This window comes from Cricetulus griseus, chromosome 3 (genome assembly GCF_003668045.3).
Source record: "Cricetulus griseus strain 17A/GY chromosome 3, alternate assembly CriGri-PICRH-1.0, whole genome shotgun sequence".
Classification (NCBI taxonomy): Eukaryota; Metazoa; Chordata; class Mammalia; order Rodentia; family Cricetidae; genus Cricetulus; species Cricetulus griseus.
Genome location: NC_048596.1, coordinates 158426367 through 158498455, shown reverse-complemented (window position 1 = coordinate 158498455; position 72089 = coordinate 158426367). Strand labels below are relative to the sequence as shown.

The window sequence follows — 72089 nt, the reverse complement described above, 5'->3', positions numbered from 1 at the left end:
TCTTCTTGCCTCACCCCGTTCAGTAGCTGGGATTATAAGCATATGAGTATTTCTTTCTTTCTTTCTTTTTGCTATTTCTGAAATAAAGAAGAAATATAAATCCCCTTAACATGCTTTCATCAAAAATCTGTGTATTCTAGGAGACAGTATCATATGTTAGGGGCCCACAGTCCACCCAGAGATATTATCCTGTGTTAAGGCACCCATAGTCCATCTAGACACATTATCCAATATTAGTAACTCACCATTCTATTCAGAGATATCACCCTCCATTTAGGAGAGTGCCACTCCACCAAAGCTTTTGGTCCCATTCACCAACACATAATACATAATCTGTCCTTGACTTACTTACTACCTGTGGTATTGGCAATCACAAAGTGCCCTTGCAGAGTGACAAAATTCACAATTCATATCACCAATGAAGAGAAAATAGGTAGACAAATGTCCTTGGTAATTGTTTGTAATTCATTATGTAATGCTTCAAAGTTACTCAGTATACTAACCTTTCATATGAAAGAAAGAAAATAGACTATGTATAATCCTCCTATAATTTTGATTAGGTGAAGAAATTGATTGACCTGAACAATTTCAAGATTTTTCATCTGCACACAATTAATAATAAATGCATTCTGCAGTTGGAATATTTTTAGAAATGCATTTATTTGATAGTCTGAATTTGACCTCTGCGAAAACACCACACAGCTCTGGTTTTTATTTTGCTTCTTTGATTGGGCTTGGGCAATCACTCATGCATGGAAGCTCTTACTGATTCACCCAATGACACTCTCCCTTTTGCATACAAATGCTCTCCCTAACTTATTTTTTGGCTGCTATCAAATGTCCCTGCTTCGTAATCTATAAATATGAAGACAATGAACATTCAAAGTTCAGTGTTTAACTAAAATATATAACGAAGTTAATGTGACACATACTTAATGATGTGCATAATTGTTATTGGGCTGCATGGTAATTGAGAATAAATGGTAAGCTATTCATGTCACAGCAATGGGAAATATATTGGTAGAGATGGAGCCAGAACTGCTTTGCTCAGCAGTGGGGTCATGGAGGAAGTGGGGAGATTGGGATCCAGGGTGAGCTATCAAGCCTTTTTCTTATCAAATAAAGGTCTGGTGCTTGCCTGGTTCCTTCTCATTCTCTCATTCTTCTCCCAAGAAGCAGCATCCAGTACCTCAGGGTCCTTCATAAATTGATGCCTCAGGTTTTAGATGAACTACCATGCCCATCTGAAATGGAAATTCCAGGCATTAAGACATAGGCTCCCTATCTTAACATATTGGAAAGAAATGAAACTCATTTGACAGGTAGGGTGTCAGAGAGCTGCTAATAGAATGCGTAGAAAAGGAAACATTTTACTCATTTAAGTATTTGGTCACAAGTCCACAGGACGCAGTGTCCTTTTTATGGTCATATGTGGATGGAGATGTTGAAAGATTTGTACCCTTGTCTTTGAGGGGCTGTGCATTGGCAACTGGGTGCATGGGGGCACTTCATAGGCCTGCTGATCATTGTCTTGTGTCTGCTGTTTCTGATTTAGACAGTAAAGCAGGCAGAATCCAAGACTAGCTCCACATTTCCTATTCCTGTCTCCCATAGATGTAACATGAGTTCCAATAGGTCTTTATAATAAGAGCCCAGAGTCAGATATTAGGGAGGGGAGTGAAAGCTGAAAGATCAGAGAAGCAGAGCAGCCACTAGAGCTCTTACCTCTATGAAATCCTCAGACTGCAAAGAGACCAAGCTCCTGTCTCCTGCCTATACTCCTCTCTCTGCCCAGCTATCTCACTTCCTGTTTGTACAGACCTCCAGACCTCTATGGTTATCTAGTGGCTATCTCTGCCCTCTGATCTTCAGGCAAGCTTTATTTGTTAGACTTTAAACAAGGTATAACCATACATGGAGCTGCTTTTTGAAATCCCTGTCACCCAAGGAGGGAAGAATTTGGAATATCTTGAGATATTACACCTTTGGATAGATTCTACAGCAAAGGGGTAGAACTTCCAAAATCTCCAAAAAATTAGGAGTTCCCTAATCGATTGACTTTGAGTTAGTGAGAAAGGAGCCTTTCCTGAGCACATGGCCTTTCTCATTCCAAACCTTCTCATTGCATATAGACTTGCAGTCCATTTGAAGTCTAGCTCCATCAGGAACACTTCACCATCCTTTACTGCATCTGTCCCTCATTGCCCAGGATGACTATGCCCACTGAGAATATATGTTTCTGGTATATTCTTGCCAGAGGAGGGAGCAGTACCCTCCAATGGTGCCTTACTACTACCAGCTGTGAAGATGGTAGCCTGGCTTTCTCTCTGGGTAATGACCATGGTGTGGGTGTCTACCTCTGATTTGCAGATGGTGTAAATCATGGTCATTTGTCTCTCGATTTGGCTTGGGTCTCTAGTACTCCCTGTCTCACTCAGCCTTGTTCTGCCTATCTTCATGGTTGTATGCTCTGTCTTAATCCTTTACCCAGGTAATAAGTCCAATATAAGATCACCTGGTTCTAACTCAACTTTTAGTCACATTCTCTCCCTTCTATAATCCATCTCCAAAAGTCATGTAAAGAAAGTTAGTATTTTCTAAATTCTTTAGCAACCTAAGAACCAAATACTTAAGAATCAGTTCACTGTTGCCCCAAAGAAAGGAAATCATGCTATCCAGGAAATTTCAGCTATGAAAAGAAATATCCAATTTGTCATCTATCTGGTTTAGGAAGATAGTGGGGAATACATGCCAGTGAGGATAGGATGATCAATAAAACCAAGGAATGCCAGGGTATGAGAGAGATGTCAGGCAAAACGACTATCCCAAACAAACTGAGAAAGAAAATGTGCTAGTCTATTAGCTTTTAACAATTGGAACATAAACCCACAGAATGCCCAGAGGTGGGAGTGCCAGTCCTTAGTTCACAAGGCCAAGTAAAATTCCCAGCCAAGAAATTCCTAAATTTCTATATAAGCAGTACAAAGCCTGACGAGGATAGATGGCTGATAGACATGTAGGTAGATGATAGATAGATAGATAGATAGATAGAAGACTAATGGAAAACAGACAGTACATACACAAATAAGTTATTTCCTAGTATTTATGACTTCCCCAGACATGGGTTTTGACCTTAGCTATAGTTATTAGGCATGAATTACCTCCTGTGGAACAGACCTCAACCCAATCAAGACAGTGGTTAGTTACCCCACAGACCATCTTGCCATTTTTGCACCTGTAGGTATATTTTGCCTGGCAGGTCTGTATTGTAGCAATTGAGGACCAGTGCTGGATAAGAACATCTGTATAGCACCTTCTATTATTACAAAAGCTAGCCATCAGGAGGTCTTCCTGGTGTTTTTAAGAGTGATATATCTGTGTCCTTCAGTCAAAGTCTTGAGATGTCTTCAGCAATAGGTCTTACCAGATAGTTAAGGTGGGCAACTAAAAGCAACAGCAATTACCTTTATTGTTTCTGATGCCTCTGATGTTTCTCTAACCAATAATTTGTAGGGAGGTAATGCATTCCTGGAACAGAAAATCTCTTATAATAACCATGTCTTCTGGGAGCAACATCGTTTATTACATAAGTAATAATTATATTTATGCTCAATTCTTCTTTAAAATAGTTTTAATTAGCTTACATACTGATGAGATTTCATATGGGTTCTTCATATATCTTTGGCTTTGGCTAAATCTCCCCACATTTCTCTTTTTTACTCACTCCCTGATCTCATTTCCACTTAGCAAATTAGCTAAAAAGGTTCTTAGGAAGTTACAATGCCCACTGAGGAAGAATGGCTACATCAGTGTAACCAACAAAGAACAAAAAGGGGACAGGAGAGATGGCTTAATGGTTAGGAAAACTGGCTGCTCTTTCATAAGATACAGGTTTGATTCTAGCACCCACATGGTGCTGTTTGTAACTCCAGTTCCAGGGGATACAATTCCCTTTATCTGCTTCTTTGACCACTAGGCAACCCATGTGGTACATCACCATACATAAAGACAAAACACCCATATACATAAAATAAATGAATAAATAAATAAACTTTGAAAAAATAAAATAACAACAGAGCAGTGTCATTCTGATTCCTGTAAGTACATGATTTTACAAAATGTCATCACTCACATTTGAACTTGTAATTTGAAACACATATACCACATATTTGAAGCTGTACATTTCCAGTGTGACAATAGAAATAGAAACCTAACTGGAATTGTGGATGGAAAACCTTGGCAGATATTTATGATTGGCCCTGGTCTCTTTCTATAGTGGGTTCTCATATGTTTCACCAGGTACTATGAATGGCATCTGAGACATAGTATTAAATGCATTTAAAATGTTGAAAAATTCTTGAGAGAATGCTGAGGATAATTTATTTTTACTAGTATATTACAGACAAAGAAAAGTGATCGGAGGGCCTGGAAGGTGGCTCAGTTGGGAAAGTGCCTGCTGTGTAAACATGAGGGCCTGAGTAAGGATCCTTGCTTAGTACCATGTAAAAGCTGGGTACTCACCATAACCCAGTATTAAGTGTGGACAGAAGAAATAGAGACTGACAGATCCTTCAAGCTTCTTATCCAGTCAGCATAGCTAAATCAGTGACTACAACTTCAGTGAGAGTCTGTCTGGTTTCCTCACACACAGGAGCATATGTGGAAGCACACCGACATGCCCTTATGCACACCCACACAAACACATACACCACACCATACACAAAAGGATTGGGAACTTTACATATCTATGTCTATATGATACATTTATATACATATATGCATTATGTATGTTTTTCTCATACAATGACAATTCACAGAGCAGGGCCTCACATACAAAGCCTTTCAGTGTGAGGAGGAGGAGGAATCAAAGAACAGGCGCATATGCTGACTGGCCTAGCAAACCAGAGACAGAAAAGTGGGATCCAGCAATTCCACTCTTAGGCATATACCCAAAGGATGCACATTCATACAACAAGGACATCTGTTCAACGATGTTCATAGCAGCATTATTTGTAATAGCCAGAACCTGGAAGCAACCTAGATGCCCCTCAACTGAAGAATGGATAGAGAAAATGTGGTACATTTACACAATGGAGTACTACTCAATGGAAAAACAAAACAAAACAAAACAATAAACAATGGAATCTTGAAATTCACAGGCAAATTAATGGAACTAGAAGAAACCATTCTGAGCAAGGTAACCCAGTCACAAAAAGACAAACAGGGCATGTACTCACTCATATATGAATTTTAGACATAGAGCAAAAGATTACCAGCCCACAATCAACACCGCCAGAGAAGCTAGGTAACAAGGAGGACTCTAAGAGAGACATTCATGGTCCCCCAGAGAAGGGGAAAGGGTCAATATCTCCTGAGCAAATTGGGAGCATAAGGAGAGGGGAGAGGGAGCTAGGAGAATGAGAAGGGGAGAAGAAAGTAGGGGTGAGGATGACATAAGGTAGCAGGATGGGACTCAAACCTGACAGATGTTCAATCCACACAGAATATAGAAATAGTATGGCTCCAGCAGGTGTTAACTTGTCCTCTGCGACAAGGCCTCAATTTCCTGTGGGAAATTTACACAACCTCAGTTGAGGAGGCATGGAGGAAATATGGGTGAGGTTGTTTGAATGTAATTGTCTCCCCACAGTCCCATAGTCCCATAATCTCATAAGGAGTGGCACGATTAAGAAGTGTGGCTTTTTTGGAGTTGGTATGACCTTGTTGGAGGAAGGGTGTCACTATGGGGCAAGCTTTGAGGTTGCATATACTCAGGAAACTGCCCAGTGTAGCAGATGACTTCCTGTTGATTGCAAGGTATAGCAGTCTCAGCTCCAGCACCACCTGTGCCTGCACGCCACCGTGCTCCTCACCATGATGGACTGAACCCCTGAACTGTAAGCAAGCCACCATAATTAATTATTTCCTTTATAAGAGTTGCTGTGGTCCTGGCCACGGTCTCTTCACGGCAATAGTAACCCTAACTAAGACTGTGGGTTAAATTTCTGTGTCTTCCTTTAGCAAAACAGAGAGAGCAAAAGACCCAAATTAGACTAGTCTCTCTGGCCTTTGATTCTTGAGCACCATTCTTGCAACTTGGGTCCTTACTGTTGCTGTGGGCTCTACCATTGCAACACCAGTTTTTCAGGTTTGCCTTTGCTTCTGAGAGCTGCTTTGCGTCTTCCCAATACATTCCTTAGCCAGAAAGGAAGGCTTCCAGCAGACATACAAAGTGAAAAGGAATTGGTATTTAGCTGTGTTGCAACTACTAACCCCATTAGCTCTAGTGACTGTCCTGTCATGTACGTAGCTTTGGATTAAGAACTGTTGAGTGACTCTTATATTTCAGCTGCATTCTAAGAACTGTGTACTGGCATTTCCTTCAGTGACCCTTCTAGGGATGGCTTATTTTCTTACTTGTTTCAGACTCACCAACTAATGGCCAAGCTGATCCTCCCTGAATCTGTTTTGAGGACTTGTGTCAGGGATTGGTCACTGAGTCCACAGTATCTTGACCCACCTGCCTCAAAATGTGCCAAGATGGCCTTGCTCTTTTAGTACCTGCCTAGCAAAATGTCAATGTCATCTTATCTTTTGATCAGTGGCTCATGTGAAGAATTGAATTCTTTTGTCCCAAAGACAAAGTGTTTTTTTGCGATTCTTCTCTCACTTTTTTGTAGCAGATTTTAACCTGGGCTATGGCTTTTGCTTGCTATACCAATGATGTGCTGGGATTTTTCTTTTCTTTATAAGAAAATTTATTCGTCTTAAAATATTGGTTAGTTCATAACTGTAACACAAATTTGGTATCTTCATTTGGTTTGGGTGAGAAATTTAATTTGGGTGAATATCAGTATTAATTTGAATCATGCAAAAGTAAATTTAGTTTTATTTTTTTTAATTTGTTTCAACTTTTTTTTGAATTAGAAACAGGATTGTTTTACATGACAATCCCAGTTCCCTTCTCCCTCCCATTCTCCCCTACCAACCCCCCAACTAAAGCCCTATCTATCACATATCCTTTCTGCTCCCCCTGGATGGTGAGGCCTTCCATAGGGTATCATCAGAGTCTATTGTATCCTTTGGGATAGGGCCTAGGCCAACCCCCTTCTGTCTTGGCTCGGGGAGTATTCCTCTATGTGGAATGGGCTCCCAAAGTCCACACCTATGCTAGGGATAAGTACTGAACTTCTACAGGAGGTCCTGTAGATTTCCGAGGTTTCCTCACAGAAACCCGTGTTCCTGGGGTCTGGATCAGTCCCATGCTGGTTTTCCAGCTATCAGTCTGGGGAGCAAGAGTTCCCTAATATTCATGTCAGCTGTTTCTGTGGGTTTCACCAGCCTGGTCTGGACCCCTTTGCTCATCATTCATCCTTCTCTGCATCTGGGTTCCCAGTTCAGTTCGCTGATTAGTTGTGGGTATCTGCTTCTACTTCCACCAGCTACTAGATGAAGGTATGTTTGTTTTTTTTGCTATTGGGTTACCTCACTCAGAATGGTTTCTTCGAGTTCCATCCATTTTCCTGCAAATTTCAAGATTCCAGTTTTTTTTTTTTCTGCTGAGTAGTACTCCATTGTGTAAATGTACCACATTTTCTCTATTCATTCTTCAGTTGAGGGGCATCTAGGCTGCTTCCAGTTTCTGGCTATTACAAATAGTGCTGCTATGAACATCGTTGAACAGATGTCCTTGTTGTATGAATGTGCTTCTTTTGGGTATATGCCTAAGAGTGGAATTGCTGGATCTTGTGGTAGACTCACTCCCATTTTCTTGAGGAGTCACCATACTGATTTCCAAAGTGGCTTTACAAGTTGGCACTCCCACCAGCAGTGGAGAAGTGTTCCTCTTTCTCCACATCCTCTCCAGTATAAACTGTCATCGGTATTTTTGATTTTGGCCATTCTGACAGGAGTAAGATGGTATCTCAGAGTTGCTTTGATTTGCATTTCTCTGATGGCTAAGGATGTTGAACACTTTCTTATGTGTCTTTCAGCCATTTTAGATTCCTCTATTGAGAATTGTCTATTTAGTTCTGTACCCCACTTTTTAATTTCAGTGTTTGGTGTTTTGGTGGCTAGCTTCTTGAGTTCATTGTATATTTTGGAGGTCAGCCCTCTGTCAGATGTGGGGTTTATGAATATCTTTTCCAAGTCTTTGGGCTGCCGTTTGTCTTGTTGACTGTGTCCTTTGCCTTACAGAAGCTTCTCAGTTTCAGGAGGTCCCATTTATCAATTGTTGACCTCAGTGTCTGTGCTACTAGTGTAATGTTCAGGAAGTGGTCTCCTGTACCGATTAATTCAAGGGTATTTCCTACTTTGTCTTCTAATAGGTTCAGTGTAGCTGGATTTATGTTGAGGTCTTTGATCCATTTTGACTTAAGTTTTGTGCAAAGCGATAGGCTTGGGTTTAACTGCAGTCTTCTACATGTCTGCAACCAGTTATGCCAGCACCATTTGTTGAAGATGTTCTCTTTGTTCCAGCGTATAAATTTGGATTGTTTATTAAAAATATGTGTGGGTTAAAATCGGGGTTTTTGACTCTATTTCATTGGTCTACCTGTCTATTTTTGTGCCAATACCAAGCTGTTTTCAGGACTATAGCTCTGTAATAGAGCTTGAAGTCAGGGACGGTGATGCCTCCAGAAGTTCCTTTATTGTACAGGGTTATTTTGGCTATCCCGGGTCTTTTGTTTCTCCATATAAAATTGAGAATTGTTCTTTCAAAGTCTGTGAAGAATTGTGTTGGGATTTTGATGGGGATTGCATTGACTCAGTAGATTGTTTTTGGCAAGATTGCTATTTTTACTATGTTGATCCTGCCTGTCAAAGAACATGGGAGATCTTTCCACTTTCTGGCATCTTCTTTAATTTCTTTCTTTAGAGACTCAAAATTCTTATGGTACAGGTCTTTCACATTTTGGTTAATGTTACCCCAAGGTATTTTATGTTGTTTGTGGCAATTGTAAAGGGTGATGTTTCTCTGATTTCTTTCTCCACCAATGTGTCATTGGTATATAGTAGGGCTACATATTTTTTGAGTTAATCTTGTATCCTGCCACTTTGATGAAGGTGTTTATCAGCTGTAGGAGTTCCCTGGTAGAGTTTTTCGGGTCACTTATGTAGACTATCATATCATCTGCAAATAGTGAGAGTTTGACTTCTTCCTTTCCTATTTGTATTCCCTTGATCTCCTTTTGTTGTCTTATTGCTCTAGCTAGAACTTCAAGGACAATATTGAAGAGGTATGGAGAGAGTGGACATCCTTGTCTTATCCCAGATTTTAGAGAAATTGGATTGAATTTCTCTCCATTTAATTTGATGTTGGCTGTTGGCTTGCTGTATATTGCTTTTATTATGTTGAGGTATGTTCCTGTTATCCTGATTTCTCCAAGATCTTTATCATGAAGGGCTGTTGGATTTTGTCAAAGGCTTTTTCGACATCTAGTGAGATGATCATGTGGTTTTTTTCCTCAGTCTGTTTATATGGTGGATTACATTGATGTATTTTCGTATGTTGAACCATCCTTGCATCCCTGTGATGAAGCCTACTTGATCATATTGGATGATTTCTCTGATGTGTTCTTGGATTCGATTTGCCAGTATTTTATTGAGAATTTTTACATCAATGTTCATGAGGGATATTGGTCTGTAGCTCTCTATCTCAGTTGTGTCTTTGTGTGGCTTAGGTATACATACTCAATGCATAGTATCTTGTTTTTATGAGTTTCCACTGACCTCCCCATTTCATAACTCATCATGTGTTAGTTAGCAGAGGGAGATGGATGCTGATGCTCAGCTCTCATTCTCCTTTTTATTTAATTTTGTGTGCCACCTGGGACCCCATCCTATGGACTGGTGCCATTCACATTTAAGGTGGGTCTTCATACCTTAATTTATCTAGTCTAGAAACTTTCTCACAGACACTCCCTGAGATTTGCCTCCTACATAATTCTGGATCCTGTCGCTTGAACATCAATAGTAACTACCACAGCCAACTTACTATTTTAGGACATTGTCTCTTAAGAGAAAAGAGATGGTAAAAGATGCCCTGATGCATTGATTTAATTTTTTCACATTTTGCATTTATACTTTATTATACTGCCACATAATCTGTTTTTAAATGATGTATCAATTTATTTTTATTTTACATGAATTTGTGTTTTCTTTGCATGTATGTCAGTATGAGGGTGCTGCATCCCCTGGAGTTGGAGTTACAGACAGTTGTTCACTGCCATGAAGGTGTTGGGAATTGAACCTGGATCCTTTGGAAGACCAGTCTGTGCTATTATCTGCTGAACCATCTCTCCAGCCCCTAATGTATTTTTTTTAGAATAAGAAAGAGAAGATAAAACGTTTCTAGTATTTTGTCTCCAAATTTGCTTGTCTTAAATCTTTTTGAATTTGCATTTGCAAAGGCAGCAACCAAGTTTTTATAAATGATCTAAAGAAGCAAGGTGCCCATCACATAGGAAGTGCTTAATTCAATATTTATTGAATTAATTAACAAGGGGATTCAATTTGTTTGCTGTTGCTCTATATTAACAATGAGCAAGCAAGAGCATACACTAAATACATCTTAATATTCACAATGGTAAGTCCAGAGATCTACGAAGAAGTTACCTTGAAGTTGGTGGCTTATAAACAAAAGACATTCATTCACATGCTCCTGGAAAGTAGAGGTTGGAGGTCAGAGCCCCTGCATAGCCGGGTTCTAGTGGGGACCCTCTGCGAACTGCACACTGATGTCTTCTCTGTGTTCTCTCTCAGAGTGAAAAAGGCTGAGAGAGAGCCCTGGTGTCTCTTTTACTCACTAATACTTTATATGAGTGCCCCTTCTTCAAAAGCTATCAGTCTCCAAAGCACCCCATCTCTGAATCCTGTCCTGATGGAGTTATATGTCAACAAAAGGATTTCCAGGGGACACAAACATTTAGTTAATCCCAGTTTCTCTTGCTGAAACCTATGAAAATTAAGTATAAAGACAACACACATGGAGGTGCCAAAGGCAGCATCCAGAAAGTTGATGAGTAAAGAGTCAGCAATCTTTTGAGATTGCTTTTTTTCTGTATGTGACTAACACATTTTTTATTAGTTAAAATTAGACACAAGCTTGATTCACAGGGGAGAGGGAGGGAGAAGGGATTGACCTGTGAAGCAAGCTTGTTTGAGATTGCTTTTAATTATTTGTGTGTGTGTGTGTGTGTGTGTGTGTGTGTGTGTGTGTGTGTGTGTGAATTATGAGTGTGTGAGGAAGTGTGCATACCACAGCACATGTGTAGAGGTCAGAAGACAACTTTCAGGATTCTGAGATTTCCTTCCACTATGTCTGTCCCAGGGATTGAACTCAGGTCATCGGCTTGGCATCGGGGACCTTTACACCATGAGCCATCTCATCGGTTCTGAGAAAACAAATCTTACCAACTGATCCCATCCTGTAGGATCCCTTGGATTTTCATTTTACTTACCAATGTCTCTGAAACAAGTTGGGAAAAGTAGGCTTCTAAATGTTCTGGAATTATGCATGCTGGAATCATAACCCCAGTCATGTCTGTTGCACTGGCCATGGCTTATCTGCTGCAAAAGAAAGAATTCTATCTTGTCTAGATTAAGCAGTATGGTAAAATGTTGGCCCACTGACTCCTGAGCATAGAAACAGGCATTAAAACAGACCATCACATCTGACTTACATGACCAGACACCTTACTCTGTCAAGTTTTCCAAATATTTTCAAATACACAAACAATTATGAGGCATAAGTGAAGCAACAAATTGTTTTTGTGGGTTTGCACCTTTGCAGGTATCTCAGTGTACCAAGAACAAGACTGATATATTAGCTGTATAAATAATGCATGAAACTATATTATCCATGGCAAACAATGTCGTCTGACTACAAATGTCTTTATTTTGTACCAACTGCAATCTGAATGTCATGTAAATAGTCATCATTTTGTATCATTGAGGGACAGCAGTGAAAAGAAGTAAGCTTTCTATACGCTCAATAAGGACATATATTTCCAAATATTTTGGTCACAGGTCAGCAGACTCTAAGGCGGTTGCACCCTTGAATATGGAGGGCTGAGGCTAGCTCTGCTCTGGACGGACCGTCTCAGAGGGTAGCCTTTCTGTTAAGAAGTTGCGAACAATATGTGCAATAGGTCAGGGGAGCTGATGTGTTAACAGAAAACAGCAACAGAAAACTGATGGGATAGCAGCCACTCAACTTGCCTAGTGGGATCAAAACCAGCCACTTAGAAGCTGGAGGCAGAGATCTGTGGGTGAGGCAGCCTGGTTTGTTAAGATATTTGGACTTCCTGTGAAAACTGTGGGGTTCTTTCAAACTTAGAGGTAACACAAGCAGGCTGCAGATTTGAAGATATGGTCTGGCTACAGCTAAAGGAAGGATACGGGCAGACCCATCAGTCAGAGAAAATATCGAGTCAGAATATCCCATGATGCCCCATGAGAATGGGGCAGAAACCCAAGTATATGGAAGAGACACCGAAAGAGAGGAAGGCAAGGTGCTGAAGATACTGAGCCTGAAAGTGCTCATAAGCTACTGGATGGGAGGAGTTTGAGAGAGCTCTGCAGAAAGGCTATGAAAATCTATTCACCCTTCTTAGAATGCTTTCATTGGCTTCTTCTTGTTCCTTTTTGATAAGAAGACAGAAAACCTGTATTTATTTACACTTTCATCTCTAGTATTAATTATAATTAATTATGTGCTTACACAGCATTAATTACACACCGTCTGCATTCCCCCTTTCCATGTGTGATGTTTCAATTGATCAACTTCCTCTGTAAGGATGAAGCGAGGCCAGTAAGCAAGCAAGGCGACTGTGACAAGGCTGGAAGCAGCTCCTGGGACTCGGCTCTGAATCATGACACTTGAATTTGTTCAATATGGTGACTAAAGTAAAAAAAAAAAATCTCAGCAAATGGAAAGTTCAACACACAGGCAACAATTGTTTTTAAGCGCTTTGGTAAATTTTATGCTTGCTGAGTTGGTCCTGGAATATCAATACATGCTTTTAGGGTCAGAGATATGAAAATTCTCATCTCAACATGGCTGCAAGCTAAGACTACTCATTATTTTAGAGAACTTTTCACACAAGCAAACCCACAGGTATTTTAGAGTGTGAAATTTTGGCAAGGTCGTCAGAGTTATTCCTATAAATGCATGCCTTGAGGTCTTTTCTGAACATGGTTAACCCATTTGGGATAAACATTGTAAACATAAAATGATTTTACATCAAATAAATATTGGCATGCCTTTTAAAGGTCATCCGACACAAGGCTAGAATACCAACAGGAGACTGACTGGTGTGTGAATTTTCACCAATAAGTGGAACAGAAAATCACTGCATTTATTTTACATTGTAAGTTTGAAGTATTAAGAAATTGTATAACTTTATTTTGAGTTTTTGTGTTTTTTTTTGTTGCACCCCAGGCATCTGGTAAAAGTACAAAAGCTATTCACATATGTTGCTTGTAAAATGTTTTCATACCCTGCTTTCCCCTATGGATAAATGGAAACCAAAGGACCTGAGGAGATGAAACAGGTTTTTTTTTTCTTCAAACTATTATTCATCTCTCCAAATTTCATTTTTCTTTTCTATGTTGTGTCTCATAGGCAGTAAAGGCAACAAAAAGAGAGAGAACTGGGCTGGGGAAAACAAAATTAGAGAGGGAAAATAACCTGTGTTATTGAGATAAATGATAGATTTTCACACATAGGACAAAAGAGCCAACTGTTTTCCTAATGCATATTTATTTTTGTTCCACATCAAAGCACAGATATGTCTCTGGGTTTGTGTGGTAGGGTATACTTTACTATTGGATATTTATTTCTTCCTGCATGACAATCATTGGGTGATACATCTTATTCTGCTATAGAGCTACATAGTAATGGCAAAATTGCTCCCATATAGTGACTGGTTGTGTCTTCCCATCCTTCAGGGTAGGGCTCTTCACTTTTAGATCTAAAAGAAAACTCCTCGGTTCTCTTTCTAGTTTAAAAGAGGCTTTGGGCCCAAATGGAGTTTTTGAGATTTACTACATTTCCAGTTTTGCTCATTTTGTGAGCACCTATGTTGGACAGGAGACTGAACAATCACTAAGTTAACATCTGTGATTGATAGGGAGGAGAATTAGAATTAGCATCTTCACTTTTAAATGAAATGATCATGGGGCTACCTCTAAAAGGTGACCTCTTTCCCCAATCCCCTTGTGTGCATTGGTAATTCCTGCCATCTTTCCCTCTTCTTTACTTAAGGAAGTGTCCCCAAGGACACTTAGCAGTTAAAAGTGCATGCTCTTGAAGAGGACCTGTGTTCGGTTCCAGCATCCATTGCAGGTCACTCACAGCCACCTGTTGCTCCATCACTAGGAAATCTGACTCTCTTCTGGTCTCCTTGAGAAACTCCCCCCCCACACACACACACATACACACAGAATTAAAAATAAAGTCTCGTTTTTAACAGGTTATAGAAAGTGTCTATAAACTAATAGAGTATTTTATACACGAGAAAAACAATAGATTTTAAAACTGAGGATGCCAGATGAGAAAGTATAATTAATAAACTAGATCCAAGTAGATTCAAATTGCATAAATGATCTGCTAGGCAAATACACTCGTGTGCTGTTTATGAACACATTATATAGTAAAAGAGATTTTCAGGTATAATGAAACATGAATTACAATGAGGAAATGGCCCTGGGTTATATGGATTGGGTCAATCTGACCTCAGCTGCTTAAATACAGAGCCCTTCCTGTGGCTAGAGTCAGACTCAGCAGAAGGAGAAATCAGAGATGAAAACAGCTGCAGGGCCCAAATGGAAAGTAGAAGTAGAAGGAATATGGGCAATGCTTGGCAGCAAAGAAGAGGTTGGGGTGGCCCAGAAAGAGGAGCAAGTCCTGCAAACATGAGGAAAAGAAGAGTACCAACGACCAGAACACTCTTGAAGGAGTCTTCCTTGTGGTTCCAACGAGGAATCAAGTCCTGCTGACACCTTTTGTTTGCTATCATGACACCTGAAGCAGGGGTAAGCCCATCCAGAAAGTAATGCCCAGAAACTATTGTGCATGTGTCTCTTCCTGAGTGTGCAAGCATACATCCATATTCATGTCTGTGCAGGTGGATGCCAGAGGTTGGCATTGGGTACCTTCCTCAATCACTTTCCATCTTACTCTTTCAGACAGGGTGTCTTGCTCAACCTGGAACATGCAGATTCATGGGATTGTGTATGCACTACTGTGCCTGCCTTCTCTTTATGTGGGTTTTGGGGGTTTGACTTCAGATCCTCCTACCTGAACTGCAAGCAAGCACTTCCCCATCTTTGTGGTCCAGGTGCTTTAAAGAGTGTTATTTTATATCGCTAACCTTATAGTAAATTTTCATGGCAACATTAATGTAACACAGATATAAATTCAAAAAGTCAGAATATGTTGTTCTATTTTTACAATTGAAGTTTGATATTCTAAGGGGAAATTGAAACCTCTTTAGGGTAGTTTTTCTTTCTTTCCTTCCTTCCTGACCTTTGCCCTCTCCTAAATGGAGAGTTCAGCTGGGCTAACAGAATTCATTGCAGCTATTTTAAGTAGGAAGGACTGAATGAAGGATACTCGGTGCTTTAAACACACATATAGAGATCAAAGAACAGCAATTACAAAAAAATCATAAAATATAGAGGTGATGCAGTTGTGAGAACCACTGCTGATAGCCTCTGTTGTATGCCACATGAAAACTAGTGATTCTTAGAAGCGTGTTTGAGAGACTAGTCAAACTTCACTTTTGATGTCTGTTAGATGATCTGTCTGCTGGCTAGAGGAGTATGAATGCCTCTCCTCTACTCTGTTTTCTTAAATCTCTCATGATTGTCTCTGCCTGGTGAGATCCAGAGCTCATCAACAGTGAAGAGAAGTACAAAGGGCAAGAAATGGTCCCAAGTGCCTTGCTTCCATTTTTTCTGCATGCATATGCCAAAAGTTGTGTAAGAATACAAGAAAGCATGCCGAAGAAGTGCCAGCACTTGGTCATTTAAGATCTAATTTTTACAAAATGACATTATAAATTTGATATCTGTATTGTATCCATTGTATCTGGATGCTCCAGATACAATGTAGTAGTAGTGTAGTCTCAGCACAGTTTCCTTCATCTTTAAGCAATAAACAGTTGGTGAATCTTAAAGGCCATCTGTATTCTCTCATTTTACATAAAAAGAATGGGAAGCCCATGTCATCAATGTTACTTAGCTACTAAACTAGGTCAAGGGTGTTTGATGTCTCTCTTTTCTTCCAAAGTACTGGCAAGGTCTACAAAGAATTTGGGCTTTGATCCTATTGGCATGATGCCAAGCTGGCCTGTTACCCTTTTTAGTGGAAGCTGGGAGAAGACACGGATTTATAGGTCAGGGACAGAGAATTTTTATACTTTGACACATAGTAGTGGGGTGTCCACATGGTTGTTTCAGTCCTCCTTAACTCTCAAGTCCCATAGAAATGGTGTAGAGGGACCAGTGTTATTTCCTACTCTGAAACAGTAGAAAATAACACTGAATATGATAAATGTATTATTTTTTTCTGGGAAATGAAATACAGTGAGGCATAATACCTCAATTTTCATTATTGTTTCCACCAAACATGACACTAAAGAAATAGCACAGTTAAATCTTTGTGTTCCTTATATATTTTGGAGTCAGCTATTTGTCAGATATAGGGTTGGTGAAGATCTTTTCCCATTGTATAGGCTGCCGTTTTTGTCTTGTTGACTGTGTCCTTTGCCTTACAGAAACTTTTCAGTTTCACGCTGTCCTGTTTATCAATTGTCAGTCTTAAGTGTCTGTGTTACTGGTGTTATATTCAGGAAGTGGTCTCCTGTACCAATTTGTTCAAGGCTACTTCCCACTTTCTCCTCTATCAGGTTCAGTATAAATGGATTTATGTTGAGCAATTTGATCCACTTGGGCTTGCATTTTTCTACATATGAACATCCAGTTATGCCAGCACCATTTGTTGAAGATGCTTTCTTTTTTCATTGTAATCTCTTGGCTTCTTTGTCAGAACTCAGGTGTTCATGGGTGTGTGGGTTTATGTCAGTGTCTTCAATTTTATTCTATTGATCCATCTGTCTGTTTTTATGACAGTACCATGCTGTTTTTTTTCTCCTATGGCTCTATAGTAGAGCTTGAATTCAGGATTGGAAGTTCCTTTATTACACTGTAAATGGAGTTCTTAATTGGTCTAAATAATAAAAAGCTGGAGTCAGATTAGAGGGAAATGCTGAGAGATCAGAGAGGAGTAAGCCATGGCACACCTAACCTCCTTAGCATCTCAGCAGACAAGAGGGTGATTTCCTGTTTCTCCCTGCTTATATCTTGTTTCTGCCCAGCTACCTCATTTCCTGTCTATCTGTACAGACCTCTAGACCTCTATGGTAAGCCACTGGTAAGCTCCATTCTCTGACCTTCAGACAGGCTTTATTTGTACAAGCAAGATATTACTACATATCCATCTTTTTGTCTAAAATTAAATAAAATTCATAATAATATAAGAAAAACAATATACAATAACTACAACTATATACAATAAATACATGGAGATAAGTGCATTAACAATGTCTAGTTCATTTGCATATGACAAATTCCAAAGAAAATACTCCATTATCTATTCTTTCTTGATGAGTCCAAAGTCTTGTATCTAATTTACTTTATATTCTAATTTGCATTACCAAATTATCTTGTAATGTCTTTTAAACCTACTACACGTAACACATCTATAGTGAGTTTCTTTACTGATTCTGGTAAACAAGGAAAACTATAACTATACTATTTATTCTTCAGCCTCCTCAGAGACCCAAGAAGGAAATAATATTACCTGAGTAAACAGGAAGTGTGAGCAAGCAACTGCCAAAAAATGTGAGAAATGACAGAAATAGCTGGATGCCTGGACAGGTTGCTCTGCAACATTAGGGCATCAATCTTTGGCCTATAGGTTTAGCATGTCTGACAAACATTTCTGTGAACCAGGGTAATCTGAAGAACTGCGTTGCCTTGTCTGGGCAAGGTTTGTAGTCACTCTTTTTGGTGTCCTGGTTTGTCCAATTTGGAGAGCATACTGTCAGCAGTTGAGGCAAGGACACTTTCTTGCCCAGTGGCTTACCTTTACCACAAATAACTTAAACTCTCTATGTAGTTTCTTCGATGCCCATCATCTTCTCTGATGTAGATTGGTGCTATCAAGAGCAGACATCTCTCATTGTCATAAACAAAGAACCTATGTTACTAAAGTATGTTAAAGGCCATATTCTGTAGGTATTTGGAGTGTTTGAAGATGTCTTTTTAACCTGTCAGTTTGACCTTTAAACATACGTAAAGTGACTACAAGTTCTATTGTAATAGTTGACTTATTATTAAACTACATTTCTTTGTCCTATATAATTGACAATAATAACTTTAAAGCACTAGAAATTTGTATTACATTGTTGGATGAGCTGTATAGATACACTACCTTGAATATTAGAAATGCATGTACAGTATGTTTTAGCAAAGTGAATCTCAAATTTGTATCAATATATAACATTTGTATATGATATACAGAAGTCCAATCTAATGTAAAATATATAAAACTAGTAGTTTCTTTTTAAGAGTAGATTCAATAATCTACCTTTTCATCTCATCCTATCTATATTCCCCCCTTTATTCTTTTCAGAGTAAATTCTTTAATCTACCATTTTAATCCTATCACATCTGGATACCTCATTTTTTCCAAAACAAAAACCTTGAATATAATGCCCCTGTATTCAACTTTCTTCCTGATTGTAAGCAGCAACATTTTGTAACCAATCCTCTTAAATAATTACAAATAGCCCTCTGCTGGCCCAACCTCTACTGAGGTGAGTGTACCCTCTGCTCCTGCCCTACTCCTGCCCAACATCCCCATCACCCCAGGATCTCTCTGGGCCTGTGCTTTCATAGACTGGACCCGCCCTGATAAGGTGTACCTCCCTGAGTCTGGAACACTTCACTATGCCTTCCCCCTCCTCTGGCTTGTCCTCTACTGAGTGAAGAGACTACCAGGAGAGGCAAGGCAATCCAGAAATGCAAACATTGAAGTCTTGGCCCATACACACCACTGGATGACAAGTAGAAATAGAGAGACTCCACCTGAACCCACTTGAAGAAGAGATGGGAAAAAGACAGAATAAGAACACAACAACAGAAAGACCAATATGACAGCACTAGAATCTATGGACTCCATACCAGCAAGATCTGAAAAGACCAACGCAGAGGATGAAGAAGAGATGGAATTTAAAAAATTATCTTAAGAAGATGATAGACACCTCTAAAGAGGAAATGAGAAAATCCCTTAAAGAAATAGAAAAAAAAAAAACAAGCAAAAAATTACATGAAATGTAGGAAAAACAAACCAAAAAATTCAAGAAATAAACAAATATCTTAAAGAATTTAAAAAAAACAACCAAACAAGTGAAAGAAGCAAATGAAACAGTTCAAGGCATGAAAGCTGAAATAGACACAATAAAGAAAACACAGAATGAGGGGATGCTGGAAATAGAAAGGCTGGATAAACGATCAGGAACTAAAGATGTGAGAGTATAACCAATAGAATACAAGAGATAGAAGAGAGAATCTCAGTTGTTGAAGACTCGCTAGAGGATATACAGTCATCGACCAAAGAAAATCTCAAGTCCAACAAATCCCTAACACAAAATAGCCAGGAAACATGGAACACCATGAAAAGGCCAAACCTAAGAATAATAGGTATAGAAGAAGGTGAAGAAATACAGCTCAAAGGTACAGAAATCATATTCAACACAATCATAGAAGAAAACTTCCCCAACCTACAGAAGGATATGCCTATGAAAGTACAAGAAGCTTACAGAACACCAAACAGACTGGACCATAAAAAGAAGTCCCCTCGACACATAATAATCAAAACACCAAAACTACAGAATAAAGAGAAAATATTAAGAGCAGCAAAGGAAAAAAGCCAAGTAACATATAAAGGCAGACCTATCAGAATCACACCCGACTTTTCAATGGAAACTTTGAAAGCCAGAAGGTCCTGGATAGATACCCTACAAGCACTAAGGGAGCACGGATGTCAACCCAGACTACTCTACCCAGCAAAACTTTCAATCACTATAGATGGAGAAAACAGGATGCTCCATGACAACACCAGATTTAAACAATACATATCCACAAATCCAGCACTACGGAAAGTTCTGGAAGGAAAACTCCACCCAACGAAGATAACTATACTCATAAAAACATAGACAATAGATTCTCCAATTTTGCCAAACACAAAATAGAAACAGGAGAGCAAAATCCAAACATAATGGCACCACCAACAATATATCCAAAACAAACAAGAATCAACAATCAATGGACATTAGTATCACTCAATGTCAATGGTCTTAACCTGCCTATAAAAAGATACAGGCTAACAGAATGGATATGAAGACAGAATCCATCCTTCTGCCATATACAAAAAAACACACCTCAACTTCAAAGACAGGTGTTACCTCAGAGTAAAGAGTTGGGAAAAGATTTTTCAATCAAATGGACCCAAGAAACAAGCTGGTGTAGCTATCCTAATATCTAACAAATTAGACTTCAAACTAAAATCAAAAGAGATGAAGAAGAGCATTCCATACTCATCACAGGAAAAGTCCATCAAGATGAAGTCTCAATCCTGAACATCTATGCCCCAAATATGAAGGCACCCACATTAGTAAAAGAAACATTACTACAGCTCAAACCTCACATGAAACCCCATACACTTACAGTAGGAGACTTCAACATTCTGCTTTCACCACTAGACAGGACCACCAGACAGAAACTTAACAAGAAACAAAGGATTTAACAGAAGTTATGACCCAATTGGGTTTAACAGATATCTATAGAACATTCCATCCAAACACAAAAGAATACACCTTCTTCTTAGTGCCATATGGAAACCTCTCTAAAATTGACCACATATTTGGAAACAGAGCAAACCTCCATAGATACAAAAAATTGAAATAACCCCCTGTATCTTAGCAGACCACCACACTTTAAAGTTAGAATTCAACAACAATACAAATTGCAGAAAACCTACAAACTCATGGAAATTGAATAACACCCAATTGCACCATTCCTGGGTTGAGAAAGAAATAAAAATGATATTAAAGACTTCCTAGAATTTAATGAGAATGTAGACGCAACATACCCAAACTTATGGGACACTCTGAAAGCAGTGCTAAGAGAAAAGTTCATAGCACTAAGTGACCACATGAAGAAACTGGAAAACAGTCACACTAGAAAATTGACAGAACAACTGGAAGCTTAGGAACAAAAAGAAGCGAACTCACCATGGAGGAGTAGACACCAGGAAATAATCAAACTGAGGGCTGAAATCAATAAAGTAGAAATGACGAAAACAGTACAAAGAATCAATGAAACAAAGAGTTGGTTCTTTGAGAAGATCAGCAAGGTAGACAAACCTTTATCCAAACTAACCAAAAGGCAGAGAAAGAGCACCTGCTAATTAACAAAGTCAAAAATGAAAAGAGGGATATAACAACAGACACTGAGGAAATCCAGAGAATCATCAGGTCATACTTTGAAAACCTGTACTCCACAAAATTCGAAAATCTAAAGGAAATGGACAATTTTCTGGATAGATATCACTTACCAAAATTGAACCAAGAACAGATAAGCAGTTTAAATAGATCTATAACCCCTAATGAAATAGAAGCAGTCATCAAAAACCAATAAAAGCCCAGGGCCATATGGCTTCACTGCAGAATTCTACCAGAAATTCAAACAAGAGCTAAAACCAGTACTCCTCAAATTGTTTCACATAATAGAAGCAGAAGGGACATTGCCAAACTCTTTTTAGGAGGCTACAATTACTTTTATACCCAAGCCACACAAAGATACAACTAAAAAAGAGAACTACAGACCAATATCTCTCATGAACATTGATGCAAAAATACTCAATAAAATACTGGCAAATCAAATCCAAGAACACATCAGAAAAATCATTTACCATGATCAAGTAGGCTTTATCCCAGGGATGCAGGGATGGTTCAACAAATGAAAATCCATCAATGTAATCCACCATATAAACAAACTGAAAAAGAAAAACCACATGATCATCTCACTAGATGATGAAAACGCCTTTGACAAAATCCAACATCCCTTCATGATAAAGATCTTGGAGAGAACAGGAATAACAGGAACATATCTAAACATGATAAACGCAATATACACCAAACCAACAGCCAACATCAAACTAAGTGGAGAGAAACACAAAGCAATTCCTCTAAAATCAGAAACAAGACAAGGCTGTCCACTCTCTCCATATCTCTTCAATATTGTACTTGAAGTTCTGGCTATAGCAATAAGACAAGAAAAGGAGATCAAGGGGATACAAATTGGAAAGGAAGAAGTCAAACTTTTCACTATTTGCAGACAATATGATAATCTACATAAATGACCTGAAAAACTCTACAAGGGAACTCCACAGCTAATATACACCTTCAGCAAAGTAGCAGGTTACAAAATTATTTCAAAAAAATCAGTAGCCCTACTTTATACAGATGATAAATCCATAATGAGAAAGAAATCAGAGAAACATCACCCTTCACACTATCCACAAACAACATAAAATATCTTTGGGTAACACTAACCAAAAATGAAAGACCTGTATAGTAAGAACTTTGCGTCTTTATTTTAAAGAAAGAAATTAAAGAAGATACCAGAAAATGGAAAGATCTCCCATGCTCATGGATAGGTAGAATCAACATAGTAAAAATGGCAATCTTGCCAAAAGCAATCTACAGATTCAACGCAATCCCCATCAAAATCCCAATACAGTTCTTTATAGTCATTGAAAGAACAATACTCAACTTTATAAGGAAAAAAAAAAACTCAGGATAGCCAAAACAACCCTGTATAATAAAGCAACTTCTGGAGCCATCACCATCCCTGACTTCAAGCTCTATTATAGAGCCATAGTTCTGAAAATAGCTTAGTATTGGCACAAAAATAGACAAACAGACCAATGGAATCTAATCAAAAACCCTTATATTAACCCACACACGTATGAACACCTGATTTTTGACAAAGAAGCTAAATCTATACAATGGAAAAAAGAAAGCATCTTCAACAAATGGTGCTGGCACAACTGGATGCTGACATGCAGAGGATTGCATATAGATCCATATCTATTACCAAGCACAAAACTTATGTCCAAATGGATCAAAGATCTCAACATAAATCCAGCCACACTGAATCTTCTAGTAGAGAAAGTGGGAGATACCCTTGAACAAATTGGTACAGGAGACTGTTTCCTGAACATTATACCAGTCACACAGACATTGAGATAGAGAATTAATAAATGGGACCTCCTGAAACTGAGAAGCTTCTGTAAGGCAAAGGAGACAGTCAGTAAGACAAAACACCAGCCCACAGAGTGGGAATAGATCTTCACCAACCCCACATCTGACAGAGGGCTGATCGCCAAAATATACAATGAACTCAATAAGATAGCCACTAAAACACTAATCAATGAAATTAAAAAGTTGGGTGCAGAGCTAAATAGAGAATTCTCAACAGAGGAATCTGAAATAGCTGAAAGACACTTAAGAGAGTGCTCAAAATCCTTGGCCATCAGAGAAATGCAACTCAAAACAACTCTGAGATACTATTTTACACCGGCCAGAATGGCTAAAATCAAAACCCCAATGACAATCTATGCTGGAGAGGATGTGGAGAAAAGGGACCACTTCTCCATTGCTGGTGGGAGTGCAAACTTGTAAAACCACTTTGGAAAACAGTATGGCGGTTTCTCAGAAAAATGGGAATCAGTCTACCTCAAGATCCAGCAATTCCTCTCTTGGGCATATACCCAAATAATGCACGTTCATACAGCAAGGACATATGTTCAACCATGTTCATAGCAGCCTTGTTTGTATATAGCCAGAACCTGGAAGCAACCTAGATGCCCCTCAACTGAAGAAAGAATAGAGAAAATGTGGTACATTTATACAATGGAGTACTACTCAGTGGAAAAAAGCATGGAATCTTGAAATTTGCAGGCAAATGGATGGATCTAGAAGAAACCATCCTGAGTGAGGTAACTCAGTCACAAAAAGACAAACATGGTATGTACTCCCTCATATATGAAATTTAGACATAGAGCAAAACATTACCAGCCTACAATCGTCTTCACCAAAGAAACTAGGAAACAAGAAGGACTCTAAGAGTAAAATGCATGGACCCCAGAGAATGGGAAGGGCCAGGATCTCTTGAGCAAATTGGGAGCATGAGGGTAGGGGAGAGGGAGATGGCAGAATGAGAGGAGGAGAAGAGGAGGGGAGAAGAGGAAATGGAAGAGCAGAAATGTTGAGTCTGGGGAAGAATAGAGGAGAATAGGATGAGAGATACCATAACAGAGGGAGCCATTATAGGTCTGAGGAGAGATCTGGCACTAGGGAGATTTCCTGAGATCTACAAGGATGACACCAACTGACAATCTAGACAGTGGCCTAGAGGCTACCCTAAATGCCCTTCCCCTATATTGAGACTGATGACTACTTTATATGCCATCCTAGAGCCCTCATCTGGTGGCTGATGAAGCAGAGGCAGACACCCACAGATATACACTGAACTGAACTCTGGAACCCAGTTGCAGAGAGGGGGGAAAGAACAAAGGAGTCAGGACCAGGCTGGTGAAACCACAGAAACAGCTGGCCTGAACAAGGGGGAGCACATAGACGCCAGTCTGGGTGGCTAGCACGGGACTGATCCAGACCTCTGAACAAGGATGTCAATGAGGAGGCCTTGGCACTCTATGGGGCCCCTGGGGGTGGATCAGTATTTCTCTCTGGTGTAAGAAGGGACTTTGAGAGCCCATCCCATGTGAAGGGATGCTTTCTGGGCCTGGACACATGGGGGAGGGCTTAGGCCTGACCCAGGATGATGTGGTGGACTTTGGGGAGCATCTGTGGAGGTTCCCTACCCTCCCTGGGGAGCAGAGGGAGGATGGGGTGAGGGCCAGGTGGGGAGTTAGAGGAAGTGGTCTGGGGTGAGGGGAGGGAGAGGGAGAAGGGAGAAGCAAGCTTGTTCCTAATTTGAACTAATAAAAATAATAAATAAATAAATAAATAAATAAATAAATAATAATTACAAATATCCCTAACCCAATGAGTGACCAAAAATCAACCTCCCCACCTCTTGGGAATGTGGACATCATTTTCTTAAGGTTACTTCTTGCTGTCTGGGGGTGATGACATCTTTAAGGGATCCCGAAAAGAAAATTTTGGTTGTCAAGCTGTATCATTTTTTTTTTTGTCCAGTCTCTGTATAATGGTCAAGTACAGGGCTTGTTTCAAATACTAGCTAAAGTAGTCTGTGAGGCTGGGTCACCTCAGGTAGCCACCTCAAAATTGTTCTGAGCAGTTTGTAGTCCAAAGCTGATCTTTAGCTGGTGTTGTTCAGCATAATGGTGTTGTGATAGTCCTGGTGAAATTGTTGTTGTGGGGCCCCATCCTCCTTTTGGAGACTTCAAAGGTCACTGTTAGTCATGGTCGTGGTTCACTGCAAAAAACTGATAGAGACTCAAACCAGAAATCATGTCCATGAAAGTAGACAAAAACTTTTTCTAGAATTGGTTAGTACTTTACATGGCCATTAATATCATGACAAAAATTATGAGATTAGTAGCAATACAAAGATATCACCACATTATACATGATTGTTTTAGCTATTCTGAGCTTTTTGTTTTTCCATATGAAATCAAGTATTGTTCTTTCCAGGTCTGTGAAGGATTGTATTGGAATTTTGATGGTGATTACATTGAATCTGTAGATTGCTTTTGGTAGCACTGTCATTTTTACAGCATGGGATATCTTTCCATTTTCTGATATCTTTTTCAATTTCTTTCTTCAAAGACTTAAAGTTCTTGTCATTCAGGTTTTTCACTTGTTTGGTTAGACTTACCCCAAGATTCTTTTTACATTATTTGTAGCTATTGTAAAGCGTGTCGTTTTTCTGATTTCTTTCTCAGCCCATTTATCATTTGTGTATAGGTGGGCTACTGATGTTTTGAGTTAATTTTGTATTTTCAAACTTTTGTCATATTTATTTTTATACAATTATGCATATTTTGTAAACCATTCATAAATTAATTGCTTCTTTACCTCTAAATACTCAGCATGCATATCAGAAAAATATAAGAATTATTTGCTAGTCTCAGATCATTTATCAGACTGCAATAAATTAGAGTCCCACATCCCAGCTAGTGTTCAGTGTATATTTAAATTTCTTCATTTCCAAGATTATTTTACAATAAGGACATAATCATTTTGTTGTATTGCATTTAGCTGTTATATTTACCTGGTCTTTTTTGAACATCATGCAATTCCCCTATTGTTTTATATGTTCCCCCTTCCTGACAGTGGTTTTCTGAAAAAGGTAGGGCAGATGTTTGTGGGAGGTGCTATTCTGCTGATTTATCTCTTTTTAAAATTTTTATTTTAAATTTTCTATTCATTTTACAAACCAACCACAGTTTCCTCTTCCTCCCCTTCACCTACTCCCCCTACTTACCACCTACCCATCCCCCATCCACTCCTCAGAAAGGGAAAGGCCTCCCATGGGAGTCAACAAAGCCTAGAATGCGAAGTTGAGGTAGGACTAAGCTCCACCCCCCTTCATTAAGGCTGGGCAGGGCATCCCAGCATAGGGAGTAGGTTCCAAAGAGCCAGCTCATGTATCAGGGTTAGCTCATGGTTCCCCTGCCATGGGCCCCACAAACAGACCAAGTCACACAACTGTCACCCACATGCAACATGCAGAGGGCCTAGGTCTGTCCCATACAGGCTCTCCAGCTGTTGGTCCAGAGTCCATGAGCTCTCATAAGCTTGTGTCAGCTGTCTCTGTGGGTTTCTCCATCATTATCTTGACCCCTTTTGTTCATATAATACCTCCTCTCTCTTTTCCACTGAACTCCAGGAGCTCAGCCCAGTGTTTGGCTGTGGATCTCTGCATCTGTTTCCCTCAGTCACCATGAAGGTTCTATGGTGACAATCTAATTATAGGGGAAGGCCAGTTCAGGCACCCTCTCCACTATTGCTAGGAGTTTTAGCTGGAGTCATCCTTTTGAATTCCTGGAAATTTCCCTAGCACCAGGTTTCTCCCCAGCCCCACAATGGCTCCCTCCATCAAGATACCTTTAGTTGTTTTCCTTCTCCTTCCCTCCTGCAACTTGACTATGCCATTCCCTTATGTTCTCATCCCCTATCTCCTCCCCCACCTCCACCCACAGTTTACCTAGGAGATCTCATCTGTTTTCCCTTCCTAGGTTCCTCCATTTGTCCCTCTTAGGTTCTTCCTTGTTACCTTGCTTCTCTGGGGTTGTGGACTGTAGCCAAGTTATCCTTTGCTTTACACCGAGTATCCACTTATGAGTAAGCATATAACATTTTGAATTAATCTTGTATTCAGTAACATTACTGAAGGTTGCTTTTATTATGTTTGGACATCGAATTACCAAATAATCCAATTAAAAATGAGGTATAGATTTAAACAGAGAATTCTCAACAGAAGAATCTCAAATGGTTGAGGAACACTTAAAGAGTTGGTCAACATCCTTAGCTCTCAGGGAAAGGCAAATCAAAATGACTCTGGTATACCATCTTACACCTGTCAAGATGGCTAAGATCAAAAATTCTAATGACAGCCTATGTTGGAGAGGATGCAGAGTAAGGGGAATACTTCTCTACTGCTGGTGGGAGTGCAAACTTGTACAGCCACTTTGGAAATCAGTATAGGGTTTTTTTTTTTTTAGAAAATTGGAAATCAATATACCTAAAAACATCACTATACCAATTTGGGGCATATATCCAAAGGATACTCAATCATACCACAAGGACACTTGTTCAACTATGTTCATAGCAGTTTTATTCATAGTAGACAGAATCTGGAAACAACCTAGGTGACAGTCAACCAAAGAATGGGTAAAGAAAACGTGGTATATTTTGTAACACCAAAAATAAAAACCCAGAGACGGATACTGGGGTTCAAGCTTCAAGCTGAAGATCAGAAAAGAAAAGCAGCTGGCCATTAACTCTTACCTCTATCTACCCTAGGCTGAAAGGGCTGTCCTTTCCTCAGTCTGGCTGGAGAATATCTTTCCAAATGAGGCCCTTTGTTTTTCCTTTTATTCTTCTCTAGTGATGGGATTAAAAGTGTGTGATCCCAAGTGCTGAGATAACCTTTGTGTGAGGTGTTTTTCTTTAGAACTGTGTCAGTTTCATATAGCTCAGTGTAGCTTTCAATCTGCTTGTCTCTTGAGTCCTGGGATTAAAGATGTGTGCCACCACCACTTGGCTCTATGGCTAGTTATTATGGCTGCTGGGATTAAAGGTGTGTTTCACCATTGTCTGGCTCTATGGCTTGTGGCTAGCTTTGCTTTCTGTACCCCTTAGGCAAACTTTAATAAACCATAAATAATTACATCACCACAAAATATACACAATGGGTTATTACTCAGCTGTAAAAAATTCAATGACATCATGAAATTTGCAGGCAACTAAATGGAACTAGAAAAAAATCATCGTGAGTGAGGTAACCCAGGCCCAGAAAGACAAACATGCTATGTATTCACTCATAAGTGGATATTAGGAGTAAAGTGTAGGATAACCAGCCTATAATCCATAGCCTGAGAGAGGCCAGATATCAAGAAGGGCCCAATGAGGGATGCACGGATTTCCCTGGGAAGGGAAAAGAGATGAGATATCCTGGGTAAACTGACAGCTGGGGGTAGAGTGGGGTTGAAGGGAGTGTATGAGGGGATGGGAACATGAGGGATTGGGTTGGTTGAGTTGGGGGCAACATGGAGAGGGAGAGTAATGAAAAAGATACCTTGATAGAGGGGGCCATTTTGGGGTTAGGGAAAAAAACCTGGTGCCAGGGAAACTCCTAGGAGTCCACATGGATGACCCCAGATAAGAAAGACTCCTAGCAATGGTGGAGAAGGTACCTGAACTGGTCTTCTTTTGTAATCAGATTGGTGACTACCCTAATTGTCGTCAGAGAGCCTCCAGCCAGTAACTTATGGAAGCAAATGCAAAGATCCACTGCCAAGCACTGGGCTGGACTTCTGGAGCCCAGTTGAAAAGAAATGAGGGACTGTATGAGCAAAGGGGACTAAGATCATGATGGGGGAACCCACAGAGACAGCTGACCTGAGCTTGTGGGAGCTCACAGACTAGACCAACAGCTAGGGAGCCTGCTTGGGACAGACCTAGGCCCTCTGTATGAGGCTAACAAATGAGTAGCTTGGTCTGTTTATAAGGCTCCTTGAATTGGGATGAGGACATGCCCTTGGCACATGAGCTGGCTTTTTGGAACCTATTCCTTATGGTGGGATGCCTTGCCCAACTTGATGCAAGGGGTGGTGGAGTTTGGTCCTGCCTCAACTTGATGTGCCTTGCTTTGTTGATTCCCATGCCCCTTTCCTAATAGAGGAGGAGTGGAGGGGGTGTAGGTAGATGGGAAGTAGGGGGAGGGAATAAGAGAGAGGAGGGAGGGGAATCTGTGGTTTATGTAAAATAAATAGAAAAAATAAATGTAATTGGAGTTTGTTTTTTTTTTTTTTTGTCCAGCCAGGTCCTGCCACTTCAGCCCCTAATGAACACACAGATGCTGTATCAGTTATAAAACTGTTGGCCAATGGCTAGGCCTTCTTATTGGCTAGCTCTATCTTAATTATTAACCCATAGCTACTAGTCTATGAATTTCTATATGGCCTTATCTTACCAGAGAACACCTGGCACAATCTATCTTCTCAGTTTCTACATGGTGTCTCCCCACCGTCTCTCTCTGCCTACCTTTCCCAGATTTCTCCTTGTCTCTTAGTCCCACCTATCTTCCTGCCTCTATGGGCCAAACAGTGTTTTATTCATCAACCAGTAAAAGAAACATATATACAGAAGGACATCCCTCATCAAATTAATAAAAAAAGAAAAATGTATTCTTGGCCTATGGGCAAATATATATGGTTGTGAGCCTACACCGAACTGTTTTATTCTGGTAGCAAGCAGTGAAGAAGGTATTTAGGAATACAAAACCAATTATTTACATTTATTATTAAGATATTTAATATTTTCTCTGTGAAATAATATACATTAATATTTTGATTTTGTCTTATTTATGTATCTACAGTTTGAATATTGCCATACTTTATTAATTTTCACTGCCACATTCCATTATAGCAGTTGAATAGCAATAGTTTGTTAGTGATTATTCTGTTGATTACTGGAGCTGGTCTACAGTATTTTCCTATTACAGCACTATGTATATTCTTGCATATAATTCCTGGAATATGTGTGCAGAAGTTTCTCTAGACGTTTGACAAGTTGTGATTATGAATGAGGTTAAGTATAATTCCTTGTAGTTCTTCACAAAATGTTTCCTTTGCCCATTTGTTTTTTCTGTTAGGACACTTCTCTCTCCCTCCCTCCATCCCTCTCTGTCTCCCTCTCTTCCTCCCTCTCTCTACCCCTGCTCTTGTTGAGATATAGTTTTTCTGTGTAGCCCTGGATGTCCTGGAACTGGCTCTGAAGACCAGGCTGGTCTAAAACTCAGAGATCCACCTGACTCTGGCTCCGGAATGCTGGGATTAAGGGAGTGCACCACAATGCTCAGCTCTTATTCATTTAAAAAATGTATTAAAAGTTCATGGTTGTGAGTACATACCATGTTTATCTTTTGTGATTGGGTCACCTCACTCAGGATGGTTTTTTCTAATTCCATCCATTTGCCTGCGAATTTCAAGATTCCATTGTTTTTTTTTTTTCCCCCCGCTGAGTAGTACTATATTGTGTAAATTTACCACATTTTCTGTATCCATTCTTTGGTTGAGTGGCATCTAGGTTGCTTCCAGGTTCTGGATATTACAAATAATGCTGTTATGCACATAGTTGAACATATGTCCTTATTATATGAGTGTGCATACTTTGGGTATATACCCAAGAGAGGAATTGCTGGATCTTGAGGTAGACTGATTCCTATTTTCCTGAGAAATTGCCATACTGATTTCCAAAGTGGTTGTACAAGTTTGCACTCCCACCAGCAATGGAGGAGTGTTCCTCTTTCTACACATCCCCTCCAGCATAGATTGTCATTGGTGTTATTAATTTTAGCCATTCTGACAGGAGTAAGATTTCAGAGTGGTTTTGAGTTGCATTTCCCTGATGGCTAAGGATGTTGAACACTTTCTTATGTGTCCTTCTATCATTTTAGATTCTTCTATTGAGAATTGTCTATTTAGTTCTGTACTCCAATTTTTCATTGGATTGTTTAGTGTTTTGGAGACTAGCTTCTTGAGTTTGTTGTATATTTTAGTGATCAGCCCTCTGTCAGATTGGGGGTTGGTGAAGATCTTTCCCTATTCTGTGGGCTAGTGTTTTGTCTTGCTGACTGTGTCCTTTGCTTTACAGAAGCTTCTCAGTTTCAGGAGGTCCCATTCATTAATTGTCGATCTCAATGTTTGTGCTACTGGTGTTATGTTCAGTCTCCTGTACCAATTTGTTCCAGGGTACCACCTAACTTCTCTTCTAGGAGGTTCAGTGTGGCTGAATTTATGTTGAGATCTTTGATCCATTTGGATTTAAGTTTTGTGCATGGCGATAGATATGGAACTAACTGCAATTTTCTACGTGTCTGAATCCAGTTACACCAGAACCATTTGTTCACTCATTTTTGATTTTTAGACATAGAGCATAGGATCACTAGTCTACAATCCACACTATCAGAGAAGCTAGGAGACAAGGTGAACCCCAAAAGAAGATTGCATTGTCCCTTGAAGAAGGGAATGGGGACAAGAACCCTGACCAAAGTGGGAGACTGGGGGCAAGGAGAGGAAGGAGAGCCTTAATCCTGTTGCTCTTCGAAGCAGAAACAGACGCCCACAGCTAAGCACTGAACTACACTACTGGAATTCATTTGTGGAGAGGGAGGAGGGATGAGCCAAGACGTGGCTGGAGAGACCTGAAGAAGCAGTGGACCTGATCTACTGATAGCTTGGAGACCCTTGTCATAAAGCTGGGGAAACAGATTTGGACCAAACCAAGCCCTCTGAATGTGGGTGCCAGCTAGGAGGCCAAGACAGTCTATGGGACCTTAACGGTGGAGCCAGTCTTTATCCCTAGAGCACAGTGGACTTTGGGAGTCCATTCTCTATGGAGGCATACTATTATAGCCCAGATACAAGATACAGTAAGGAGGGCCTGGGCCCTCCCCCAAATGATTTGACAGACTTTGAAGGTCCCTGGTGGGGGGCCTCACTATCCCTGGGCAGGAGTAGGGGGGGTGTTGGGGGGGTTGGTAGGTAATGTGGAAGGATGCGAGGGCGAGGGAATGGGGGGTGGATATGTAAATATGAGTAGTAATTAAAGAAAAAAATATTGTTACTATAAATCTTTCTGCCAAATGCCGCCTGAGCCCCACCGCCACGTGTGAGCTTTACGCAGCCGCCTGCCTGAGTTAGGGCCCAAATGAATACACAGAAACTTGTATTAGGTTCAAAGCTGCTTGGCCAATGACTAGGATTCTCATTGGATCAGCACTTCTCTACTACATTTCCTAGAATCCTCTTTGACTCCTAGTCCCATCTACTTGCTGTCTCATTGGCCAAACTATTTTAGTTAACAATCAATAAGATAAACATACTCAGTACATTCCCCATCAAAATATTTTTATAGAAAAAAAGTTCATGGTTGTGTCACTGATTCATAGTTAAAAATCTAGTCTCTTGGTAATGAAAGTGACAGAATCGATCTCTACCTGCCTTTTTCTTCATTTTAATGGATGTTTAATAAAAGCATTCCTTCAAAGTGACCGACAAGAGCTCCTCCCTCTGGCTACTCCTAATCACCATTGGGAAGTTCAATCTATATCAATAAAGAAAGGAAGAAAAAGTACTGCTCTCTACAAGGAAATGGTCATTAGTCATGGATGACCAATTGTCTCTGTATTTACAGATGATTAGCAGATAGTGAGATGACTTTAAAAGCCTCATAAGTTGTCTAGGATCATGAGTTGTGATAAAGTGTTTTTCTGCAAGTAATGACATAGAGCTACTGATATGATCAAGCCCATTTGAGGTTCTATGCTTTTTGTACTAGACTTCTCTGAGTGTTTTATGGTCTTTTATTGTGACCTCACACTTTGCTGACTTTAGTACCTGGGCCCCAGAGAACAATTCTTTCCTCTACTGTGTTTGTATTTGCTTCCTGCTGGAGTCAGAGAGCACAAGGAACTGCTTTCAGGTCATGTATGGGTGCCAGAGCATCTGGAGCATCTTCCAATGGGGAGAGGCTACATGGTTTCCCCTCAGATGCTGCTTTCACTTTACACTTTTATCTAGCAGCTCATACTGAGTATGTTGCTCACAGTCCACTTTTGTTGCTCTTGTTTTGAAGGAGAAGTGGTGGGTTGTAATAGATTTTCCTTACTCCATCATCTCCTCGTGTAAAAGATTATATATATATATATATATATATATATATATATATATTATATATATCCAGGCCTGCGAATATAGATCTTTAGTATAGGTCTTTAATCTCAGCCACTTTCGAAGCAGAGGCCAAAGGATCATGAGTTCAAAGTGTGCTTGGGCGAAAGAGCTAACTCAAGACCAGCCTAGTCAACTTGTAAAGACTTTGTCCCCTCCCCAAGAAGAAAAGGAAATTTTCTGAGGAAACTGAAGCTGCTGCTAGCTGTACAAAGAATACAAAGAAAAAGAAAAAGTTCCCGAAAGCATCCCAGGAAAATTAGAACGGACATGCTTTGTGGGAGGGGCATACTTTAAGGTGACAGTTCCTACCCATGATAAACCCCAATAAAAACACAAAAAAACATAAAAAAAAGACTTTGTCCCCAAAGGGAAACTTTCAAGGCTGGTTTTGTTGCTCAGTGACAGAGTGTGTTCCTAATGTGCACAAAACCCAAGGTCCAATCCAATCCATCATTCAGTCAATCAATCAACCTTTTACCTCATGCAGGATCAGAGGGCTTTGTACTTGAAGGGTGCTTTAGAGAACACTGTTTTCCATTTGAACTCACATTATTTTAGAACATACTTATGCTTCGTTATAAAAATTTTCCATCTTTAGTATACCAAAAATTAAGACCTGGTAAGGACTGCTGGTCTCCTACTGGATGTACATTTCTTCCTGAATAAGAAAACTGGGATTTTTTTTTGGGGGGGGGGACTGCAAATTGACCAAGTAAGTGACTGTGTTTTGTAGTCTTTTAGCAGCAAGATCTGCTCAGTGACTTGATTCTGGCTAGCTGTCTGAAGCCAGAGCCCTTTGATGATTTTCAGGAGGGCATGTTGACAGTGGCCAAACCAGTACATTAGTCTTAAATTATAAACTTGAAAACTGATTTTAATGTAATGTTTAATAATTGTCTTAATGTCTTAAATAGCAGACTTTAAAAAGATTCATTCTGACAAATTGGATCTATTTTAAATGTTTGGTAATTTAAAATGGGCTTTTACCTTATGATGGATGCTCATAGAAGCATCTGGATATTCAATGCATCCAAGCTTCTTATTTAAGAAATCTTTATTGATGTTACAAATTGACCCTATTCAATGAAAAAAAAGAAGCCGTAATTTAAGTCAATAGTCACTGTCTGATATTAGATGTTTATCATGATCAGCAGATTGTATACTCCCGATAAGGATAAGGAAGGGATTTGATTGAGTTTGTAACAACACCTGCTCCTTTTTCAAGTGTAACCACCTGTGTATCTCAGGCTGGGCCTCTTTTGAAGACAATGAGGTTATGTATGCATGGTTATTCTACTCCATTTCAAGTAGAAAAAGAAGAGACTATCATTTCATCACTATTTCATTAATTGAATTTACCTAACTTTTGTTAGACATCTGGTAGCTAGTGTCATCCAGATTGTTATACTAGATAAAAATCATATTCTACACTCAAAATTAATGGCAAATGATTTTTCAGGTCTGGAAGACAGGGCAGTTTGACTTTGCAGTATAATTTTTATTGCCAATATTTTAATCAATTCTGAAAAATTCATTTCACTTCAAATTCCATTCTCAGGAAGAATCGAACAGTGATCATTCCTAAACTGGAGGAGTGGAGTTAGTCCAGAGGGAACACACAGTGCTTTTGGGTGCCTCCATTTTCCCCCTTCTTGGTAACTTATTGCTGTCATTCCTCTTCTCATAGCTGTGACAACATACTTGGCAAGCATCTTAAGGGAGGGAGTGTTTATCTGTGCTCTTCCCTTAGTAACTGTGGGCCAGGACCCTCAAACTTGGTGCTCCTCTCAAGCCTCCTGGACCACCTCCTGTCTGCTTCCACATTTCACTGTAGAATACATAAAAACCTCAAAAAGCCAAAGAGATTGTACAGGGCTTGAAGGTCATCTAGATACCTTTCAGAAATAGAACTGAGCTGATGTAATGTGCTTGACTCATAATTTGAGAATAATCTTAAAAAACCTTAGTGATTGCATCAGTGGGTTCAGAGAGATCAAAGTGTCTAGGTTGTAGTGCTTTGTGTTCACAGACCTAAGGAGACAGTATCTGTTTTTTTTGGAAATCTGATGAACTTAATTTTATTATTTTATGTGCATGGGTGTTTTGCCTCCAGTATATCTATGCACTACTTGCATGCTTAGTACCCAAAGAGGACAAAAGAGTTCATTGGATACCTTGAAATGGGATTATAGATAGTTGTAAGCCCCTGTGTAGGTGCTGGGGATAAAACACTGGATCCTCTGAAAGAGCAGCTAAGATGCTTAACCACTGAAACATTTCTACAGCATTGGGTGGTGTGAATGAAAATGGCAATGATAGGTTGATATATTTGAATGCTTAGGGAGAGACACAACTTAAGGATTGGGTATGGCCTTCTTCTTGGAAGAAGTGTGTCACTGAGGGTGGGCTTTGAGGTTTCAAAAGCCCAAGCCAGGCACAGTAGCTCTCACTCTTCCTGCTGCATGCGTGTCTGGGTGTAGGACTCTCAGAGATTTCCAGCACCATGTCTGCCTGCATGCCCCTATGACCACAATGGACTGAACCACTGAAACCATAAGCCAGCCCCAATAAAATGTTTTCTTTATAGGAATTTCCATGGTCATGGTGTCTCTCACAGCAATAGAATACTGACTATAACAAGTCCCCAAACTTAATTTTGAATACATATCATTTATGATGACAATTATAACTACCTTTCAGCTTCCTTTTTTATAAACTATAAATAATATCCACTCAAAAATGGAGTTTGTGTAGGTGATCAATAAGATAATGTAGTTGTGTGTTTTTTGTTTGTTTGTTTTTACTCTTTGGGGATACACCACCCAGCTCCCAAATAAATACAAGGAGGCTTATTCTTACTTATGATTTTAGCCAGCTTTTCTAACTTAAATTATCCTGTCTCTCTTTAACTATATTTTGCCTCTAGGCTTTTTACCTTTCTTTACTCTATATATCTTTCTTTCCTTCTTACTCTGTGACTGGCTATGTGGCTGGCCCCTGGCATGTTCCTCTTCTTCTCCTTGTCTCACTCTTCCCTCTTCTATTGAGCCTAGATTTCTATTTATTTTCTCTGCCTGACAGCCCTGTCTATGCTTTCTCCTGCCTAGATAATGGCTGTTCAGTTCTTTAGTAGAGCAATTAGGTGTTTTAGGCAGGCAAAGTAACACAACTTCACAGAGTTAAACAAATGCAACATAAAAGAATGCAACACATCTTTGCATTATTAAACAAATAATACTATAGCATAAACATATGTAATACATCTTAACTTAATATTCCACAATATTATAATTAATGTTGAAATACATCTTAGAAAACTTGAAATAACTCTAAAGGTATAAGATATGATATATAAGACATTTATAAACCTGATTGGTCATGGGAGACATTTGAAATCTTCCTTGTGATAGACTGGGTCAATCGATAATAAGGGGTGATAGCCACAGATAATGGAAAAGTATTTTGCTAGATGGTTTTGAAAAGTACAAGTTTTTTTCTTATGTAATATAAACTTGCCAAAGGATCACTTATCAGCTCTACTGAGCACTGAGATTCCTGGGAGGAGCTGAGGAACAGTGGGTGACATAGTCATTTTTGTGAGCCATTATTATTTCCTTTCTGAGCATTAAGGATGGTGGGATGTAGAGAACTTGAACAATATAGGCACTTGGAAGGTGGTATTGCAAGATAGAAAATGAATTTTTCAATTCCATGGTAGTATCTTAGACACCAAGACCACAGCAACTCTTATAAAGAAAAAACAATTAACTGGGACTGGCTTACAGTTCAGAGTTTTAATCCATTTTCATCATGACAGGAAGCATGGCAGCACACAAGCAGACATGGTACTGGAGAAGGAACTGAGATTTCTACATCTGGATCAGCAGGCAGCAGTAAGTGAATGTCATATTGAGCTGACTTGATCATTTGAGACCTCAAAGTTAACACCTAGTGATGCTTTTCTTCCAACAAAACCACACCTACTCTAACAAGACCACACCTCCTAATAGTGCCACTCCCTATGAGCCTGTGGGTCATTTTTATTCAAACCACCAAGGGTGGTAAGAACACAACGTGATATCTATCATGTTAGTGAAGTTTTAAGTGCATGACATAGGACCGTCTTCTGGAAGCACAATACAGAGAATCTCGGAAACCCAGTTATCTTTTATTCCTGAAAATTTGACCTTTTGATTAATCACCCTACAGTTCCCCCTGGCAACCACCATTCAGGTAGTTGTCCTTGTCCTTCTACAGCTATGTCATTCAGTATGATGCGATTGTGGTTCACCCATACTGACGGGTATGAGCGGAAACACATTTCACTGTATGCATATGTCACATCAACAAATTAATTTTTATTTTCAGAATTAAACTAATTTCTCAAATCTGTCTGACTCGGTACCTTTGCCTCCAGACAATGTGCTATATGTGTGTCTTGGTCTCAACTGAACCCTGAGCCAGTATCCCAAAAGGAAAAGTCCATTTTGCCTCTAAAAACAGCAGTCATGAGAAGTGCTGTCAGGGAGGCACAATGAAGACTTTGAATTACTTTATCATTTTGTATGTAAGTATTTGAATTTTAGTTTTCTTTTATCAAAACACAACTCTGTCATCTATGTGGATGGTTAAAGATTAAGTTCATAAATTTTAATTGATACTTAAAAGCAAAAACAAATTGGGATTTTACTTTTATGATTAAAAAGGAAGAGCTTGTATGGGGAGTGTGGGGGAGAGGGTGGCCGACAAAGCATTGCCTTTGGAAATGAACAGACCTGTGCTATTATCTCTGTGACTTGTTTACTTTTCTTGTTGCTATGATAAAAATACCTTGATGAAAGCAACCATGATTGCTTTCATCAAGTTACATTTTAAGTTTGAATTACTATGCCTTAGAGATCCATGAAATAAAAATGCCTGTGATCTGAAAGCCCTTTGCCCAAGGACAGACAGTCCCTGAAATGCTGGAGGCTGTTGTTTATGGGCAATAACAAGCTGCAGGCGTTCACTCCCCTAAACAAGTTTGTTTGACCCAGCTGTACCAGATGTCCTTGACCACATGTGGGTGGGAGGTTCACAGGTAGGAAATGCACCAGGATGCACACTTGCCATGATTGGACCAGATGGGAAATACTTAAGCCACTACAAAACTTGATTTGGGGCCATTTCTTTTGGGAAACCAGAGATGAACCTAGCCAGTGCCCATCCATGTGCTGGGGATCACATGTCCTAAAAGGTGAGCCAAAGGAGGACATCCCACATTCAAACCATAAGGCTAGGCAGCCTATAGACACTTTTCTGATTTTACCCCTGTAAATAAGATACTGTAAGACCCCTGGAAGCTCAGGTCTCCAGGATCTTTTCCCAGGACCTCGGCCACCCAAACACCATGCAGGGGCCGAAACTTGATGCAAACTGCAAGAGGCTTTATAAATGTAAGGTGGATGTTTGTTCTGAAAGGCCAGGATAAAGAAGACCCCCTCAGCAGACAAAATAAGGCCTAGGATATAGGGTGGCTAGCTGGTTCAGCAACTCTGTTCCAGGAAAAGGCTAGCCATAAAAAGTTAGATTAGAGGCCGGGCATTGGTGGCACATGCCTTTAATCCCAGCACTTGGGAGGCAGAGGCAGGAGCATCTCTGTGAGTTCGAGGCCAGCCTGGTCTCCAAAGCGAGTGCCAGGATAGGCTCCAAAGCTACACAGAGAAACCCTGTCTTGAAAAAAAAAAACAAAAAAAAGTTAGATTAGAGCCTTACAAACGATTTTAAGGAATAGGGAGTTTCCCCTTGTGATTTCCCTCAGGACCTTTCACTGGTATTCTTGGTATTTTGGGTTGAGTTTTCTTCCCTCACTGGTATTTTTGGTATTTTGGGTTGTGGATTCTTCCTTTAAAAACCCCTATTCCCAGCCATTAGGGGTTGAAACTCCTCAACCCCTTCGTGGGATATGAGTCTCAGCCCCAGTGCGCTGGTTCCTGTCAATAAACCTCGTGTGGTTGCAGCAAGGACAGTCTCTCATGAGTTCTTGGGGGGTCAAGTCATCCCGAGACTTGAGTGATGATCTTCCCTGGGGGGGGGTCTTACAGTACAAACGGGCTCTCTCAGCATGCAAGCTAGAGAGCAGCCCGGTCCCCCAGGCACAGGTGTTTTTAAAGGCAAAACCCACAAGCTTAGGGAGGGGCCTCGAGTACGTGACCAGAGTCATGGGTTCCTAGGAGGCCCTTTGTCTTGAGGGGAGGGCTGGGAATCAGATGGCATCCTGACCCATCAGTTGTAAAACCTGCAGACCTCAGGATGTGCTAACTAATCTTGCCTGAGCAAATGGTAGCTATCTCTTTGTTTCATAGGGACCCTTAACTGTTAATTATTGACACATTGGCCAGTGGGGCAATCTGTTTCCTTCATGAGCCCCTCGGGGAGGGTGGCCATCTGGGAATTCTTGGTACCCAGTTATCTTATGGCCTTGTAAGGGAGTAATTGCTTGCGGCTGTTAAATTCCAGGCACTAAGTCATAGTAGTGGCCTTAGTTTCTGGGTTAGGCCACCCTACATTCCGTTTGGAGAGTTTCCTTATCTGGGCTATATTTCTTTGCTAATTTTTAAGTCTTTCAATACCACCATCTAATCTCCAATGTTTCCTGACTTTCAACTCAATTAGTTTTGACTAGATTTGAATGTTTTGTGATGTTTTCATTTCTGTTGTATTGTCCTAAGCCTCTTTTGCTTAACAATGTTTTCTAATACTTAATCATATTATTATGTAAGATACCATCTTCCCATTCTTGTTTGTAACACAGTGTTTTGATATAAGAATATGTCATGAATCATTCAACCATTGTTCTATCAAGGGATAATTGGGTTATTTAATATGGAGTTAATTGCAATCCTGTTGTTATGAACATTCTTTTATATACACCTTACATATATGTTGCATGTGGATATATGTTAAATAACTTGCTCAGCATCTGTCCCAAATTCTGTTCCCCACAAGTGAATAAGTCCCCAAATAAGGAAGGTGCTCTCTGTCTTTACCAAAACTAAGTTGTTGTGGGAATATTATTTTAAGATATGCTGTGTTTGTTTATGCTGTGGAACATTTGTTTAATTTTGCAAAAATGGTGTTGCATTCTTTTATGTTGCATTTGTTGAACTCTGTGAAGCTGTGGTACTTGTGCCTGTCTAAAACATCTTATTGGTCTAATAGAGCTGAATGGCCAATTTCTAGGCAAGAGAAAGGATAGGTAGGGCTGACAGGCAGAGAGAATAAATAGAAGGAGAAATCTGGGAAGAAAATATCAAAGAACAAGAGAAGGAGGAAGACTCCAGGGGCCAGCCACCCAGCTACACAGCAAGTCACAGAGTAAGAAGTAAAGAAAGGTATACAAAAATAAAGAAAGCTAAAACACAAGAGACAAAAGGTAGACAGGATAATTTAAGAAAAGCTAGCAAGAAAAATGCCAAGCTATGGCCCAACATTTATAAGTAAGAATAAGCCTCCATGTGAATTTATTTGGGAGCTGGGTGGCAGGCCCCCCCAAAGAACAAAGAAAGAAAAAACCAAAAAACAAACAAACAAACAAACAAAAAACCAAAAAACAACTACACTAAGTATTATAGTCTTTTTAGTCTTCAGCTTTCTGGTGGATTTTGGTTGGTATTATTGTGAAAACTAAAACTTGCTAGCATCCCACACCATCATTCCTTCTCCAGAGGATCACAGGTAGTGAGTACCATTTCTAGGCATGTTTTCACACTTCTATTTAATATATATGCATAAATAATTCACACAATTTTTAAAATTATATATAATCTTTCAATTTGACTTTTCTTTCAGCCATACATAATATGTCGTGATCGCCTACTTTGATCATTAAATACTGAATTCATGAATTTTTTACTATTGGATTACACAGATAGCATATATTTTAAAACATCTGTGTTAGACAGTGTTAAAATCACTTGTGTGCCTCTTCTGTTAGACACCTAGAAAACTGCAGTCTTTGGTTCTGCATGTAACAGATGTTAACAATATATACTTCCACCAGATTTAATACTTCAGGTTGTCAGGCTTTCAAAATTCTGGTCAATGTGATGGGTGTTTTTTTTAACTTAATTTCTTTTTATTATTTCAAATTAGAAACAAGCTTGTTTAACATGCCAATCCCTTCTCCCACTCCTCCCCTCCCCCAACCCCCACCAGTCCCCCACCTTAGCCCCCCTCTGCTCCCGAGGGAGGGTAAGGCCTCCATGGGGGTTCCCCAAAGTCTGTCATATCATCCTGGAAAAATTAATTTTTTAAATTTTTTATTAGTTCAAGTTAGGGAACAAGCTTGTTTCACATGTAAGTCCCTTCTCACTCTCCCTCCCCTCACCCCCATCCCTCCTCCCCCACCCCCAACCTACCCCCCACCCCATCCACCCACCACTCCCCAGGCAGGGTAGGGCCATCAATGGGGGCTCTGCAAAGTCCACCAAATCTTCTTGTGCTGGGCCTGGGCCCTTCCCCATGTGTCCAGGGCCAGAGTGTATCCCTTCACATGGGATGGGCTCTCAAAGTCCCTTCCTATACCAGGGAAAAATGCTAATCCACTACTAGAGACTCCCTGGAGTGCAGAGGCATCCTTATTGACATCCATGTTCAGGGGTCTGGATCAGTCTTGTACTGGCCTCCCAGACAGCATCTGGGGTCGATGTGCTCTCTCTTGTTCAGGCCAACTGTTTCTGTGGGTTTCTCCAACCTGGTACAGACCCCTTCACTCTTCATTCCTCCCTCTCTTCAACTAAATTCCAGATTTCATTCAGCTCAGTATATATCTGTGGATGTCTGTCTCTGCTTCCATCAGCCACTGGATGAGGGCTCTATGATGGCATAAAGAGTAGTCATCAATCTCATTTTAGGGGAAGGGCTTTTAGGTTATCCTCTCCACCATTGCCTGGATTGTCAGATCGTGTCATCCTTGTAGGTCTCTAGAGATTTCCCTAGTTCCAGATCTCTTCTCAGACATATAGTGGCTCCCTCTAATATGGTATCTCTCATCCTGCTCTCTCTCCTCTATTCTTCCCCCAACTGAATATTTCTGCTCCTCCATTTCCTCTCCTCTACAACTCTGCTCTTGCTCTTATTGTGGCAGCTCCTTCTCCCCTACTCTCATGCTCCCAATTGGCTCAGGAGTTCATGCCACTTCCCATTCCTGGGGTCCATTTATCCCTTAGAGTCCTTCATGTTTCCTAGTTTCTTTGGTGAAGAGGATTATAGGCTGGTAATCCTTTGTTCTATGTCTAAAATTCATATATGAGTGAGTACATACCATGTTTGTCTTTTTGTGACTGGGTTACCTCACTCAGGATGGTTTCTTCTAGTTCCATCCATTTGCCTGCAAATTTCAAGATTCCATTGCTTTTTTCTGCTGAGTAGTACTCCATTGTATAAATGTACCACATTTTCTCAATCCATTCTTCAGTTGAGGGGCATCTAGGTTGTTTCCAGGTTCTGGCTATTACAAACAATGCTGCTATGAACATGGTTGAACGCATATGTCCTTGTTGTATGAACATGCACTATTTGGGTATATACTCAAGAGAGGAATGGCTGGATCTAGAGGTAGACTAATTCCCATTTTTCTGAGCTACCGCCATACTGATTTCCAGAGTGGTCTTACAAGTTCGCATTCCCACCAGCAATGTAGGAGTGTTCCTTTTTCTCCACATCCTCTCCAGCATAAATTGTCATTGTTTTTGAGGCTAGCCATTCTGGCCGATGTAAGATGGTATCTCAGAGTTGTTTTGAGTTGCATTTATCTGATGTCCGAGGATTTTGAGCACTTTCTTATGTGTCTTTCAGCCATTTCAGATTCCTCTGTTGAGAATTCTCTGTTTAGTTCTGCACCCCACTTTTTAATTTCATTGTTTGCTGTTTTGGTGGCTAGCTTCTTGAGTTCATTTTATATTTTGGAAATCAGCCTTCTGTCAAATGTGGGGTTGGTGAAGATCTTTTCCCATTCTGTGGGTGGTTGTTTTGTCTTACTGACTATGTCCTTTACCTTACAGAAGCTTCTCAGTTTCAGGAGGTCCCATTTATTAATTTCAGATATCATTTTCTGTGCTTACTGGTGTAATGTTCAGGAAGCAGTCTCCTGTGCCAATTTGTTCAAGGGTATCTCCCACTTTCTCTTCTAGAAGATTCAGTGTGGTTGCATTAATTTTGAGATCTTTGATCCATTTGCACTTAAGTTTTGTGCATGGAGACAGATATGGATCTATCTGCAATCTTCTGCATGTCGGAATCCAGTTGTGCCAGCACCATTTGTTGAAGATGCTATCTTTTTTCCATTGTATAGATTTAGCATCTTTGTCAAAAATATGGTGTTTATAGGTGTGTGAGTTAATATCAAGGTTTTCAATTTTATTCCTTGTTCTATCTGTCCATTTTTGTGCCAATACCTAGCTGTCTTCAGAACTGTGGCTCTATAATAGAGCTTGAAGTCAGGGATTGTGATGCCTCCAAAAGATCCTTTTTTGTACAGGGTTGTTTTGGCTATCCTGGGTTTTTTTGTTTTTCCATATAAAGTTGAGTATTGTTCTTTCAAGGTCTGTGAAGAACTGTGTTGGGATTTTGATGGGGATTGCATTGAATTTGTAGATTGCTTTTGCCAAGATTGCCATTTTTACTATGTTGATTCTGCCTATCCAAGAGCATGGGAGATCTTTCCATTTTCTGGTATCTTCTTTAGTTTCTTTCTTTAAAGACTCAAAGTTCTTATTGTACAGGTCTTTCACTTTTTTGATTAGTTTTACCCCAAGATATTTTATATTGCTTGTTGATATTGTGAAGGGTGATGTTTCTCTGATTTCTTTCTCGTTGGATTTATCATCTGTATAAAGTAGGGCTACTGATTTTTTTGAGTTAGTTTTGTATCCTGCTACTTTGCTGAAGGTTTTTATCAGCTGTAGGAGTTCCCTGGTAGAGTTTTTTGGGTCACTTATGTAGACTATCATATCATCTGCAAATAGTGAAAGTTTGACTTTTTCCTTTCCAATTTGTATCCCTTTGATCTCCTTTTCTTGTCTTATTGCTCTAGCTAGACCTTCAAGTACAATATTGAAGAGATATGGAGAGAGTGGACAGCCTTGTCTTGCTCCTGATTTTAGAGGAAATGCTTTGAGTTTCTCTCCAATTTGTTTGATGTTGGCTATTGGTTTGGTGTATATTGCATTTATCATGTTTAGATATGTTCCTGTTATTCCTGTTCTCTCCAAGACCTTTATCATGAAGGGATGTTGGATTTTGTCAAAGGCTTTTTCAGCGTCTAGTGAGATGATCATGTGGTTTTTCTTTTTCAGTTTGTTTATATGGTGGATTACATTGATGGATTTTTGTATGTTGAAATGTAGGCTTCCCTGGGATGAAGCCTACTTGATCATGGTTGATTATTCTGATATGTTCTTGGATTCGGTTCGCCAATATTTTATTGAGTATTTTAGCATTGATGTTCATGAGGGATATCGGTCTGTAGTTCTCTTTCTTAGTCATATTTTTGTGTGGCTTGGGTATCAAAGTGATTGCGGCCTCGTAGAAAGAGTTTGGCAATATCCCATCTGCTTCTGTTGTGCGGAACAGTTTGAGGAGTACTGGAATTAGCTCTTGTTTGAATTTCTGGTAGAATTCTGCAGTGAAGCCATATGGCCCTGGGCTTTTTTTGGTTGGGAGGCTTTTGATAACTGCTTCTATTTCATTAGGGGTTATAGGTCGATTTAAACTGCTTATCTAATCTTGGTTTATTTTTGGTAAGTGATATTTATCCAGAAAACTGTCCATTTCCTTTAGATTTTTGAATTTTGTGGAGTACAGGTTTTCAAAGTATGACCTGAAGATTCTCTGGATTTCCTCAGTGTCCGTTGTTATATCCCCCTTTTCGTTTCTGATTTTGTTAATTAGTATGATCTCTCTCTGCCCTTTGGTTAGTTTGGCTAGAGGTTTGTCTATCTTAATGATCTTCTCAAAGAACCAACTCTTTGTTTCATTGATTCTTTGTACTGTTTTCGTCATTTCTACTTTATTGATTTCGGCCCTCAGGTTGATTATTTCCTGGTGTCTACTCCTCCTTGCTGAGTTTGCTTCTTTTTGTTCCTAAGCTTCCAGTTGTTCTGTCAATTTTCTAGTGTGACTGTTTTCCAGTTTCTTCATGTGGGAAGTTAGTGCTCTGAACTTTACTCTTAGTACTGCTTTCAGAGTGTCCCATAAGTTTGGGTATGTTGTGTCTACATTCTCATTAAATACTAGGAAGTCTTTAATTTCTTTTGTTATTTCTTCCTCAATCCAAGAATGGTGCAATTGGGTGTTATTCATTTTCCATGAGTATGTAGGTTTTCTGCAATTCGTATTGCTGTTGAATTCTAGCTTTAATGCACGGTGATCTGATAAGATACAGGGGTTATTTCAATTCTTTTGTAACTGTGGAGGTTTGCTTTGCTGCCATCTATGTGGTCAATTTTAGAGAAGGTTACATGTGGTGCTGAGAAGAAGGTATATTCTTTTGTGTTTGGAATGTTCTAAAGATATCTGTTAAACCCAGTTGGGTCATAACTTCTGTCAGATCCTTTGTTTCTTTGTTAAGTTTCTCTCTGATGGTCCTGTCTAGTGGTGTAAGGGGGATGTTGAAGTCTCCTACTATAAGTGTGTGTGGTTTTGTGTGTGGTTTGAGCTTTAGTAATGTTTCTTTTACAAATGTGGGTGCCTTCCTATTGGGGCATAGATGTTCAGGATTGAGACTTCATCTTGATGGACTTTTCCTGTGATGAGTATGAAATGCCCTTCTTCATCTCTTTTGATTGATTTTAGTTTGAAGTCTAATTTGTTAGATATTAGGATTGCTACACCAGCTTGTTTCTTGAGCCCATTTGATTGGAAAATCTTTTCCCATCCTTTTACTCTGAGGTATCGCCTGTCTTTGAAGTTGAGGTGTGTTTCTTGTAAACAGCAGAAGGATGGATTCTGTCTTCATATCCATTCTGTTAGCCTATATCTTTTTATGGGTAAGTTAAGACCATTGACATTTAGGGATATTAATGTCCATTGTTTGTTGGTTCTTGTGTGTTTTGGATTTATTGTTGGTGGTGTTATTGTGTGTGGATTTCGCCCTCCTGTTTCTTTCCGTGTTTGGTAAAATTAGATTATCTATTGCCTGTGTTTTGTGAGTGCAGTTGTGTTCGTTGGGTTGGAGTTTTCCTTCCAGAGCCTTCTGTATTGCTGGATTTGTGGATATGCATTGTTTAAATCTGTTTTTGTCATGGAATATCTTGTTTTCTCCATCTATAGTGATTGAAAGTTTTGCTGGTTACAGTAGTCTGGGTTGACATCCATGCTCCCTTAGTGCTTGTAGGGTACCTATTCAAGACCTCTGGCTTTCAGAGTTTCCATTGAGAAGTCGGGTGTGATTCTGTTTGGTTTGCCTTTATATGTTACTTGGCCTTTTTCCTTTGCTGCTCTTAATATTTTCTCTTTATTCTGTTTTGATTATTATGTGTCGAGGGGACTTCTTTTTATGGTCCAGTCTGTTTGGTGTTCTGTAAGCTTCTTGTACTTTCATAGGCATATCCTTTTGTAGGTTAGGGAAGTTTTCTTCTATGGTTTTGTTGAATATGTTTTCTGTACCTTTGAGCAGTGTTTCTTCACCTTCTTCTATGCCTGTTATTCTTAGGTTTGATCTTTTCACGGTGTCCCATATTTTCTGGATATTTTGTGTTAGGGATTTGTTGGACTTGAGGATTTCTTTGGTTGATGAATTTATATCCTCTATCGAGTTTTCAATAGCTGTGATTCTCTCTTCCATCTCTTGAATTCTATTAGTTATACTCACATCTTTAGTTCCCGATCGTTTATCCAGCCTCTCCATTTCCAGCATCGCCTCATTCTGTGTTTTCTTTATTGTGTCTATTTCAGCTTTCATGCTTTGAACTGTTTCAAGAGCTTCCTTCACTTGTTTGATTGTTTTTTCTTGGGTTTCTTTAGATTCTTTAAGAGATTTGTTTATTTCTTGAATTTTTTGGTTTGTCTTTTCCTCCATTTCGTGTAATTTTTTGTTTGCTTTTTCTTCTATTTCTTTAAGGGATTTTCTTGTTTCCTCTTTAAAGGTCTCTATCATCTTGCCGAGATAATTTTTGAGGTCCATCTCTTCTTCATGCTCTGTGTTGGGCTTTTCAGATCTTGCTGGAGTGGAGTCCCTAGATTCTGATGGTGTCATATTGGTCTTTCTGTTGCTGAGTGAGTTCTTATTCTGTCTTCTTTCCATATCTTCTTCCAGTGGGTGCAGGTGGGGTCTCCCTATCTCCTCTTGTGACCCAGTGGTGTGTGTGGGCCAGGAATTCAATGTCCACAACTCTGGATGGTCTTGCCTCTACTGGTAGTATTCTGACTCTGAAGGAGTTAGGCCTCCGTAGGGGTCAGGTGGGGGGGGGGACGGGAATGAAGAGTAGGATGTTTCCAGACTCAGGGAGATCCTCTCTGCCTGGGCAGGTCTACCCCAAGCAGGTGCAGGCCCAGGGAGATCGGGGTGAATGGGGCTTTGGACGGGGGTTGGGTAAGAGCAGAGGCTCACTCACCTCGTTGTGGATCTGTCGGCGCAAAGGGAAGGAAGCATGATGGGTGTTAATTGGTGTATTAGTTATGTCTGTGTTGCTGTGATAAAACACCATGACCAAGACAACTTATGGACCACAGTATTTATTTGAGCTTATAATTTCACTGAGGTAGAGTCCATGATGGTGCAGACAGCATGGTTGCAAATGGAAGACATAGCAGCTGAAGTGGAAAGCTGCTGGCTTCCATCTTGTACTGTAAGAAAGAAGCAGAGAGACCAATTGGAAATTTAATTTTCATAGCCATCTTTTAGTGACACTTCCTCCGACATGCCCACACTTCCTACATGTCCCCAAACAGCATCACCACCTGAGGTTCAAGTGTTCATATACATGAGCCTATGGGAGACATTTTCATCCAAACCACCATGAATGACATCCCATTTCGGTACTGATCTGGATATCTTAGATGTAATTCGGATTTTTGGTTCTACCAGATAAAGCCGTTGTTGTTCATATCCTTTGTCTGTAATTCACTACCGTTTGTCACCAAGTACAGTTATTTCCCCTGTATATAAATTTTTGTCAGATTGTCAAAACTCTCTTTCATTTTTATTTATACTTTTCTTCTACCTATGATTTCTTTGATTATGGAGAGGTTTAATTTTCTGAATTTACACTTGTTTATATTGCTTTTCCTCTTTGTGTTTTATTTAAGCACTATTCCCATTTCATTATGGGTACCCCTGCGGTGTTCCTGTGCTACATTCCTATGTTTGCTTTGTATGTTTAGCTATTTAATGTATCTGGAATTTTAAGGTTTCTTAACATTTTATTTATTTTTTATGTGTATGAGTGCTTGTCTGTGCTCCATGTCTACACAGAACCCGTGGATAATAGACGAGGGGGTCAGATGCTCAGAGGCTGGAGTTGCAGATAGATGGTTTTGAGCTGCTTTGTGGGTGCTGAGAATTTAACCCAGGCCATGTGGTTCTCCAGGCCCTCACCTGGAATTTTTATGTGTTGTAAAGTTGCTTCCTAATTCCATTTTCCTTTATATGGATAGCCGATGAGGTCACTGCATTTAGTCAACAATGCTGTGACTCATATACTCTCCATGTTCCTTACTGCATGTATTCCTTCTTTAAGCCCTCTATGCAGGTATGCTTGCTTATTTATTTGTGATGAACATTATATAATATTGTCTTAATAACTATATTGAAGCCTTCAAATACATAATGACAAACTCCTTCTGCTTGGGTTTAAGTAGTCTAGGCTTTTCGTAACTACTTATCCCTATTTCAGTTCATCAAATTTCATTAAAAATCTGTCACGATTTGAATTATATCTCAGTGATATTTTACTTCTGTGTTTTTTACCTTTATACCTTAATTTAAATTCTATTGCTTATACTTATACTTTATATTTATCCTAATCATTTGATGAACTTATTACACATTTGACATTCAAACTCTCTTCTTCCAATCCCCTTTCCTGTCCCTAATACAACTTTTGGAATCCTTTCATTGAGGGTCAGATTAGCAAGATTCCTTGAATATTTATTTTGCAATCAATGACTGTCCTTTTCTAAGTAGATGGTCTGTATAGCTGAGCTGCCTGGAGGGTAGCAGACTGATCCTAGTCAGCTGTCTACCCTCTTCCAGTGTACCTCAGGATACCCTTTCCTATGGCTGCCCTTCAGCAAAAACTGAATGTTAGAGTCTTCCAAAGATCCAGTCCATCTGCCTTAAGTCTGGACAACACTGAAGAAACATCTCAGATTCAGAGCCAAGACCTTCACTGACTGTATAATTCCTATCAGCTTGTCACCCTAGCCAACCCATTACCACCATTTCCACATCTGTTGTTCCCAAATGCTTTCCCAAACAGACTGCCTCTATTTAACTCTGACTCAGACTATGTTTCCAAGGCATTGATGCCATGGCTGGGCCATAAAAGTAGAAACTAAGATAGAATTTATGCCTTGAATCATGGCCACTTTATCACTCTGAGGACCTCTTATTAGTGACAGGCATAAGACAGATAGTCCTTGGCACAAGGTAACAGTGAGTGTTAAAACCTCTATCAGTAATGAACTGGGATGGTATTCTAATAGAAGTTAATATTCTAATGGGTGCAATGTATCAAGCATTTGAAAAAGATGAGGGAAACAATAATATTAAGGACAATGGCAGTGCTGGTTGCTAAGTAAAACTTATTTCAAAAGAGCAAAAACCAGCCAACAGTGCTTAATTGGATTTTAAAATCTAACAGTAAAATGGAGAGCTTCTCTGCTAGGAAAGAAAGAGGCTTTTATGCTGCAGTAGATGGCAGAAGAACTGAGGAACTGGCCCAACTCTTAATCCTAAGCGTGACTGACCTCCAAAGATTAACCCCAAAGCAGGGAGCATGGCGTTGCTTAGAGACTCTGATGCAATGGACTGGGTTGCGACCCCTAAAATTCTCCCATTTCCAGTCCTCCTGAATCCTCTGAGCCTTACTGTGGACCACTTCATGGGGTCTCTGTTACCTTCATGGCCAGAAGAGAGACGGCACAGGAGGCAAGAAGGCAGTGTGTTGTAACATGACTTAGCAGCTAGTGTTGGTTCAAACTTCAGGAGTCTGACCCCCAGTTGTTTAAGCATATTTAAGCACAGCACAATTCATTGAAAACTATTCTGATGATAATTAAATCACTCCTGCATTCACAACTAAGTATCCATTTCTTAAGGAACAAAGTAAGCTAAATACAGATCAGTCCTGACAACATTAAAACTCTTTGTAAAGTCTATAAAGATGGGTTCTGTAGACTGACTGAGAAAAACAGGTATATGACTGACTAAGAAAAACATATTAATGATAAGGGTCTGGGGAAGACCAAGTGCTAGAAAAGTCACTGGCCACACAGTGCAGTCTACTACAGCCTTCTAGGTGGATAACAGGTTTGGATTCCTTCCCTTGAAGGAACAACTCTGTGAGCTTAACATTGTATGTTCCCCTAGTGCTTATCTGTGAGCACAAAGACCTCCATGCCTCCTACAGTTTTTGGCTAATCTCTGTTATTTGGAACCCACACAGACCTCCTTAGGGTCTGCCCCCAGCTCCATCTCAACACTAGGCACATGGCCAAGGTTAAGTTCCAACAAGTTGGCACAAATATTGTAATGAATGGGAAGGACTGTGTGGCAGTAGGGAGACTGACATGACCTGCAGAAGGCTAGGGAGGTGGCTGCTAGAGTATGGTGTTCTGAAGCCTGATTCTAATTGGTCTCATCAATAAAAACCCAGAGGCAGATATCAAGGTAAAAGCCGAAAGATCAGAGAAGCAAAGGAGCAGCCACAGTCACTTCTTAATGCTTCTAATCCTCAGACTGAAAAGGCCAAGATCCTATTTATAACCCTTGTTGTTGCTTCCCTGTCTCTTCTCTATACAGGCCTCTAGACCTCTATGGTTAACTAGTGGCTTGCTTAGCCCTCTGATCTCCAGGTAAGCTTTATTTGTCAGAACACAAACAAAATACCACAAGTGTTTCTAGAAACAAAGGGGACGGACAATAAATAAGGAAACCGGTCAGTTTGTACAATTATAAGAAACCAAGCAGTCAGATATGGTGGTCAACATCTATAATTCCAGCACTTGGGAAGCTGAGGTAGGACTGTGGGATCAAGTTGCAGTACACATAATAAGACTAGAACGAAAGAGGAGAGGAGACCTCATCATCATGGAACTTGAAAGTGTATGATCACGGGGATGTTATTAATACTCCAATTGTGAGCCAGGGTTCCTTCACTTATCTATGTATTTTGTATAGGAATGTAAAGTCATTCCATTTAAGTTAATACTGAGTAGATTTACTGGTATTATTTTTTAATGAAACATTTAAAAATTTCATATTTTTAGCTTACATGGTTTTGGTAGTCCTTCTGCATGCTAGGCAATCATTCAATCACTGAACTTTGTTCTAAGCCCCAAATCATTCAAGGTTTACTGGTACAATGGATGACTTCTCAAGCCAAAATAACTATATAATTTTGGGGCAAGTTGCATATTACCCACATCCCCATGAGTTTCCTCATGTGTTAAATTGTTAAGGACACACAAAGTACCTAGAATGTAAGGAGAAACAAAGAAAACATGACTCATAGTAGTAGTTGTTGACATTTTCTGTTTGTGAAGGAGTTATTAGGTTCCAAAGAAACCCAAGACAAACGACTAGCTGTGGTACCTGTTAGCACACAAAACCATATGCTGGCCAACTCACTCAGTACCTATGGCTCCACTCAGCTCTTTGCACCTCAACCCCACCTTAAACTTCTCCAGCTCACGAACTTCCCTTTCCCTGGCTTCTCATTCCTATATAACCCTGCTGTTTCAATCAGCTCTCCCTAGGCTAAGTTCTCCTTGCTCCCTTGGTCACCTCTCCTCTTTGCACTCTCTCTCTTTGTGTCTCTGTGTCTGTCTGTCTGATTGTCTGTCTCTGTCTGTCTGTCTGTCTGTCTGTCTGTCTGTCTGTGTCTGTCTCTCCCCTGCCATTCTCCCTTCTCTATGTGTCTCTTTCTTCTCATGGCCTGGGCTAGTCTACTGACCATGTTGAGTTTATTACTACTTTCTCTACCTGCTCTGGACTCTTCTAGATTCCTCTGGCTGTACTCTCCCTCATATGGACAATAAAAACCTTTTCCTACTTTGGAGCAGTCATGTCCTCATTTTATACAAAGAGGAGGTAGTGGTCTGCTGAAACTGATAAAAGTGGTAGAAGGTTGAGAAAAGGGAAACTGCTTTGATACAGATATTGTAGCCAATGGGAATAACAGTTAATTAGAAAAATACAGAAGGACAGAAGGCAACCCTGAAAGGCTTGAGTTTAGTGACATAGACCCCTGTTCAGAGCCCTCCCTAAAGCCTCAGAACACCAATGTAGGAAGAAAAAGGTATATTCATTACTGAGAGTAGGAAAAAATGATAAATTATTAATGAAACGATGGGAATGTGTTTTATTAAATGAGACTTGAAAGAAAAAAAACTAGAGAAAAATAGGATGAATAACCGAGAGAATACAGAACAGAGATTTTCAGTAGCAAGGAAAACTGAGGGAGGAAAATTGAAAATTGAAGCCATATTAGGAGGCTAGTAAGCTAAGGCATTGGGATTTGGATTTCACTGATGGAGCAGCTCTCTTTGGGGATAAGGCTTAACGTGTGGTCATCAAAGTGAGCTCCTGGAGTGTAGCAAAGGTGACAGCAGATGGGGATGAAGAAATAAAGAGACCAAAATGACAAGTCCTCCACCGGGATGTGAATGTGGATAGCAGCAGAAATATGGGTGCGTATAAGAGAGCTACATTAAATACAGACGGTGACAGGCAGTAAGTAATAGTCACATGTGGTACTGGGAGACAGGCCAAGGACCTCCTCCCCAGAGGTAAGGGGAGAAGGCAGCATGTTCCCTTCTCGGCGCTATTTAAAGCAGGCAGTCTCGTGGATAAGTGCATTCAGAGCTCAGCCACAGAGAACGTGGTAGGATTTGCTCACAAAGGAACAGAATCCACACAGCAGAGGGCAAACAAGAGAGAGACAACTCAGATCCCAGAACGTGGGGGTTGTGAGACAACCAAGAAAACTCGGCCTCTGGTGTGCATGCCCATAATCCCAGAGCCAAGAGGCAGAGGCAGGGCCTTGGGTTCAAGGCCAGGCTCCTATTCATTATAACACTCAGAAAACAATAAAGAAAAAGAAAAATGTGAGATGGGAGCCTTGTCAGGGTCTCAGAGTGGAAAGGATCTCAAAAGAATCACGGAAAAATTGCTAGCAAATTCATTTTTCTCTTTCTTTTGAATTTTTTGTGAGTTCATCTTTCTCTTCCTTTTGGAGTTTTCAATTCCTCTGAGTAAAATAATAAAACCGGAATAAGACACCAAGGGCCTTGAGGTCCTGAACTCTCTGAGCCCTACAACTTTCCTTCTCAACCCTGAGACTGTTACTTCCCTCGCAAGCTCACTTCCGGGAAGGCGAGCTCCGCCCCCACCGACGGCGGGCGGGGTCAGGGCGGAGCAAACAGAAGTGGGTGGGGCAGACCTCCTCTTCCGGTGACGCGTACAGTCTGGGCGCTCTGACGTGAGAGGACATCCGGTCTCGCTTCCACTGTCCGCGGCTGCCTTTCGGCGTCTCGGGCGGGTCTCCCTGGTTCTAGCCCGCGGGTCGGACTCGCCTCTGCGTCTTCCACCACTGCGGTGAGCGGCGCTTCCCGGCGGGCCCGGGCGACGTGGGCGGGCCGGGCGAGCGTGGGGAGCCGCGGGCGGATGGCGGCCGCGAGCCGCGTGGGTCTCCCCGCCTCCAGGCCTCCCAGAACCCTGCGACCCGGTGCGGCTCTGCTGTCACTGGAGTTCAAGCTTGAGCTGAAAGAACTTCCAAGTCACTGGCAGAAACACGTCCTCGATTAAAAATAAAAAAAAAAATAGGTCTGGGATGGCTCAGTGGGTAGAGGACGGGTCACCGGTTGTCACTCATCTCGTCAGCCCCACGCTCCAGACTTCAAATACCGGCAGAAAGAAAGCCCGTGGTGTGGCCACGATTAGCTCTTAGGACTGCCGTGTCCGAGAGGTCGGGCAAAGGAATAAGGAAACAGAAGCCTGGTTTTCTGTACTGTAGTTTTTCTGAGTGCTGAAAACCACTTTTGTAAGGTTTGATGTGTGTATGAGAACAAACTCCGAAGCGTCTAGGAAGGAGCGAGGGGCAGTGAAAGCTACTGTGGTTCTTAATCTAGTCAAAGAAAGTGGGTTGGCTTTGCAGTCAGCTCTTGGCTTGTTGGATTTTTATTTAGATACTATCTAGTCGAAAGTGTACTGTCCAATATCGCGTGGTTGGCAGCACAGGGCTGTGGTGGTTATATTTCTGAAAATGGCCATTTCAACTTGGCACAAAGTGTTTTAGTCGTTTCTTATTAATGCTGTATAGACAGATTTTTTTTTTTTGAATGAAGAGCAGAATAGTTAACGTTAAGGGAAAAAACAAGTACTCTGGCTTTTAGGGTAAGGTGGGTTTTTTTTGTCGTTGTTTTGTTTTGTTGACTGTGCTGTTTTAGAGTTGTTTGGTAGTGCAAAATCTTAGTTTAGAAGTCTTTGGCTGCAATAGTGTGTGTGCACTGTTGTCTAAAGCTTTGGGCATGTTTAAGTGATAGATGTGAGTTTAAAATTGAAGGGTTGAGTTTACTACTTAAGGAGAGTGTAAGCACTTTTTAAGTGAGTCTGGCAATTACAGCTTTTCTGTTTTCTTATTTAGAAAGAGGGGGAAATGCCGAAGAAGAAGACAGGCGCGAGGAAGAAGGCAGAGAACCGCCGAGAGCGGGAGAAACAGCTCAGAGCATCGAGAAGCACTGTAGACTTAGCCAAGCACCCGTGCAATGCTTCAATGGTAAGAGTGTTTAACAACAGCTGGTGGTGGAAAAGAAAACCTATAAAGTACCATATGTAAAATCTGAGAAAATTATCAACTCCAGTGTGCCCATGTGTTTACTGTTACATGTGAAACCTGTTAGAGGCATGTTCACTATTTTTACTGAGTAACAATGATTTTTTTTTGTTAGATTGCATATTATTTATAAAACCTGGTCTATTACTTCATATACTGTTGATGATAATAGATACTGAAGGAGATGGAGACCAGGAAGTGAGTAGGAGGCTCCAGCTTTTCTGTATTCTTTAATCACATTCTCTCAGCACCCTTCACTCATTGCTTTCTCTTGCTTGAGCGCCCTGACTTCTAGATATATTCTCTTTTCTTAACTAATCTTGCCTATGCTAAGCAGGTTGGTCTTGGGAATGTGTGGCTGTTTGAAATGCTTTATTTTCAAGGCTTAATTTAGCAGATGTTTATTATTCCTGGGAACACATACTGTGCATGGACTCTGTGTACAACATTGATGGCTCATAGAGTGCCTCTTTTATAAGTTTGTAGAATTCCCTGGTGTCTGTAGGACTTGTTTGTTTATAAATGACAGAAACAAAATTTCACCTTAGGGAAAAGTAGTTCACTAGCGTAATAATTCCAAGTAGCAGGAAAAAGAAAGGGTGTGAAAGACTGAGGACAAATGGGGGAGGGGGACAGAAAGAAATGGTGTGAAAGACAGGGGTAACTGGATCCCAGATTCTATAGCTTTTTTGCTCCCATTGCTCTGAGGATTATCATGCTTTATTTGTTTAGCTTCTTGGTTTCTGGTAGCGTGCATATATGACATTGTGGAGGTCCCAGAAAGATTCTCACAGGTTGGGTTTGAGCCCTTTTGTCCCAGGACTGATGTTTATGGTGTACAGGGTCAGGTTACATGGTACAGAATTGACAGTGGGAACTGTATGGTGAATATCAGGGATGCTATACAGACATAACCAAGTGACTAGCATACGTAAGAATGTGCAAGGAGAATAGATCCTGATATTTCAATAAAGGTGCAGTCCTGTACTGTTCCTTTGTTTACTACTTTGGAAGAATAAGTAGTAGTAAAACTGGGTGTGTGGAAGGCAGTACCACTTACAGAGAATGTTCAACATGAAGAGATAAAAGAGAAAGGTATTATCGTAAATGAAGGAATGGAGAAAAGAATGTAGAACATATTCGGGGAAAGACTGGCTGATAGTGACTTGACTCTATAGACCAGGCTAGAGAGTTGGTCATTTATTTATTTATTTATACAGTGTTCTGCCTTCATGTATACCTGAATGCCAGAAGAGGGCTCCAGGTCTCATTGTAGATGGTTGCCAGTGTGTCTGACTTCTTTTGTAATATGGGTTCTTCCATTGTGGATCACAGCATAACTTTTTTGTTTTCCTTTGCTAGCGGTGAGTACAAGAGCTCCCACACATGGCTGGAGCTGGAATTGGGGTATAGAGCCAGTTACATTTTAATATGGGAAAGAAAATAGTCTTTATAATGTAAGCAAACTTTCCATTTTCAGTCATCAGAAAATTAATGTTGTGTTTTAAATTTTACAGGAATGTGACAAGTGCCAGAGGTAAATTTTCTTTGTTTCTCTTTCTTTCTGTATGAAACTGTCCTTATGTGCTTTATGTTGTTGTGATAGGACACTTGGGGAGGAAAAGGCTTATTTTGTCTTACGTCACTGAGGGAAGCCAGGGCAAGAGCCTTGGGGCTGGAACTATTGCAGAGACCATGGAGGGATGCTGCTGTCTGGCTTGCCTCCAGCCTCAGATTCAGCCTCCTCTCTTAGACAAGGCAGGACTGAGTGCCAGGAATGGCACTGCCTGCGGTAGGTCCTTCTCCATCAGTTAGCAGTTGAGAAAATGCTCCGCAGACATTGCCCACAGGCCTGTCTGATGGAGGCAGTTCCTCACTCAGCCAGTGCTCCCTCCTTTCAGATAACTCTAGTTTGTGTGGAGTTGACAGAAACTAACCAGCACAGCAATAAAGTGGTCTCTTCTTTATCTGAAATTGACCCTATTTAAAATTTTTGTTTTACATGACAAGGCGGCAGAAGAATAGAGCATTTTGCTATTTTTGTAATTCTGTTCAGAAGTTACCAATTTGTGCCCAGTGTGGTAAGTATACAACTATGAAGGCATGTCTTTATCGAATGTTTGTCTGGCAGTTGTCAAGTGTAGGTGGAGCTGTGTCCCTAAAATAATTCAAAATAAAACTAAATGGTATTTCCCAGAGCAGACAGATTAGTGTTTCCTCAGTGGTCTTCACAGGCCCTCACCATGCTAACACGTCTGACTGGAAAACACTTACTCTGAGTGTTGCAGTCTTGCCATGTTACTCTCATCTTGGGGACATCTATGTTTTCATAAAGACTTGCTTAGGGAGCCTAGTCACCTTTACTCAGATTTACCTCAGTGTTCATTTTGAACTAATACCCTCTTTACATAGGAGACGATGGTTTAAGTAGAACAGTTTGGGGGTGCCCATTGATACAAGCTTGTGCAGAGTGGCAGGTTTAGTTTAGTGATCAGGGCTATATATGGACTATTTCTAGTACAGTTCTAGTTTTCCAAAAGGTCATTGGTTCAGTTCTGCAGTTAGTGAAAAAGAGAAAGCTGTAGTTAAAACGCTCACCTGCCTTTGTTGTACTCAATGCAAATGAATGCAGGGTGAGAAAAGGAGTTGTTTGTGCAAGTGTGAAGTCTAGCCCTGCGTTGTCAGTGTCTCCAGGCTTGGACTTTATAGAACTGTGTGCTGATGCGTTTTCTATTGCAGACTCTCATACTTGAATTAGTCTCGGAACAGTTGGTAGCTGCTGCCCTGTATCCAGTGTTTCTTTCTCCCCAGTGCCTGTTATCTTCCTTTGCTTCTCAGGAAACAACATACCTGCAAACCGAGCATCTTCTGTCTGTCTTGCGTGTTCCATTATTCTGTAGTCTGATGGGCAGTTAATGTGTTGTCACTAATCTTGACATAATGTCTGATGAACAGATTTCTTGGCAGGGTGGGGGTTGGTAATTTGTAGATGAGCATCTCTCAGGCTTTTGCGATTTTTATATTTGGATAAACTTAAGTGCAGCAATTAGGGTCTTTAATCATTAGGTGTGTCTTTGGATAGTATGTGACAAGAAATAACTGGTAAGTCCAAGGCAGGCTGTTTTTATTGTGATTTATGAATATAAAAGTCATTTTAAAGCATCCTTTTTACAATGTTTTGGTTCACTTGAAGTTCATAAGATTTGAAACTGTCAGAGTGATCATACATTACAATGCATAACCTGGAACTTTGATTTCATTATAAACATGAGTTAGCATATTGCATATAAATTATTATATAACAGTTTTTATGGATTAATAAATTTCTAATCCCAGAAGATCTGACTCAGGTATGGGAAAATACACTAGTTTCATTTTTTTAATTTTTTAAAATATTATTTCCAGAGGCACTTGGGATAGATCAAAGAGGAATTAATGAACACTTTCTTGTATGTATTAGTTTGTAGGGCTAATAGTGCATATATATTTATTTCTTTTCAACCAGGAAAAACAAAGTGCATGATGAAGTCTTCAGACTGTGTCATCAAGCATGCTGGTGTATACAGTACTGGCCTTGCTATGGTGGTAAGCTGCTTGTCATGTCTTAGTGTAGGTTTCCAAGATAAAGCCATTTTAACCAGAATTTTAATGCATTTTAAAAAATAATTTTTATTTATTCCTTGAATTTCATATATTTCTATCCTATTGGCCTCCACCTCATCCCATATCTGTCTCCATCTCTCTATCCATCCAATTTTGTGTTTTTTATTTTAACCCACTGAGTCCACTTTATGTTGCCCAAATACTTTTCCCCCCAGGTGTAAGACCTGCCCTGGAGATGTGCAGAACCTATCAAATACCAATAGCTTCTCAGCGAGGAGTGGGACTTTGTGCTCACCCTCACATCTGTGCAGGGTCTTGCTGGCTTTGAGCTTTATGCACAGGGTTTGTGCCTGCTGTAAGAAGTTGGAGTGATTTTCTGTGTGCGAATGCCCTGTTGTGACTGGGTACACTTTTTTTATTTCATTATAGTCTTCTATCACCTCTGGCTCTTAAACCCTCTCTTTGTTACAGATCCCTGAGCCTTGGAGGTTGGCTTATGTCATAGATATCTTTGTACACTCCAGTCTCCTACCTCTGCATGTTGACCAGTCTTTGGTCTTTGTGTTAATTTCTATGTATTGCAAGAAAAGAAGCTTCTCTGATGAGGTTTGAGAGACACACTGATCTATGTATATAGCAGTAAGTCATTAGTAGTCATTTTAATTCTGTGACCATTTAGCAGAATAATAGCAGTGTGACCTATGATCTATGTAGCCACAGGTCACTTTTGGTCCTGATAATAGTGCCAGGTACTAGGCACTGGAATAGGTCTTAAATTCAAGTAAGAATAGTTGGTTATTCACTTAGGCCATTACTGCACCAGTGAACATATCTTACCAAGACAGTCATTGTTACAGGTATAAGTTCTGCATCTGGGTAAGATTGATTTCCTCCTTCTTGCTCTGTGAAAGCTAGCTAGTAGGGTTGGAGCTCGTCTTTTTCCTCCACTAAATGATAGTGCCTTCTTTGTAATTTTAATTGATTATCCAAAGGTACCATTGTACTTTTTTAAGTGTTAAACAGGCTTCCCAAAATAAATTCCCTGAGTTGTAAGACGTTTACCAACATTTAAGCCTTTGGTTAAATAAGTTTTAGAATAACTTAAGTTTAATTTTTTTTTTAACGTTAAATTTGAGAAAAGGTACCTGTTAGTTATACATTATTTTTACTAGTTGGGATTTTAGAAGGAATTTTAGTGCCATATGTTGTTGTTTTTTACCTTTAATTCTTTTTGGCTCTTTGAGGTGCCCACCACCCAGCTCCCAATTAAATCACACACTGAGTCTTATTACTAGTTATGAATGCCCAGCCTTAGCTTGGCTTGTTGCTTGCCAGCTTTTAACTTAAATTATCCCATCCTCTTGTCACTGGGCTTTTCCTGTTCTCTTATTTCTGCAAATCTTACTCTTATGCCATAGATTGCTGTGTAGCTGGATGGCTGGCCCCTGATGTCCTCCTCATTTTGTTCTCTCGTTCCTCCTCCCTGGTTTCTCCTTCTGTTTATTCTCTCCACCTTCTAGCCTGCCTCTCCTTGCTCCTGCCTTGCTATTGGCTGTCCAGCTCTTTATTAGACCATCAGGTGTTTTAGACAGGCAAAGTAACACAGCTTTACAGAGTTAGACAAATGCAGCATAAAAGTCACACACCTTAAAATAATATTCTACCACAGACATAAATAAAAATTGGTAGTTTATTTGTTATATTTTCTTCTTTTTCACTAAAATATTTTCAATATGAGCTACGAGTTTTGTTATATGCTGCTGTGTGATTTATGCTTCATGAAACAATTACTTTCTGTGAGGAAAGTAATACTGGTTTTATGTATATTGTTTATGGTAACCTCCCTAATCTGGGTTTTTTGTTTTTTGTTTTCTGTGGGACAGCTTTCTTCTCTCAAGTGTAAGTCTTTTTCCTGTTCTTTCTTTCTTTGCTGATAATCACTTGTCCCTCAGGTATGTGTGGGGACAAGTTCTCTGCTGTAAAGTCTTCTGGATTACATAGTTAAAAGTTCCTTCTTTCTTGCTAGACTACTGTCTGATCAAGGAGAAATACAAGCTTCTACACCTGGTTTTCACAGTCAGAATTGTTCTCCCATTTGCTGCCTTTTGTTCCTTTGCTTGCTTTGTAGCAGCCTTAGTGTGGTAGCTGATCTAGAGCTCTTGTTTCTTTGTTGCAGGGTGCAATATGTGACTTCTGTGAAGCTTGGGTTTGCCATGGGAGGAAGTGTCTTAGTACCCATGCCTGTGCCTGCCCACTCACTGATGCAGAGTGTGTGGAATGTGAGCGAGGGGTTTGGGACCATGGTGAGTGATTAGGTTCAAACATTAAACCTAGTTACAAGTAAATGCTAGCTTGCCTGTGATCTTTCTCCATGTAGATTCTTTCAACTCTAACCACTGGTATAATTTCAGTAATTTAGTTGGAAAGAGATTGAACCATCAGTATTAGTAAGTGCTAGTACTGTTCACCCAAGCAGGTAGCGAAAGGGGTTTGGGGGAGGGCAGGCAGGCTCTCTTGAGCCTGTGACTGTTGTGTAAGTGGGCAGGAGATAGATAGTAGAGGCCCACAGTTTAATGGTTCAATTTGAAGTATGTCACCAGTTTTATTTTATATTTATTTCATAGCTGTTGCCATGAAATTTTGATACACTTCTTGAAATTAGTTGCTATCTTTTATAGGTTATTTGGGTAAGAATTTTTAAAGTTATTAAGTTTGCTATATTACGTTCATGAATTTTATTTTAATCTCACAGGGGGCAGAATATTCAGCTGTTCATTTTGCCATAATTTTCTTTGTGAAGATGATCAGTTTGAGCATCAAGCCAGCTGCCAAGTTTTAGAAGCAGAAACATTTAAATGTAAGTTGTTTTGTTAGCTGTTCTGGACCTAGGATTCTGAATAGTGTAAATGTGAGACTTAATTAAAAAGAAATAAGTTCTTTTATGCTGCTGCTTAGTGTGTGTATGGTTTTTTTTTGTTTGTTTGTTTTTTGTTTTTTGAGACAGGGTTTCTCTGTGTAGCTTTGGAGCCTATCCTGGCACTAGCTCTGGAGACCAGGCTGGCCTCGAACTCACAGAGATCCACCTGCCTCTGCCTCCTGAGTGCTGGCATTAAAGGTGTGCGCCATCAACGACCGGCGTGTGTATGTATTTTTGTTTATAGAAAAAAACCCCAAACATTCGCTCTGAAATTTTCTATGGGGATAATAGTGGTATGTTGGCTGAGCAGTTTATTTTGTGGCCTTGATCAGACGTTGGTATTCAGCATTCCTGGTCCTGTGTATCTGCTAGCATTTTCACTTTTAGGTTCCTATACTGTCTTAGTTACGATTTCTCTTGCTGTGAAGAGACACCATGACCATGGCAGCTCTTATAAAGGAAAACATTTAATTGAGTGGGTTACAGTTCAGATGGTCAGTCCATTATCTCCATGGTGGGATGTGGCAGAATGTAGGTGCTGGAGATATAGCTGAGAATTCTACATCTTTATAGGCAACAGGAAGTGGTGTATCTCACTGGGTTTGGCTTGAGCATGTATAAAACCTCAAAGCCCACCTCCACAGTGACATACTTCCTCTAACAAGACAACTGACATACTCTAACAAGCCCACACCTCTTAATAGTGCCATTCCCTTTGCGGGCCATTTTCTTTCACCACATATCCCAAGCAAGCCCAGCCCTCTCCTTTCCTTTCTCAACACCTCAGTAAGTGCCCCTTCCTTGCGCATTGCTGACAGTGCAGGGACTCAGGCTTCCTCCCAGGAGAGTTTACCCTAAATTTGGTTAGGCATCTGAGGTCTGTATTTAATCTGCACCCACAATTCTGCATTTCCCTGTGGAGAACCAATGTGACTGATTGGGGTAATAGTAATAGTAATAGAAATATCTTTATAGATGATTTCAAAAGGCTGATTGAAATGAGAGTACACATAAATTAATTACTCTATGATGTCTGGTATTGACCGTCCTAGGGAAAAGACTGACATCCTCAGTTACTTAATTCCAATGTATGGTTCTTATTTTGGGGGGGATGCTAATTCTATCACTCATCTCCAGATTTTAGTTGCTAAGTTGCTGATCTGAGATATATACTGTACTCTGTATATAAAATTCAGTATTTACATAGAAATTTCCTCAAGAGTGTTTCAAAGTATATTATGGTCCTGCCCCCCAGGCTTTTTTGGAATGTATAGAATAGAAACGAAATTCTTTGTGGAGGAAGCATGGGTGCTTTTTGTGTTCGTAGTACTTGAACCCTTCAGGTCGGCAGTTGACTGATGGGGCTATGAGATGCCATTGAGAGAGCACCCAGTGATTTAGTGAGTAACCGAAGTGATATCCAAGGACTGAATAACTGACTGGATTTTAAGATGACTCTTGTCTCTCACAGGTGTTTCCTGCAACCGCCTTGGCCAGCATTCATGTCTGCGGTGTAAGGTGTGCCTCCTTGTTGTCTCATTTAGACTTTGATTTTAGTCTCTGTACCCTTACCCCAGCCCCAGATGTTTATAGCACTAATATATATGGAACTTAAAACTTGTGTGGCCTTTTATTTTCTTTAATTAATTAATGAACTAGTTAGTTAATTGACAGTAGGCCTTGCTGTATGGTCCAGGCTGGCCGTGAATTCACAATAAGTCTTCTGCTTCTACCTCCCGAGTATTAAGGTTCCTGGCCTATATTGCCATGTCGGGCTAATTTTTTTAGATTTGAGATAGTGGCATCTAAGTCAGTAACTTAAGTGGCTTTCCATTGGTCACCCACTTCTTGTAATAGATGCCTCTACCACATGTCCCCAGGGTCCCGGCCCAGTGGTTTTTTTTTATTGTTTTGTTTTGTGTGTAGCTTTGGAGCCTGTCCTGGCCCTCGCTCTGGAGACCAGGCTGGCCTCGAACTCACAGAGATCCACCTGCCTCTTGCTTCTCGAGTGCTGGGATTAAAGGCGTGTACCACCAATGCCCAGCCCAGCCCAGTTTTTTTTTTTTTTTTTTTTTTTGGTTTTTGAGACAGGGTTTCTCTGTGGCTTTGGAGGCTGTCCTGGAACTAGCTCTTGTAGAACAGGCTGGTCCCGAACTGAGGAGATCCGCCTGCCTCTGCCTCCCGAGTGCTGGGATTAAAGGCGTGCGCCACCACCGCCTGGCCAGCCCAGTGTTTTGAGCCTTATGTTTGTAGAGAGCATTGTGACTGGAATATTGGGGGGTGTGGATTACATTGTTCCTGTTTAGAGGAATCCAGGTGATGAAGAGTGCTATAATGTCTCTTCAGGCTGCTTCTGGCATTCATATTGGACAAAGATCACCAGATAATTTACTTATTTATCTCAGAGACATTTCTGTTTTTTGCCTTTCTTGTTTGTACCCTGTCTTAACTTCTTTCCCAGTTCTGCTGAGGAATGTGGAATGGTGTTCGTTCGGTCAAGCTTTTAGTCTCTGTCTGTGCTATTTCTGCTGCTTAGAACATGTCTGTTTTTGCTCACTTTACCCCCGTTCACCTACTGATGTCAGCCAAGGTCCCTCCATGTTCAGTGGCCCTCTGCATCTCTTTCAGTAGCTAGGGCCTTAACATTTTCTTTCCACCCCTTACTTGGGTGGTGGTGCATGCTGACGATGAACAGACCACCCACCGTCTGTTATCAAGGACCTCAAATATGACTAAGTCTATAAGCCACTTTCCATGCCATCCTCTGTGTAAGTGTCTGCCTTGTGTCCGTCCTGTTTCAGAAAAGTCCTGGCAAAATCCATTTCCCTTTAAAAACTTGAAGTCAAGAGCATGTGACGAGTCTCAGTCTAATTCTCAACTCTGCCTTAAACAAAGCTGTCCAAATTTTCATGCAGTATTGAATAGTGTCCTTTTATATCTTTTAAATTAGACAGTGGCTTATTTCTGCTTCTCCTGTATAGGCTTGTTTCTGTGATGAACATACAAGGAGCAAGGTGTTTAAACAAGAAAAAGGGAAACAACCTCCTTGCCCAAAATGTGGACATGAAACTCAGGAGACAAAGGATCTCAGCATGTCAAGTAAGGCTTCTCATAGGATGTCAGTAGAGTGGTTGGCTTTCACACTTAGACTAAGTTTATTTTTCGTGTGTGTTTGTGTGTGTGTGTGTGTGTGTGTGTGTGTGTGTGTGTGTGTGTGTGTGTGTGTGTGTAGATCAGAGATGAACTTTAGACTTCATTCCTCAGGAGGCTATTGAGACAGGTTCTCATTTGGACCAGACTTGATGATTAAGCTAGACTGGCTGGCAGTAGTCCTTTGGTGTCTACCCCCACTGCTAGGGTTATAAGCATGTGCTACCACTCCTCACCTTTTATGTTGGTCCTGGTCCTGGGCATTGAAATTGTGTGTCCTCAGGCATATGTGGTGAGCACTTTACTGGTTGTCTGTCTGCCCCCCCCCCCAATTGTGATAAAATACTGTACTGAAATCTTGTAAGTTCAAGCCTAAACAGTGGTAGTTGGAACAGCTGCTCACATGTCCACAGTCAGAAAAATAGTGAATGCATACTAGTGTTGAGCTTGCATTACCCATTCTAAATAGTCTAGGATCCCTGCCCGGGGAATGGTCCTCCTCACAAGTAAGATGAATTGTTCCACATAATTAACATAATGAAGATTCCCACAGGCATGCTCAGAGGTCTGTCTTTCAGAAGATTCTGAATTCTGTCAAATTGATAGGTAACTGGCAATCACATTGACTGAGCTATCTCCCTGGCTGGGGTGTGTTTTTGTGTGTGTGTGTGTGCGTGTGTAATATATATCTTTTTGTTTGAAAGGGTACATGTACTGTCATAAGCAAGTGGGATTTTATAGCCTTGGAAAATGTGTGGTACAGTTTTCAGTTTGATAGAAGAAACATGCTAATATTCACTGAGGTTTGGTATTTGCCTTAGTTATTTGTAATTGTGTCACATAGACTTCTGTGGAAAGATACTTCCCTTCTCATATAAAAGTAAGCACTAATGTAACAGCATATCCCATGGCAGTGGGAAGTGTGAGCATTGGCAATAATTGATGACATGTATATGACTGTCTCTTGTAGCTCGCTCCTTGAAATTTGGCAGGCAGACTGGAGGTGAAGAGGGAGATGGAGCCTCTGGGTATGATGCTTACTGGAAGAACCTGTCATCTGACAAGTATGCTGATACTGGGTACCATGATGATGAAGAGGAGGATGAAGCAGAGGATGAGGAGGAGGAAGAGGATGGGAAGGATTCAGATGCTGAGTCATCAGATCTGTTCACTAGTTTGAACTTAGGAAGGACCTATGCCAGTGGCTATGCTCACTATGAGGAGCAGGAGAACTAGGAGCAGCTCCCGCTGGCACTTGAAGAAGAGCAGGCTGAATCATGAGGATGCTCAGACGTCCCCTCCCTTGGCCTTGTCCAAAAGGCTAGTCATACTAGGGTACATTCTGGCGGTTTGTAGGAACTGATACTGGACTTCTAGTGTAAGGAAAATGGGTTAAATGTAATGGAGTATCATGAATTGGATTATTACTGATTTCAATCATCTGGTAGGTTTTGTCAGTTAGATACATATAAAATACATGATAAAGGAATAGAAAGGAAATATATTTATTTGAAATTAAATTGCTGTTTTTATTAAAAGCACTGCTTATAACTTCATGTATCTGATTTTACAAAGAGTAACGGGTAAAATTACTGTATTCTTTTATTTCAATCCATACAATGATAGTCATGTTATATTCTGAATTTTCACTGACTATTTATGCTGTCTTAAGTAGTCGTATCTGTGTTAAGTGGTTGACGTGTTCATCTTTTTCTTACAATGTATGTCCTCACCAGTGCTTGTTAATGCCTCACTGACTGACAGAAATCTAGCTGTTTTCATACACATAATGCCAGGACTAGTATTGCTGATGCTTCACCCAGAGAACTTCACTTTTAAAATAAATCTACTATAAACTTGAATACTTTGGATATTGAGTTCTTGGTATGTTTTATCAACTTATTTTGTAAAGCATGTAACTGGTGAAGTTTTGACCTAATATTGGGACAAAAATCTGAGATTAATTACATGACACAACTGATGATAAGTGGGGAACTGATGGTCCCCGGAACAGATACCTGGTTCCTACTTGGCTAACAGTGACCTAGGATATCTTAGCTTCTCTTCTGCCGCCGTGATGAAGTATTCTTACCAAAGCAAATAAAGGGTTTATTTTGGCTATGGTTTCAGAAGTATTCAGTCCCATCATGGTTGGGAAGACAAGATGGCTGGAATATAGATCATTTTGTCATGCTGCTTCTTCAGACAGCAGAGAACAGGAAGTGGGATGGGACTGGAAAAGCAGGTCCACCATGATGTACTGGGGCTCTGCCTCCTAAAGGAGCCATAACCATCCCCTGTATCACCACCAGCTGGGACTAAATTCCCAGGAGTTTAGGGGGCTTTCATGTAGAAACCACAATCATGGTAGAAGGGAGCCCATACTGGACTGCGGAATTATGCATAGTTGGGGGCAATTTGGGTGACAATTACTGTCACTGTTTTTAGAGGAATGTAAGAACTCAGAGGTACAAAAGGGCAATAGGAGCTATGTGTGGAAGCCAGAGTACTTCTGGTTTCATGGAAGAAAAACTTTTCATGTCTTGTCAATCCAAAGGAATGTATTACATGAAGCTTGGAGCACCCTGGGAAAGCTGAGCAATCCAGACAGTGAGACTGAGCTGTGTGGATGCTGTTGAAGACCAGTTCTAACGCAAAGGCTTTCCCAGGCAGCTTGCCCTCTTAGTTTGTAAAGCACCTGAGAGAACACAGGAGCTATAAGAATTAGCCTGCATTGGGAAGAGCCAGAAGAATGAATGTACTAGACATACACTGCTGAAGAGGGGCCCCAGATAAAACTAATGTTTTGGCTTCCCCCTGATATCGGCCTCTTAGATTACACAGCAGAGTTATTTTGCTAGAGGATTTAACACTATGATTAGGATCCTGGGAGATGGTCTGAATTCATCACCAGGATGACTTGTATAAGCAGGGTAAAATCAATAACCTATTTGTGCAGGCTTTTTGAGGTGGGTGGGAAAGGAAATGTTGACAGGGCTGGCACGATGGTTCACTTGCTTGCCACCAAGACTGATGCCCTGAATTCAATCCCTGGGACCCACATGGTGAAAGGAAAGAACTGACTTCTGAAAATTGTCTTCTGACCTCTACATGTGTGACATGTGCTCCTTTCTCCCCGCCCTGCAAACAAAAATGTAATTAAAATATTTAAAAGGTTTAGTGTAGTGTGTATGCTAGAACTGATCAGTTGTTCAGTTGAAATATCCACCAGATAATCATGTTCCATGAGAAGGTTCCTTGGACATCACTCAGCAAAGCCATAGAGACATGCACAAAAGACAAAGTTTAGGAAGCTCTCTGTAGGTCAGTGTGCTGATGGTGTGTTAGACAGAGAATGGTGGTCAAGTGGTGTGCCCAGTTGCTGCAAGTTGGGGTTACAGTGTAATGGCTGTCAAGATGATAAATAACCTTCAGGGTTATGAAGGCTAGCACACAATAGTTGAATGGTCAAATAAATGGGCAAGTCAAGAGGAAGACTGTTAGTTAAATCTTTCTGCCAAAAGCCGCCTGAGCCCCACTGCCATGTGTGAGCTTTATGTCAGCGCCCACCTGAGTTAGGCCCAAATGAATACACAGAAACTTGTATTAGGTTCAAAGCTGCTTGGCCAATGACTAGGATTCCTCATCTGATAGCTCAGTCTTAATTATCATAAATTTATATATTTTATAAGACTTATCAGATGCCTTATTGACGTCCCTCCTTGCCGGTGGATCACATCCTGCCGCTGGAGGAGGAAGGGGAAAAAGGGACCCTTCCTGTTTCTCCTTCGCTTAAATATGAGTCTCCTTGCTATGTCATTTCCTGCCTGGATCACCATTTCTCTACTACATTTCCCAGAATCCTCTTTGACTTCTAATCCCGTCTAACTTGCTGTCTCATTGGCCAAACAGTATTTTATTCAACAATCAATAAGATAAACATACATAGAAGTACTTCCCCCATCATCTCATCTTTTCTGTCTAAAATAAAAGGATAACTTATCTTTTATAATAACTGAAGAAAACTATAACCATAACCATCTGTCTTCAACTCTATCAAAGACCACAGAAGAAAAATATATAAACTCTAGAATTGACAGGACATCTGCTACCTGGACAGTCACCCAAAGTTCCTCTGTAACATTGGGGCATCCATCTTTAGCCCATAGGCCACAGTGTGTCTGGCACACTTCTCCATTTTAACAGGAACCCTTCAGTACTGTCTTGTTTTGTAAGTTGAGCAGTCACTTTCTTGTGGGTCCTGCATGTCCAGTTTATACAGCAACAAACAGTCCAGGCAAGAGCAGTTTCTTGCCCAAATGGCTAATCTAGCCATGTTGAAAGCAAACTCCATAACGAGTTTCTTCGATGCCCATCCCATCCTCCTTTCTGACGTAATTGGTGTGCCAGGAGCAATTGTGTCTCACTGCCAAGATAAACCGTAAACCATTTAAATGCCATATTTCTGTAGGTCTTTGAAAGGTTTGAAGAATACCTATCCATCTCAAATACATCTCTGTATATCTAGAAAACCTAACTAACTTAATTATAAGTTCTGACTATTATAGGTAAAAGATCTGTATAAACATAATATCTAAACAAGAGGAGACATATACACAACACAAAATTGACCTTAAAGTTGTATCAATAAATGAAAATCTATACCAATGCAAAGTATTCATTCCTATATCCTATTCCCCTTTTCTTTCTTTAAAAAGAGATTGACTATGTTCATTACCATTTATAACTAACCCCATTTAAATGAAAACAAACATTTATAAACAATACTTGGGAATATGGGCATCGTTCTTTCTAAACTGCTTCCTGCTGATTGGGAGCGATGTTCATATACCATGGGGATCATGATAAAACATAGAAACCTGACCAAGTCCTTGTTTTTGTAGTCTGTAGGGCTGTATCATCTCAGCTTCAGGGGGTCTTCCTTGATCAAACCATATTAGTCTGGAAGGAATCCACAGCTTTTCATTTTCTGTGGAAATACAAGCAAGACCTTTATTTCTAAGTAGCCTGTCCTTAAATTTTGAAGTTAGAGCATTTTTAAAATGTATAAGTTGGATCATATTAGCAGCATTTATAATCAAATGTATTTTAGCAGCAGTAATTCTTTCCTCGGCAATCAAACAATTTAAAGACAACAATATGGCATAAAGTATCCAGATTCTCTGTGTATTTTTCATCTCTAGGTGGCTTTTTTACTATTCTACTTTTACTTCCTTTTGTTTCTTTTTTCCCGAGACAGGGTTTCTCTGTGGAAATCCGGCTGCCTCTGCTTCCTTTAGCAAATCCTACTGGCATTGGCCAGCACAACCGGCTACTCTGTTTCCTCCTGTTACTTTTTCTCTCACAAGCCTATATATATTTTTAAATGTAGTGTAAACCTCTAGAGGTTTTTCTTCATCTGGATCTGTCTTTATCATCTTGGAAGTGCCGAGTCTAAACCCCAGAAGTGCCGGGATGGTGTGAACATATGGAAGCTGCTCCCATTGCCGCTTAGCGGCCCGACAGGGCAGGCTGTGGTGGCAGGTTCACCTCTTTCTCTGGGAACCTTGGGGCATGGAGTCATCCCGCTCACTGACACCAGAAGACCACTTGTATCAATGGGCAAAATTAAAGTGATAGGAAGGCTGAGAGTGGGCCCCTGTTAGCATAGTGTTTGGTTCAACTCATGAACCAAAGTAAATCTGCTCTTGCTTCTTGTCAAGTATTTGGTCACAGTAATGATGGTTAATAATTAATCCACCACCCCAATAAAGTCCCCAGGGTTCTATATTTGCATCAATTTTCTAATAATTTTATCAATGATGAAAAGATAAGAGGATATGAAACCCTTTCAAGGCTTTGTATCTGTTAGACATAATAGTCTACATCAATATCAAGTGAGTGTGAAGGTGGAGATCACTAACAGATGAGTTTTAGCTAAATTTAAACGTGGAACATTTTTACTGGATTTGTAGAAGACTGAGTAGAGCCCCTAAACTCACTACCTGTGTTAGTTTTGTATCATTGTTCAGTTTATAAGAGAAAATGCTTATTTTGGCTAATGGTTTTCAGAGGCTCTGCACTCTTCAAGGCTACTTTCTCAATGACTTAAACACATCCTACTTGGCCATGCCTTTTACAAGACTCCACCATCCCAAATAATACCACTCTGAGCGACAAACACATTGGCCTTTGGGAGTTATTCAGTATCCAAATTATAGAACTATTCTCATGTCCTCTTCACTGTAGCCAAGGGTGATGGCAGAGCATATTGTTTCTTTTAGGGATGTAAAGGATGCAGAGATGATGGTCCATCATAGCTACATATCTTGGCTCTGGGTTCTGGATACCTAGAATTTTGTGTCCTCAGGAAACCTTAGGCAGAGGACCCAGTAAATGCCCTTTTTATTACAAACTGTTCCTATCTCAGTATTTGTAGTTCTTTATGTCCAGGGAGGGAAAGAAAGCAGAGAACTCAGTGTATTGGCAGTGGTGAGAGAACTGAGTGCCAGAGGATTCCTAGGCTTTTTAACTGTGCCTGTGACTAGCCTTGAGTGGCCATGGCCAATGGATGCAGCCTGTGAAAGGCAAAATGCAGATGAAGGTTTGAGTCATGGCACCAGGTAAGCCACCCAAGTCTGAGGACTTGGGAGCCATCAGGAATCTTTGGGGTTGGCCTCAGCTGCAGAGTGCTGCCTTGAATGAATGTATGTAGTGTGACTCATTTGACTGTTTTGGCTCAACATGGCCCAACTCTGACAAATAACTATTAAGTTAATATCCCTATACAGGA

At 40.3% G+C, this 72089-nt stretch overlaps 1 protein-coding gene across 1 annotated transcript; it reads left to right on the top strand.

Annotated features, from left to right (window-relative positions):
• Positions 1–54259: 54259 nt before the first annotated feature.
• Znf330 (zinc finger protein 330) lies at positions 54260–67158 on the top strand. Its single transcript, NM_001244298.1, is given in 10 exon segments — positions 54260–54389; positions 55438–55569; positions 57144–57163; positions 57637–57707; positions 59132–59211; positions 61406–61532; positions 61982–62086; positions 63618–63664; positions 65128–65245; positions 66267–67158. Coding segments are annotated over 9 exon segments (954 nt in total). The 5' UTR covers positions 54260–54389; positions 55438–55449; the 3' UTR covers positions 66533–67158.
• Positions 67159–72089: the final 4931 nt, after the last annotated feature.